This window comes from Melopsittacus undulatus, chromosome 17 (genome assembly GCF_012275295.1).
Source record: "Melopsittacus undulatus isolate bMelUnd1 chromosome 17, bMelUnd1.mat.Z, whole genome shotgun sequence".
NCBI classification, from domain to species: Eukaryota; Metazoa; Chordata; class Aves; order Psittaciformes; family Psittaculidae; genus Melopsittacus; species Melopsittacus undulatus.
In genome coordinates this window covers 3,884,714-3,953,576 of record NC_047543.1, presented here as the reverse complement: position 1 = coordinate 3,953,576, position 68,863 = coordinate 3,884,714, and the positions used below count along the sequence as shown (strand labels likewise).

General features: G+C 44.9%; 7 protein-coding genes across 7 annotated transcripts in view; all 7 read left to right on the top strand.

Annotated features, from left to right (window-relative positions):
- The window catches only part of LOC101881914 (keratin, type I cytoskeletal 13-like), a 5,085-nt gene extending 499 nt beyond the window's left edge, over window positions 1-4,586 (top strand). The window contains exons 1-8 of the mRNA XM_034069990.1: window positions 1-297; window positions 1,004-1,086; window positions 1,512-1,668; window positions 2,272-2,433; window positions 2,790-2,915; window positions 3,143-3,369; window positions 3,484-3,845; window positions 4,225-4,586. The exon at window positions 1-297 is cut by the window's left edge and continues 499 nt beyond it. Coding sequence (XP_033925881.1) covers window positions 1-297; window positions 1,004-1,086; window positions 1,512-1,668; window positions 2,272-2,433; window positions 2,790-2,915; window positions 3,143-3,369; window positions 3,484-3,845; window positions 4,225-4,250 — 1,440 coding nt within the window. The 3' untranslated portion in view covers window positions 4,251-4,586. The remainder of the gene's footprint in view (window positions 298-1,003; window positions 1,087-1,511; window positions 1,669-2,271; window positions 2,434-2,789; window positions 2,916-3,142; window positions 3,370-3,483; window positions 3,846-4,224) is intronic.
- A 3,067-nt stretch (window positions 4,587-7,653) lies between these two features.
- On the top strand, window positions 7,654-11,357 carry LOC101869205 (keratin, type I cytoskeletal 16-like). Its single transcript, XM_034069992.1, has 8 exons — window positions 7,654-8,215; window positions 8,992-9,074; window positions 9,266-9,422; window positions 9,601-9,762; window positions 9,980-10,105; window positions 10,197-10,423; window positions 10,583-10,674; window positions 11,083-11,357. Exons 1-8 carry the CDS (start codon window positions 7,718-7,720, stop codon window positions 11,100-11,102), a joined length of 1,365 nt encoding a protein of 454 aa, XP_033925883.1. The 5' UTR covers window positions 7,654-7,717; the 3' UTR covers window positions 11,103-11,357.
- Window positions 11,358-16,815: 5,458 nt separating this feature from the next.
- Window positions 16,816-20,339, top strand: LOC101869370 (keratin, type I cytoskeletal 16-like). The gene is made up of 8 exons (XM_034069991.1): window positions 16,816-17,378; window positions 17,771-17,853; window positions 18,007-18,163; window positions 18,307-18,468; window positions 18,687-18,812; window positions 18,904-19,130; window positions 19,662-19,753; window positions 20,059-20,339. The coding sequence occupies exons 1-8, from the start codon at window positions 16,881-16,883 to the stop codon at window positions 20,076-20,078; spliced, it is 1,365 nt and encodes a 454-aa protein (XP_033925882.1). The 5' UTR covers window positions 16,816-16,880; the 3' UTR covers window positions 20,079-20,339.
- A 7,882-nt stretch (window positions 20,340-28,221) lies between these two features.
- Window positions 28,222-33,515, top strand: LOC101867748 (keratin, type I cytoskeletal 19). Its single transcript, XM_005144816.3, has 8 exons — window positions 28,222-28,805; window positions 30,418-30,500; window positions 30,832-30,988; window positions 31,218-31,379; window positions 31,500-31,625; window positions 31,748-31,968; window positions 32,734-32,762; window positions 33,253-33,515. The coding sequence occupies exons 1-8, from the start codon at window positions 28,359-28,361 to the stop codon at window positions 33,288-33,290; spliced, it is 1,263 nt and encodes a 420-aa protein (XP_005144873.3). The 5' UTR covers window positions 28,222-28,358; the 3' UTR covers window positions 33,291-33,515.
- Window positions 33,516-38,290: 4,775 nt separating this feature from the next.
- On the top strand, window positions 38,291-43,055 carry LOC101869535 (keratin, type I cytoskeletal 15). Its single transcript, XM_005144826.3, has 8 exons — window positions 38,291-38,983; window positions 39,433-39,515; window positions 39,965-40,121; window positions 40,573-40,734; window positions 40,882-41,007; window positions 41,144-41,364; window positions 42,203-42,228; window positions 42,693-43,055. Exons 1-8 carry the CDS (start codon window positions 38,396-38,398, stop codon window positions 42,767-42,769), a joined length of 1,440 nt encoding a protein of 479 aa, XP_005144883.2. The 5' UTR covers window positions 38,291-38,395; the 3' UTR covers window positions 42,770-43,055.
- A 3,386-nt stretch (window positions 43,056-46,441) lies between these two features.
- Window positions 46,442-56,796, top strand: LOC101867915 (keratin, type I cytoskeletal 23). Its single transcript, XM_005144817.4, has 8 exons — window positions 46,442-46,950; window positions 50,477-50,559; window positions 51,724-51,880; window positions 53,466-53,627; window positions 53,716-53,841; window positions 54,539-54,759; window positions 55,654-55,685; window positions 56,260-56,796. The coding sequence occupies exons 1-8, from the start codon at window positions 46,534-46,536 to the stop codon at window positions 56,361-56,363; spliced, it is 1,302 nt and encodes a 433-aa protein (XP_005144874.3). The 5' UTR covers window positions 46,442-46,533; the 3' UTR covers window positions 56,364-56,796.
- Window positions 56,797-66,009: 9,213 nt separating this feature from the next.
- The window catches only part of LOC101868249 (keratin, type I cytoskeletal 19), a 3,515-nt gene continuing 661 nt past the window's right edge, over window positions 66,010-68,863 (top strand). The window contains exons 1-6 of the mRNA XM_031045238.2: window positions 66,010-66,432; window positions 67,183-67,265; window positions 67,414-67,570; window positions 67,840-68,001; window positions 68,084-68,209; window positions 68,365-68,585. Coding sequence (XP_030901098.1) covers window positions 66,010-66,432; window positions 67,183-67,265; window positions 67,414-67,570; window positions 67,840-68,001; window positions 68,084-68,209; window positions 68,365-68,585 — 1,172 coding nt within the window. The remainder of the gene's footprint in view (window positions 66,433-67,182; window positions 67,266-67,413; window positions 67,571-67,839; window positions 68,002-68,083; window positions 68,210-68,364; window positions 68,586-68,863) is intronic.

The window sequence follows — 68,863 nt, the reverse complement described above, 5'->3', positions numbered from 1 at the left end:
GGCTTTGGGGGCAGTGGTGGCTTTGGTGGTGGCAGCTTTGGAGGTGGTAGCTATGGAGGAGGTAGTTTTGGTGGAATGGGGTTTGGTGATGACGGTGGCTTGCTGTCCACGAATGAGAAGCTGACCATGCAGAACCTCAATGATCGCCTGGCTTCTTATATGGATAAAGTGCGACGCTTGGAGGAAGAAAATTCTCAACTTGAACAACTGATCAGGGAGTGGTACAAGAACCAAGGTCCCACTAGTGCCAGGGACTACAGCCAATACTACAGAACGATTGAAGAACTGCAGAACCAGGTAGGATGGAATGTGACTAACTTTGAGCAGATTCTCATTAGAACAGCACTTGCCTCCTGCAGCACAATTCCCCTATTTGGGGCAGTGTGTTCCCTCCTTTGTGCCAGTGGGAAGCAGGGTGGGGTGGTGACAAACCCAGCTCCTGGTTTTAATCTGTCACAGTGACACATGTATCCTGGCACATTTGTATTCGGTGCAGGTCGCGTGGTTTGGTGAAGCAGCAGGTCTTTACTCAAGCACCCATCATAGGTCAGTGGCCATCATGAGGCCTGTCAAGTGCTCTCCTCAATGCTATTGTTTAAGGTCCCTTCCAACCCAAACCGTTCTGTGATTCTATGATTCTATGTGCATTAGTCTAACTCTAGCCCTCAGCCATCTAAGAGTCCCATATGCCCTAGATGACATGGTTGCTGCCAAACGCAATGGTTATTATGTTTTCCCACTGTTTTATTGAATATAGGGGATTTATTTAGCTATCCTTTCCAAAAAGGTATTTTAAATGGATATTTGTAAACCAAAATTGACAGCAAAGGCACTTTAACTGGAAGCAATAAGCTCTCTATGCATGGCTCCTGCAGCATTAGTCAGGCTTGATGTTGCCATAAAGATATTCTGAGCTGTATTCCTATAAAGGAATTTCTTCCCTCTATCTGTGTGTCAGACTGAAAAGACAAATGACTGAATCCATCTGCCCTCTCCCTTTCAGATTGTTGGTGCAAATGTGGACCTTAACAAGATCCTCCTTGACATCGACAACACCAGAATGACTGTGGATGACTTCAGACTGAAGTGAGCCTTTCCTTCCCTTTACCCCCCACTTTCATACTGTCTTTGTAGATGCTACAGCCCCTTGGCTTCAGGGACAGAACAGAGAATTGCTGGGGAAAGCACGCTGAGAATGACTTGTTTAGCTTTTCATTAATATTTTTCTCCAGACAAGAGACTGAAGGTGCCATTTCCAGGACTGCATTCTAAGTTTCTCCATCCTTGCATGTAGATTTATAAGAATAATCCTCATCATATAGATCTCATTGACAGAAATTCTACTGAACGCAAACAAACATATTAAAGATGGAAAGAGAATATAGACCTTTGTTTTAAGAATTGAGCAAGGGATTAAAGGCCAAAGGTGTACTGACGGGAACTCTTCATAACCAATCCACAACCAAAGAGGTCAGGCAGCACTTTTACTGTCTCTCTTGTCTGTTGCTCAGGTATGAAACGGAATATACTCTCCACCAGAGTGTGGCAAGTGATATTAATGGCTTACGCCCACTTCTGGATCAGCTGACTCTGGCCAGGTCTGACTTGGAGACACAGTTTGAATCCCTGAAAGAGGAATTGATCTATCTTAAGAGGAACCATGAAGAGGTAAGTTCCTCCACCCTTTAAAACAGAACACTGAGAGGATTTCCTGTGGGTTTCTTCCACCAGCAGTAACCAGATTTTGGCTGCTGGCTTTGACCATTCAAGTAGACACAACCTGGCTTTGATCCTCAGGAGTGTGCAGCACCCACAGCTGTCCACAGCTACTGTAATAAGACACGTGGGTCATCATGGGCACAATGAGGCCAGGGAAATGAACAGATCCAGTGCAAAGTACAGTTTTGTTGCTGAAGTCATGGAAGTAAAGTTGGAGAGAATATATGGAGGAGTCAAAAGGAAATATTGCTACAACCTGCAGGGATATTTCCCATTGAGAGGAAAAATACATAAAAGGATTTTCACACAAAGCACACTGCACAGAATTCCTTGTGCATGTCCAGGTCAATGTGTACATGGTGCCTGGCTGCTGTGCACTGCAAAGTTTGCCTTAGGAATGGCAGAATTGTTCCCTTTCCTGTTGAGGCCTCTTTGCAGAAGCAACATGGCTGTGTGAGGATTTGTGGCCTTTTCCTTTACTTGAAGCCATGACATTCCTCCTTCTCTTGACATTTCTCCTTCTCTTCAGCTTTTGTGTTTTCTTTTCCTCAGGAAATAAAGGGTCTGCAGACACAGTCTGGTGGGGATGTCAATGTGGAAGTCAATGCTACTCCTGGCATCAATCTGATGGAAAAACTGAATGAAATGCGTAGCGAATATGAACGACTCATTGAGAACAACCGCAGAGAGGTGGAAAGCTGGTATGAAACCAAGGTAAAGCACAGGGGGTTGGTTACTAAATCTTTCACAAAGAACTGAACCTATTTCTATCGAGCAGAGGTAAGACAATTTATCACCTGTTATTTAAAGGACATTAACTTGAAATGACTTTAAGCAGTTTACTGAACAGACCAGTTCTGGAGTATACAGGTTATGTGGTAAAGCATGGGGGATGTCTGTGTGAATTACAAAGAGTTAAGTTAGCAGAGTGGCATGTAGGAAACAAACACCCTCAGTCTACGTTACACCTCTCTTTATTCTTATTAGTTGCTTTCTCAGTGTTTCATGATACCTCCCCCAATGTTTTCTTATTATCAAGCCAGCCTCAATCATGTATGTGAATTTTTCAGATGGAAGAAGTTAACCAACAAGTCCACTCAAGTGGCCAAGAGATACAATCAAGCAACCAACAGATCTCTGAGCTGAGACGTGAATATCAGAGCCTGGAAATCGAGCTGCAGTCGCAGATCAGCATGGTAAGTGAAGACATCTGCTTCTGTTTCACTAGTGACACAAGCTGCATGCGTCACCAGAATGAAAGAGTGGTTACACTTAGCACTCCACCTTTACAGAATGGGAACCCAGATCACTTATCTTCAGAGATAGGCTTTTTATCTGGTTTGTGAAGATCTCCAGTTTTCCACAAAAGGGAGTTAAATGTGCCACATTCCCATAAACACCATCTTGTGCTTTCCCTTTGCAGGTGGACTCTTTGCAGTCCAACCTGGAAGACACGGAACGTCGTTACAACATGCAGCTGCAGCAGATCCAGGGGATGATCGGTCCCTTGGAGGAGGAGCTGGCCAGCATCCGCTGTGAGATGGAGAGTCAGAATGAAGAGTACAAGATGCTCCTGGGCATCAAGACCCGCCTGGAGCAGGAGATCGCTCAGTACCGGGCTCTACTGGAGGAGGGACAGCAGGACCTTGTGTATGTAAACTGGAAAAGAGGACAGCATTGTGTGAACCCTGGGCTGGTGGATCAGTCACAGAGACAATGCATTTGATGATTAACTTTTTTTTTCTCTTTTCTCTCTCTCTGCAGAATCCCAGGAGGAGGAATGGGAGGAGGAATGGGAGGAGGAATGGGAGGTGGTAGAATAGGAGGTGGTGGCTATTCTTCCGGAGGAGGAGGAAGAGGAGGAGGTGGTAGCATGAGTGGTGGACATGGAGGTGGTGGCAGTATGAGTGGTGGATATGGAGGTGGTGGCATGTCCTCTGGCGGCGGAATGGGAGGAGGATCAGGAGGAGGAAGTGGAGGAATAGGAGGGGGAAGCGGCAGTGGATGCGGTAGCATTGGAGGAGGAGGAGGAGGAGGAGGAAGGATCTCTGGAGGCGTCAGCAGTTCCCACTCCTACTCTTCATCTTCCCAGTCCCACTCCTGCAGGAGTGGCGGTGAAAGCCAAGGTGAGAGCTGTTGTACCTGCACGCTGTTCTCTCAGTCCTGTCCTCACTGATCCATGCACTCTATCAACAGACTGTTCCAGAGGTGAACAGTGCTGAGGATAAACTGACATTTCTGGGAAGTGTTAGATTTATTTCTATTAACAGTTCTTTCCTACTTGTGTGCAAAGGATCAGCTCCACTTAAGAAACCCACATTCAATTACTATTCAGTTTTGTGGGTGACAGCAGCTATCATTCTACACTGAGGTTTTCCTTTATGCTTTCACAATGCTTATGGTCACCTATCACACCACCAAGCTTCTTTTCTGTCTGGTAGATACTGGTGCCTCAGAGTCAGTACCAACACTGCAGAAGTTAATGATTGCTTTGTTTCCAAACAGGCTATGGAAGAAAATCTTTTGACTAAGAATATACCTTGAGGATCCTACAACGCAACACCTTTCAAACCGAAATTGGCTCAAATCCTCTACAATCCCCTTGCTCCTGAAGAAACAGAGATGTTCTTCACAGTCCCTCAGCCCTGCTGATGCCGTCTACCCAAAAAAGGCCTGTCAGAGCTACCCAGAAGGGCTGCTCAACCTCCTGCCCCACATACTGTGCTGCTTCAGCCCAGAACTTTGATGGCTTCCATCACTGTCTCCTGAGCTACTCACTTTGCACCTTCAACCTGGTTGTTACTTGGCTTGCTCTGTATGAGGAAAATGTTGCTAATAAAACTTCATTTCTGTCTGATGCAACCAAATCCTGTGTGCAGGTTTTCTTCCATCTGTGGTTGTAAGCACTTAAACAGAGAAGACAAAGCCACAGCAATACACGCCTCTAGGTAGAAAAGCTGGTGATACATTACAATAATTGCTAATGAAATTTAGAGTTAAGGCACAATTTTTAGGCATTTGGAGAAGATCCTGACCTTCTTGGAGCATCCTGAGCTGTGCCTTTGCCTTTCAGTTATATGCCAGATACTCTTGTGGAGCTGAGCTCTAAGCTCAGTGACAGCTGAGCCTCAGGCTGCAGAGCTTAGCACAGCACTAGGCGGGTGCTAACATCAAATCAGGGCCCACCAAGGCTTGACACAAAGAAACAGGAATGGTTACAAATGAGCACGGTAAAATGAATGTTTCAGTTTAACTGACACTCACTGGTTTAAATTGGAAATGCACAAACTACAGGTCTGGCTTTGAACAGACAAGAAAAATTAAAGGAAATATGACTTACAGGATCTTTACAAAATTCTTCTCCATAAAACACTAATGCTAACAGCAATATGTGCTTCCTACCTGTGCAAATGAATTACATGGGAAAGTACTGAGGCTATTTACTTCTGGATATAGGACGATCTGTGCTATGAAACAAATTAACATAAATGTTAAACTGTGTCAAATACTTCCAGCGACACACAACAGGAAGAATGAGATTCCACTAATGGTGATTTCTATTTCTTCGGTTTAGATCCTTGGATGTTTGGATCCTTGGATCCGTCATCTTGAGAGGGAGGATGTTCACAGTAAATGAGATGTCAAAGTACCCACCTGTGCCATGCTGGAGCCCTCTAGAGGGTACTGTGTTGTTACCTCATGCACCTTGTACCTTACAACTACCTCTACAGACGTCAATCTACACTTTAACCTTTAAAGAGGATTTGTTTTCCTGTCTTGTAAATACCTTGCTGCCCCACAGGCACCAAGTGCTACAGACCATACGGTGAAGTCCAGAAAGGGGCAGAATACAGACAGCAACTAGGGAGAGACCCACTTAGAGGGAATGAAGGGTTTTCAGGAGGAAGTCATTGGTATGGGAATTAAAAGCATGTATCAGAGGATTGGTGGAAGCAGGAATCGTGTCTGTAAGCAGTTTCTTGGTGCCTGGTCCAGCGAATGCTGGAGAAGCTGAGTGGCAGCCAGTACATGCCAAGAGCAAAGCACAGCCTAGAGATGCTCCTGTTCAGGACCAGCCCCAGCTCTTTTTACATCCACAGGGCACTGTACTGGGTTTGCCAATCAAGTGTTTGGCAGTGGGGGGCTACAGGAGTCACTTATGTGAGAAGCTTCCAGAAGCTTCTATGTCCAACAGAGCCAACGCCACTGCTGGCCAAGGCTGAGCTCATCCGTGATGATGGCAGCACCTCTAGGATAAGGTATTTAAGAATGGGAAAAACTGTGCAACAGCAGCAGCAGAAAGAGGAGTGAGGATGTGTGAGAGTAACAGCCCTGCAGAGCCCCAGGTCAGTGAAGGAGGAGGGAAAGTGCTCCACACACCACAGCAGAGATTCCCCAACACCCCCTTGGTGAGCTAAGCCTGCTTTGCTCATGACAGTAACTGGTGAGTGATCCCTCCCTCTCCTTATCTCAACCCATGAGCCTTTTGTTATATTTCTGTCCCCTGTCCAGCTGAGGAGGGGAGTGATCGAGCGGTGTGGGGTGTCTGTCAGGGTCACCCCAGAGCGGCACATCCAGGCACTGCTGTCTTCACATTCAGACCATCCTGCTCCCTCCTGTGGTTCATCCCTTCAGGTGTGAAGTGACTCAGTCCCTTCTTGCTCTTCTTTGGTAATTTAATGAGTTTATTTCTTCCCCTGTAATATGGAAACTCTTCCTAAAGTACTTCTACATTGAATTCATCCTTCCTCTCCGTGGATAAGCTGATTTTGAAGTGGTCATTTACAACACATCCCTCCTTGTGCTTCCTTTGTACCAGCCAGTGGCTCTTCTGCAGGAGTCAGTGCCAGTGCTTTGCTCACAGCTGGAAACCCAAGTTCGTTTCTGTTGAGCCTTCTCTCAGTTCCACAGGAGCTTCTTTGGTAAGGATGGAAAAGGTGTCTCAGTGACCATCCCACACTGCACAGGCAGTGGAAAAAAACACACAACTGCTTCTTCCTCTGTTGTGTGTTGCAAGACACTCTCTCACGGTACAGTGACGGAACAAGTCACTGGAACAACGCACATAATGATTATATTTTCCCAGATCTAATCTTTGTCACTTTATCTCTGAATCAAACTCTATAATTCAAGGACATATTCTGAGAAATGCCTATTTTTAATATATTATGAGAATAGGAAATTTCAAAGATTTCGCCTGTAAATTTCCTCTGGGTCCATTTGAAACTGCTAAAATAATGTTTGATAGGAAAAGGTCAAATACATTTTCCCTTGCTAAGTACTAATTTTGTGGCTGTCACCCAGTTTTCTTCAACAACAAAGCGAGTGCAGTCACCATCCTCTACCAGATACCAGCAGGACCTTGCGAAATACCAAAGGTGACAAGAGAGTAAAACATTTTGGTGTGAAGGTCTATTCTATAACAAACATGGAATGCACTTTTTAAAGCTAATAATTTATCTCAGTAAATCACAGTAGATTTCCAAATAGCCCATATAAGTGGTGAATAAACGAAGGAGTGTACAGTCCCTTGGGCTGCTGGCTGTACAAACCATTGTCTCTGATCACAGGAGGAAGACAAGGGCTGAAACACGGAATTTCGCCACCCAGAAGACTGCAGGAGACAGACCAAGGTGGAGCCGTCATTAACTCCAGTTACTGGTGATATATTGCCAGATTAATAGAAGCTGAGATATTATATTATCCAACAAAATATCCAAGAGCCACCCACATGAATTATAGTGCATGCTTTGTGTGAATCAACAGACATACTTGAACAGAAGGGTAATGCGTTTGCCTTACCTCAGACAAAATTTCGTTAGCACATCACTTTTGGCATGAGCACAGGGGCTGGCAAACCTCCTGGGAAGCTGGGCTGCCTTCAGCTGACACCCACCCAGCAGCCTATAAATGCCCTCAGCGAGGACACAGCTGCACTCGCACTGTCTCCATCAAGCTTGCAGAGGGCTTTGCATCTGGATCTCTGCTTCCTTCCACCATGAGCTGCAGCATCAAGAGAACATCCAGCACCTCGTACCGCAGCGGCGGTGGCGGTGGCGCTGCCTGTGGTGGCGGCAGCGGCCGCAGCTCCTCCGTCTCCTGCAGGCGCTACGCCTCCTCCGTCGTCGGCGGGGGCAGCTATGGGGGGGGAGCGTGCGGCCCTGTCTATGGCGGGGGCATGAGCGCCGGCAGCCTCACTGGGGGCTTTGGCGGTGGCATGGGAGGGGGCTTTGGGGGCGGCTTTGGGGGCAGCTTTGGGGGCAGCTTTGGGGGCAGCTTTGGTGCCGGAGGGGACCTCCTGCTCAGTGGCAATGAGAAGGTCACCATGCAGAACCTCAATGACCGCCTGGCCGCCTACCTGGACAAGGTGCGAAGGCTGGAGGAAGAAAATGCTCAGCTGGAGCACCACATCCGCGAGTGGTACAGGAAACAAGCTCCCAGTGTTTCAAAGGACTACAGCTCCTACTACCAGACCATCGAACAACTCCAGAACCAGGTAGGACAGCCCTGACTGATGGGGCTCCATCTCCCACATGCTCTTCTGGGTTGTAAGACCCTCCTCCTGCCCTCTGGCAATAGCTCCAAAGGGCTGGAAGGGAGCTACTGAGTGGCATTCCTGGTGCTGCTTCAGGCAGGGAGCTGCTGAGCTGTGCCTCCAACCTCTTGGGCCAGTAAACCCCCACATGAGCAAAGGGGATGTGCTCTGAGGTCAGCCCAAGGCACCAAGTGCTCCACCAGGCCCAGACCTGCTGGCACACAGAACTGAAACCCCACATTGTAGAGGCGGCTCCAAACCAGGCGTGTGTGGTTTCCAGTTCTTCCACCTGCTCCCACCCAGCTCAGCTGGATGGAGCACAAAGCCAAAGCACCTGGACTGCAAGATCTGAACTCCCTTTGTCTCTGGACATTCCTGTGTCTACTCGATGGAAGAACCCAGGGTGTCTTTACAGTGAGGTTACATCAGTACCAGGAAAATAGGTTAAACAGACCATGAAGAAGCACACTGCAGCGAAAGGCTTCAATACATTCCTTGGGACATTTATCTAACTTGAGAAAGAGAAGCAAAGAGTAGGGATTCAGGAGGATGGTCTGTGATAGCCCAAGTGTCCTTGAAAAGTAAATCCGAGGTGTTTCCCTCTCACATGGCATCTGCATTACTGCAGGAAACAATTCCAAGACCCTCAACAACACCCTCCCAAACCTTTGGGTCTTCTTTCTTCTTCTGGATGCCTGGAATGCAGAAAGACTTCTCTCCACCTTCCCCTTTTCTAGATCATTGCTGCCACAGTGGAAAACAACAGAATGCTTCTGGACATCGATAACAGCAAGATGACGGCTGATGACTTCCGGATGAAGTGAGTACCTCTCAGAACCTTGCATGTCTCTCAAATCCTTCTCATAACCTCAACAAGACAAGGCAGCATGTCCCTAAGTGGTGTTACTGAGTCTTCATGTTTTATTGGGATACTGATCCTGGAAAGATGTATGGCACTGACAGTCATAATCTCATTTCTTCTTTTCTCTGTCTCTTTTGTCTGTGGTAAAGGTATGAGAATGAGTTGGTCATCCGTCAGACCGTGGAGGCTGACATTAATGGCTTGAGAAACCTTCTGGATGACCTGACTCTGGTTAGATCTTCCCTGGAATCTGAGCTTGAGTCCCTGAAGGATGAGCTGATTGCTCTTAAGAGAAATCATGAGGAGGTACGATTCAATGATAGCGTGTCCAAGATATAGTTCTGTTATTCTTCAGGGTTCCCAAAGGCAATTCAGCCTAATCTCATGGGATTGTCATCCTTTGTGCCTTCACACGGCTCTCACCACAGACCCCAGCACAAGCAATGACCTGGCCTCTTTGCTTCTCTCTTCACACACTCTGCAGGAGATGAGGCAGCTGCACTCTCAGACTGGAGGTGATGTGAGTGTGGAGGTCAATGCTGCCCCTGGACAAGACCTGACCAAGATACTGAATGACCTGAGGAACGAATACGAGCAGATCATTGAAAAGAACCGCAGAGAGGTGGAGCAGTGGTATGAAGTCAAGGTATGTAGCAACGACTCCGTTCCCATAATGGAGCACGGACGTAGCTCTGATGCAGGTAGCGATGACTAGGGCAAAGGTGGGTGGAACGGCAGGATCTGTGGAGCAGTGACTCGGCCGTCTCCATGAGGACAGCCTGAAAGGGAGAGGCTCCCTGGCCAACCTGCTCCTGAAGGGACTTTCTCACCCAGGAACTCTGCCTGGCCTTTGTCTCCTGCAGATCGAGGAAGTCAACCGCGAGGTCACTTCCAGCAACCAGGACATCCAGAGCAGCAGCCACCAGCTCACTGAGATCAAGCGTGAACTGCAGAACCTGCAGATTGAGCTGCAGTCGCAGCTGAGCATGGTACGTGGGGCACGATGCTTGAGGGTCCTGCCCTCCTCCCAGCGCACAGGGGGACAGCTCTCATCCTCAACTCCTGCATTCCCACTTCCAGAAAGGCTCTCTGGAGAACTCCTTGGCAGAAACCGAATCTCGCTACGGCTGCCTGCTGCAACAGATCCAAGGGCAGATCAACTGTGTAGAGGAGGAGCTGGCCAGCATCCGCTGTGAGATGGAGAGTCAGAACCAGGAGTACAAGACACTCCTGGGCATCAAGACCCGCCTGGAGCAGGAGATTGCTCAGTACCGGGCTCTGCTGCAGGAAGGACAGCAGGACATTGTGTATGTATTCCATATAATAACAAGAAAATAGAAGAAATCTTTATGTACTTAACTGCTAATAGAGAATTCTTGTCCATGGAACTACATTAACACCTTTTTTTGACTGAATTTCCATCAGTTAGGGCTTTTTTTAATGAATTAATTTCTCTCCTTTTACAGTGCCTCTCAAGCAGCTTTCCAAGGAGGTGGAAAATCCTCCCATTCATATTCTTCTACTTCCTACACTCATTCCCAGTCTGGTGACATGTCAGGTAAGACAACACTTTGTAAAGGTATGTTAGTTAGTGGGTCACATCTGCCCCAATGACTACGATGGGTTTTGTCAGGAAAAAGGTTTGTATTTGACCTGGGTAAGACCCAGGAGTGAGAGAACCTCACTGGCTGTGTCACAGAGGAATGAGGGGTTCATACAGTAAGTCTTGCCCTTCCCACTACCTAAATGAATACAAACTGCAGATTAAAAGCTTTGCAGGATGGGGTTTGCTTTTTTGATCATTGTAATAAAAAAGAAATATAGATCTGATTAAGCTCCAAAGGTAGAGCTGGGCTTCGAGCCACTGAGCTTCTCTTGCTAAAAGAGCATGTTAGGTGAAAGGATTAAGCTCAGCAGGAAAGATCAGATCTCCCCTAAGGCCATGATTTGCTCTGACTTTACACAGGACAGGGAAGAGTGTGCTAGAGCAAGAGCACCAGCGCTGGCATCCTCCAACCAGACACATTGGACATAGACCATGAGAGCCTGCACCAATTGCTTCTGCAGCATGGCCGATGCAACTGCAGCTCTTTGGATGGCGCACTCCTGCCTCTGCCTCATCACCTCCTGCCATTCTGCACCTCTTGCCTCACTCAACTTGCCTTTGCTTCTTTAGTTTAAGGGCTTCAATTTTGCTGGCAACACGGCTTCTAATAAAATTTACTTCCGCAATGCAAAAAACCAGTGTCTGGAAATCATGTGAACAAACTTGAATGGATATTATCAAGCCCACCAGCCCATACCAGGCTGTCAATCGTCCTTTGTAACTCAGGACAACCTATTTTGCACTAAGAAAATGGACACCATGCTCAGATAATAACTTCTTCCCAAGCTGTCACCTCAATCTCCCTCTGTCAGGTTAAAGCCATTCTCCCTTGTCCTGTCCCTACAGCCCCTTGATCAATTCTCGACACAAGTCTTCTCCTTCCTCTGAAATTACAACCCATTTACCACACTGTTTTCTAATAGCCCCTAAGGGATTCCTTCCTGACCCCCTGCCCTGGTGCTATTCACTAAAGACACCAGGAATGAAGAGTGAAAGGAGAAAGAAAACGCCAATGAGGGGAACTCTCTGAAGACTCGTTAACTGTTAATGTACTAAACTGTGCTCAGTGCCACTACCATGACTCATCTGAGCCCATTAACCTCTGCCTTTACTCAGCTCAACAGAGCCAGAGTTCCAAAGGGAAGATGTGACTCAGTGTAGGTTGCTCCAGTCCCTATGGATTTCATGACATCAAATATTTCTCCACCTCGCACTAGGCAGAGAATTACGTATTGATATCTTCTGTTAGGCAATACAGCCACAAGGCAGTGCGCCTGTTTCCTTCAGTATCAAGCACAAAAACATTCCTAAAGTTTATGGAACAATTTTCAATTTAAATACCAATACAATACCAAGAACCCGAACTGGTCACTACGCTCACCTGGCTGCTATGCCTTAGAGAAATGAGAGAGACATTTAATCTGATGAAAGTATTTTCTATATGTATTTTTTTTGCTTAAGAAGATAAAATATGGATAAAATAGGAGGTGAGAGGGCAGCACTAAATTAGAACAGATACTTTTTACATATTTTGCTTTCTAAAGATCACAGTGAAGCCCCTTTTCAGTCTATGACTGTGCCTCAGACACACAAAACCAGCCAGGTCTCCTTCAGTTACAAGTGCCTGTTCCCTTTACCTATCAATCTAGTATCTGCTGTTTCATTTAAGACTGAGGGTATTGTTCCATCAGGGTAATGAAATGAAAAGTTTGCACATCATAAACAACTTGCAAGAGTATTATTTAACTCTTCTTTCCATAATCATGTGGATTACAATCACAATTAATCGCAATTAATGCCATGATTGCAGTCTGTGGTAAGAATCCACAAAGAAGACACTTTCTGTTCATGTTGAAAAGCTTGGTTTCCAAACTGACTTCTTTTAGTCCAGTTTCAGGAATTCTTATGAATAAACGCCCTTCTCCAAAGAAAGGAAAACTCATTTCAGGTTTTAACAGTATAGAAAGTGATGTAAAGCAAATGCAAACACAACTTTATCTACAAAAGCTGCCAGAATTCATTCCAGTCTCAGCTGTACTTAACATAGAACAGCTTAAGACAACTTTTTTGAGGTGGGATTATGGAAGCTTAGACTGCAGTTAGTGCATATAAGTAAGTGCTGAAAGGTTATTTTACCTCCTTCTAATTCCCCAGAAGCACAGGGAAATACCAGGATAATCAAAGCCCCAGCCTCCACACGCAGAGCCGCAGGGAACACCAGAGCTGCACTCCCTTCCTCCCCTTCTGAACTGCCATGTAAGGCTGCGGGGTCTCTGGGAAGCAGAGTCTGAAGTTAAATCTGCAAGACCAAAGCTATGCAAACTCTTCAGACTGGAAGAAATGGGTGTGCTGTGAAGCCGCCAGCAGGATTAGCCCCATGGTGGAGCCCTCCTGCTGCTGATAGTGCAACACCTCTCCCCCACCCCACTGATTCCTGAGGCAATAACCCCCATCTGAGCATGGGGGTACGCATGGCCTCAGGAAAACACAGGGACAGGCCAGAGGCACTGCACACCTCACTGCAGCTGGTGGGTCCTCTGGAAACCTTGTCATATGCTCAGTCAGGTGTCTTGATATCACTGTGTGCTCCTGGCACTCACTTCACTTCATCCATGGTGGAAAGACAGACAGACAGAAAGAAAGAAAGAAAGAAAGAAAGAAACCAATACGGTTGCTTATTGGTCTGAAAAGATCTACAGGAAAGAAAAAAAAGGGCTTTGGCAAGGAGGAATTTAGAATTCCACTAGTTAACATAGTGAATAATAACAGCATATTCTAACAGGTAGAGAGAACAGGAAAAGGTTGCTATAGGGAAAGAGCTTCATTTCCCCAGGGAATTACTTCTAAACTTTTTCAGTGGTAGGAAGGACCCCTGGATAACAATGTAGATGGATTGTGGCACTAAAATAGCTCACACTTAATGGGAGTTTCTGTAGGGCTACGTACGTGCAAGAGCATGGCTCCATCCCAGGGAGCTACAAAAGAGACAAGAACAGAAATCCCTCATCTCTTAACAAAGCCAAGAGATGCACAGGGCAGTGATGCTGAAGAGTGACGGGCAATGGATGAAGAAGGCACAGATGGAGTTCCTGATGAAACTCATGGGAGTAGCACCCTTCTTACCAAGACCTCAGCTGACTCATTTGTGGTAGAACAGTTAATTACCAGTAATTGTTTCTGAGGCTGTCCTCTCCCTCTTGTGTGACTAAAGACTTCTCCAGCAATGGTATCCTAGGTTCTACAAAAAACACTGACTGCTTTTGGTTCTTTTGCCAATGCGAAGTATCTGTTTGTGGCTCTGCATCCAATCTCTCCAGTGAGTAAACAGCACTTGTGGTGTGGTGTAACCCAGCCACAGCTCGGCCCCATGCAGTCACTCATTCCCCCCAGTGGGATGGGGAGAAAATCACGAGGGGAAATGTGAGAAAACTCCTGGGCTGAGATAAAGGCAGTTCCACAGGTACAGCAGAAGCTACCTACAGAGTAAAACAAGGAATTCCTTCCGAGCTTCCCATTGGCAGGTGGGTGTTCAGCCATCTCCAGGACAGCAGGGCTCCATCACACATACTGGTTACTTGGGAAGACAAACACCATCACTCTGAATACCCCCCCCCCCCCCCTTCCTGCTTCTCCCCCGGCTTTATCCGCTGAGCATGATGCCCTATGATCTGGAATATCCCTTGGGTAACTCGGGCTCAGCTGTCCCAGCTGTTTCCCCTCCCAGCTCCCTGTGCCCACCCCCCAACTCACCTCCTAGTGGGGTGAGGCCTTGATGCTGTGTAAGCACTGCTCAGCAGTAACCAAAACATCAAGGCTGTTTCCAGCACACATCCAAAACACAGCCCATGCCGGCTGCTGTGAAGGGAATTAACTCTCTCCCAGTCAAGCCCAGCGCTTGGAAAGGATTCATAACGCTGCCACTACAAACAAACTTCTTGTTTATAGATGTTCCTAAGATGCATTATGAGCAGAAAGTCTTGCAGGGGCAGGTATGATTTCAAAGCTCTAACAGTCTCCTCAAAGGGCTGAGGAGCCTTTACCCCTCTACACCAGAAAACCTCTGACTTATTTCTGTCATTACAGGGATTGGGACTGTTGATGGCACCTTGGGAGACCTGGCTCTGGCTTGGGAAGTCAATTGGCATGTCCAAACGGACTGACAAGAGCCACTCAGGCCAACGAGCTGTGGCCACAGGATGGGGGGCCAAAAATGCACAGGACACATGGCAATGCCTACGAGTTACAGAATAGAAAGTCTTAAGTCTTTGTGATACAGTTACAGCAGTTAGCATAGTTAGATCAGCTTTTCAAAGAAGAAAAAGGAAGAAGAGACGGACAGAGGGACAAAGAGGCAGGACACTGCTGATGGTACGAAATGACAGCACTGGGAAACGTCTGAAATCATTGGGTCAGATGTTATGATGCAACACTACCGAGAAGCAGACATAAAATCAACACCTCTGGCATTAATGCCAATCAACAATAAGCATCTCATCAGGAAGAAGAAAGGTGCATTTCAACAATCTAATGAGGAAAATATGACTAAGGAAGCACACCCTGTGAGAAAATAATTCTTATTTTTTAATAATGATGACTCAGGCTCAATAACACATGCAAAGCAACTGGTTCTGACGCGCAGGTCAGCAGAGAGCTACCGAGAGAAGAACAATCAGAACTATAAAGATCAAAGTGTTGCCTTATCTTCAGCATATCTATGAAAATGTGGGGGGGTATCAAGGAGGAGGGTAAATGGTTTTCCACAAGTCTTCAGTCAGCCCAACACGCATCACAGATCTCATATTTGTGGCTAAGAGAGGGAATGTTGCTCCAGCCACAGCTGCAAACTGTGTGTAAGTGAGATCATAAATGCAGAAAGGAACAGTGAAATCAGCTAGGAACTTTGAGATGAAGCCTCATCAAAGGCTAACTCTCATCTAAAGATGCCCCTTGTCTTAAGAGGCTTAAAATTTATGTCTTCCAGAAGTTGCAATGGCAGAGAGACAAGAGAGAGGGTGAGGGGATCCAAAGGGTCATGAGGGCTGTTTCTGCTATATGAGGATAAAATCCCTACCATCAGTGGATCACAGTCAATCTCAAAACTCTCTTTTCCATCCAAAGCTTCCTCAATGGAGTCAGCTTCCAGACTCTTTTGCCTTCCATGGATAAAAAGCTCCCCTTAGTTTCCAGCTAAAACACACTCAAACCCAGATGGTGCCCTTGTTATGTGGGGAGCAGGGCTGTCCTTTATCTTACAGAGGCCTGGTAGCTCCTTCCTCGAGAGCAAGCTGATAAACATCTGAGCCTCTGTTTTATGAAGTGGAAAGATGAATCCTTTTTGTCTCCTCTCCCAGAACAGAGCTAGTGATGCCTTATCCATCCTACACATCTATTTCAGTGTAAAACAATCCATGTGTGAGGGGAAATTTGCACAAACCACCATTTCAAAACTCCATCATTGCGTGTCCATCACTGTGTGAAACGTAAGATTAATTCCTGGAAGTGATACTATCAGAATTTGGTAACAACAGAAATATCATTGCTTCCACAGAGGTTATTGCATCGAGATTTACCATGAAGCATTCTGAAAGGCAGCACCCAGGTGAGCTTTCTTTGTAGAGAAGGAACTAAATTCATAGAGATTCCATTTCTAAAAGGGTCAGTCACTGGCAGTACTGGAGGTAAAATGGGACAAGACTCACTCTTGGGGTGCCTGAGTTCATATTTCTTCAACTCTGAAATTAAAACAAAGAAACTAAGTGGTGCTTTCACCACCTGCTTGCGGACAAAAAATGACTCCACAGAACAAAGAAGAACCATTAAAGTGAGTCTCTCTCACTAAGTAGCCAGCAACACACTATCTGAATCAAAATCTAACACACAGCCACCCACCTGAAATTACAATGTGTGCTTCAGGTGAATCAGCACACAGACACAATACCTCTGGGGAGGGCTGTCCCAAGCCCCAAAAGAAATTCCCCTTAGCACATCACTTTTGGCATGAGCACAGGGGCTGGCAAACCTCCTGGGAAGCTGGGCTGCCTTCAGCTGACACCCACCCAGCAGCCTATAAATGCCCTCAGCGAGGACACAGCTGCACTCGCACTGTCTCCATCAAGCTTGCAGAGGGCTTTGCATTTGGATCTCTGCTTCCTTCCACCATGAGCTGCAGCATCAAGAGAACATCCAGCACCTCGTACCGCAGCGGCGGTGGCGGTGGCGCTGCCTGTGGTGGCGGCAGCGGCCGCAGCTCCTCCGTCTCCTGCAGGCGCTACGCCTCCTCCGTCGTCGGCGGGGGCAGCTATGGGGGGGGAGCCTGCGGCCCTGTCTATGGTGGGGGCATGAGCGCCGGCAGCCTCACTGGGGGCTTTGGCGGTGGCATGGGAGGGGGCTTTGGGGGCGGCTTTGGGGGCAGCTTTGGGGGCAGCTTTGGGGGAAGCTTTGGTGCCGGAGGGGACCTCCTGCTCAGCGGCAATGAGAAGGTCACCATGCAGAACCTCAATGACCGCCTGGCCGCCTACCTGGACAAGGTGCGAAGGCTGGAGGAAGAAAATGCTCAGCTGGAGCATCACATCCGCGAGTGGTACAGGAAACAAGCTCCCAGTGTTTCAAAGGACTACAGCTCCTACTACCAGACCATCGAACAACTCCAGAACCAGGTAGGACAGCACCAGTAACCAGCTGGACAGGACCAAGGTCTGTCCTTATAATCAGCTTTCTTTTTAAATGAGACACATTACAGCGTCAGGGACCGTGTATAAGGATGGTTCCTCATATACCCAGAGTAAAGGGGACCAGCAAATTGGGCATCTCCCGGCACAAAAGTTTTCCTGTTCTTTCCTCATATTCTTCCATTAGAATATTTGGGGAAGCCAAAACCTTGCACACACCAGTTCTTGTGGCATGGTGTAACTTTGTCTGGGCTCTGTATAACTGTAGGAAACAATTCCAAGACCCTCAACAACACCTTACCAAAGCTTTGGGCCTTCTTTCTTCTTCCCCTGGAAGTCTGGGACACAGAAAGACTTATCTCCATCTTTTCCTTTTGCAGATCATTGCTGCCACTGTGGAGAACAACAAAATAGTTCTGGACATCGATAACAGCAAGATGACAGCTGATGACTTCCGGATGAAGTGAGTACCTCTCAGAACCTCACATGTCGGTCATTTCATGAATCTTAAGGGGTTCCTGAAAGCAGGGTATGAAACCCTATCCCAAGTGGTGTGATCAAGCCTACGCACGGTAATGAAATGAATGTGTAATGCTTTTTCTTTTCTTTCGTGCAGGTATGAGAATGAGCTGGTAATCCGTCAGACTGTGGAGGCTGACATTAATGGCTTGAGAAACATCCTGGATGATCTCACTCGCACTCGGTCTTCCCTGGAATCTGAGCTTGAGACCCTGAAGGAGGAGCTGATTGCTCTTAAGAAAAATCATGAAGAGGTACGATTCTTCAGGGTTCCCAAAGGCAATTCAGCCTAATCTCATGGGATTGTCATCCTTTGTGCCTTCACACTGCTCTCACCACAGACCCCAACACAAGCAATGACCTGGCCTATTTGCTTCTCTCTTCACACACTCTGCAGGAGATGAGGCAGCTGCACTCTCAGACTGGAGGTGATGTGAGTGTGGAGGTCAATGCTGCCCCTGGACAAGACCTGACCAAGATACTGAATGACCTGAGGAACGAATACGAGCAGATCATTGAAAAGAACCGCAGAGAGGTGGAGCAGTGGTATGAAGTCAAGGTATGTAGCAACGACTCTGATCCCACGATGGAGCACAGACGTAGCTCTGATGCAGGTAGCGATGACTAGGGCAAAGGTGGGTGGAACGGCAGGATCTATGGAGCAGTGACTCGGCCGTCTCCATGAGGACAGCCTGAAAGGGAGAGGCTCCCTGGCCAACCTGCTCATTCAAGGGACTTTCTCACCCAGAAACTCTGCTTGGCCTTTGTCTCCTGCAGATCGAGGAAGTCAACCGCGAGGTCACTTCCAGCAGCCAGGACATCCAGAGCAGCAGCCACCAGCTCACCGAGCTCAGGCGCGAAATGCAGAACCTGGAGATTGAGCTGCAGTCGCAGCTGAGCACGGTAAGTGGGGCACGATGCCTGAGGGTCCTGCCCTCCTCCCAGCATGCAGGGGGACAGCTCTCATCATCAACTCCTGCTTTCCCGCTTCCAGAAAGGCTCTCTGGAGAACTCCTTGGCAGAAACCGAATCTCGCTACGGCTGCCTGCTGCAACAGATCCAAGGGCAGATCAACTGTGTAGAGGAGGAGCTGGCCAGCATCCGCTGTGAGATGGAGAATCAGAACCAGGAGTACAAGACGCTGCTGGGCATCAAGACCCGCCTGGAGCAGGAGATTGCTCAGTACCGGGCTCTGCTGCAGGAGGGACAGCAGGACATTGCGTATGTATTCTGTTTGCAAATAAGGGCATAAATCCCACTACAACCTTTTCTTTACTGGGACTCACAATAGACAGAGCAGGATTTTACCAGTCTGTAGTTGAAATCTAAATACAACATATATTTTCTCAGGATCTGCACTGAAATATGTATAACATAAACTTACTAAACACATCAAACACAGAGGAAAATGCAGAGCACAGTTAGTGACATGTTCAGTTAATCTGCTCCTTTAGGCCTGTTCTGTGCAGCGATTCCTTCAGAGTAAAACCAATCTGTCCTGTACTGCCTTCTGTAAGCAGATGGGCAAGCACAGCTGGGCTGTGAGAGGATAAGAATTATTTCTACAGTCTTTTATTATTTCTGCTTCTACCACTTTCTAGGAAAACAGAGCTGAAGGGAATAAAATATACACTATACAGAAGTATTGGCAAGGTCCAAGAAAGGTCGAGCTGTTACCTGCACATTAGGTCACAGCAGCTCTTAGTGAATGTATTTATCATTCTCTTCATTAAAACTCCTTTCCTTGCACAGATCATTTCAAGGAGCTCTCCAAGGAGGGGGATCGTCCTCCCACACTTCTTACTCTACTTCCTACTCTCATGGGCAATCTGGTGACAAGGCAGGTAAGAAACATGTTCCAAAGAGGATCCTAATTTACCCTGCTTCCCTGGCTTTCATATACTGTGGTTCATCCCTTTTCCTGCTGATACTCCCCCTTTTGCAATCACAATGGGGATTAAAATATTCACAATCAAATCTCTTAATTTCAAGGTGTCTTAACTGTAGTTATAGGAACAGGCTAAGCTCCTTTCCCAGGCTTTTGCTAACAGAGATGGACATTTAAGTACCGGATACATTTGAAATGTCAGTGCTGCAAGAGACTCTTGATTTCCCCATCAGAGCAATGTTTTCTCCTTTCATTCCACAGGGCAGTCAAGAGCGTATTAATACACCACCGATGCACTGGTCTTCCCTGATTGAAGAAGCCATCAGAGCACGAGACACAGGAGCACTGCTCCCCTGCCCAGCACACACTGCCCTGCACATCTTATCCATGAAGTCAAGATGAATCATTTCTAGATCTCTCCTAAAATTATGTCCTTTTCCTTCATGTGCAGTCACCGTACGCACATGCACTTCTCTGCAGTGCAGTTGGTGATCTGCTTTCTGCCTCTAATAAAACTTTACTTTTCTGCAATGCAAAGAAAACTGTGTCTGACAATCTCTTTGGTATAGTAACATTGTATTTAAATGCGATATATCTTCAGGGAGAAATTAAGGTTGGGTGTATATGTAAGACGGTCGCAAAGAAATGTGTGTATCCTAACTCAGTCAGATGATGCAGGGATAAAAAGATCAGAGAGGAACGAATACATTCACGTTAAACTCAAGAGTGACACCTGTAGGAAGAACAAGGGATGGGTGAAGCCCCTCTTCAGAGTGTGCATGGCAAGGGATGTGCAAGTCCCTGATCTGCTGGTTCAGCAGCTGATCTGAAACAATGAGGATAAATTAACCCCAACATTTAATGCAATTTTTGTCAAATTAAAACGATTTTCACCTGAGTCACTGAGGAGAAACCAGTCCTCCCCTGGCAGCTTCCAGACCAGGGCTCTTCCTAAACTTGTTCAATAAGAGCAAAGTTCAGGAAATGGATGATGAGTGTGAAAAAGTTCTCCTTGTAACACCGAGTTCCATGGTTAGGATTATTCCTCCTGCCATGTTGGATGATCTGGGCTCAGGTCCTTTACCTGCTGACTCAAAATAAAGGAACTCTGTTCTCTTATTGCCTAGGCCAGTATTCCCAGCAACATGGTTCTAGCGCTCTAGAGGGATGGCTGGAGGGTGGCAGGGTAACGGCAAGGCTCAACCATTCCTACTAAATCTGCTCCCCTTCCCATAACACACTGACATTCTTTGGTACAATATCCCACTCAAACCCCACAAATCCCCATTTCACCCTTTGATCCGCAGCGGGACAAAGCAGCTGAACAGGGTCCACCACCTCTGGGTGAGTGACTCAGCTGCCCAGGAACGCAGGGTGGGTCTCACAAGCTTCATTGTTCTCTGAGAAGCACAAGAAGCAATTTTTTACTCTGCCAAAGAGCTTTTCCCTTGTCCGTTGGTTTGCAAACAGGTTCAGGTCACGGAAAGTGTCACCTTCTTGGATAATTTATTTGAAAAGGCATCAAACTCTCTACATGTTACAAACCAAAGCTGAATTTTCAGCACAGCAGTAAAGAGAGATGAGTCAGAGAAACTATTTCCCTAGAAAACAAAGGAGATTTGGAAAGTCAAAGCAAAAATGCCTCTCCCGTGAGTCACAGCAGGACTCGTGCTCTGACCAAGCTAACAGCGGCTCATGTTCTGCTTTATGCTCCATGTTACTTCTTGTATCAACCAGTGCTGAATACCTAAAAACCAGGCCTAAACTTCAGCATCAGCCAGCTAGAATGGACTGTGGGATGAAATACCTTCTCTGACCATAGCCAGAAGAGAAAGAATGTTTCTGATCCCAGAAAGGAGCTGAGCCGAGCCAAGCACACCAGCCTCCGGCTTTCCTTTGGCTTTACTTGGTGGAGTTCCTAGTCAGGACTTACCAGGGCATAACCTGCCCAGTGTAATATCAAATCCCACCACAGCAAGACAGGGTGAGCTGGAATCAGTCTGCATTGGCAGCGTTGACACCAGGGAATGCAGTGCCGCTCCCTTGCCTAACCCCATAGCAGAACACAGTACAAGGGACTGCCTTCCTCTGAGTCAGCCACAGAGCATGGTGGTTCCCACAGCATCCTCTAGTGACAAATACAGAAAACATACCACAGGATTTGGGACAGAAACTGTCCAAAACAGTCTCAAAGTTAAGTTCAGGCCTCAGACCTGGAAGCGGTTGGGCCAAGGCAACAACTCAGATAAGAGTAAAATTGGTATGTTATTCACAGGGGTAACGTTGTGATACCAGAGGGGGTAATAAACCTAATAGACAGTAAAAAGGTTAGAAATTAATTCATTACAAGGGACAGGGAAAAGAAAAAGGAAATACATGTTTCACATAACTCTGCCAGAAGGTTTTGGGTTAAATCCATATGAAATCAGCAAATTCAGATTCAGTCCAAACCTCCTGGATTGTCCTTTCATGCACTGAGTTAGTATTGAATTTGCTTTGTGTCTGTTTTCAACTCATTTAGCAGCAAAGGGCCTGGTGCAGCCAGCCAGGAGCCTGGTGAGGAGCAGGAGTTTGTTAAGGATGAGGTTGAATTAAATGCTGCTGTGTTTAAAAAGGAGGCCTGTAGGGGGGACTGTGGAGATACCGACACTTGGTGCTGTCACTGCTGCCAAAGGTTTTGGACATTGTAATCTTTGGGTGTGTTTGAGTTTCTTAATCCTGGAAATTAATCATCCTCACCTGCACAATGCGACAATTTCAGAAGGTTTGATGAAGATGAGAGGGGGAAATAAAGAAGAAACCAAACCAAGAACCTGAAATGAGTGGACTGAATTCTCTGAGGGGCTCACGCTGGACGGGGCCATGCAGGACCATGCAGTCCATTCTATCCCACGGGAATGCTGCTGTTTCCAGAGCCTGCTGCTCCTGAGTCTCGCAGCTTTGTCTCTTGCACTCCTGGCTCCAAGGACACGGTACCCCCAGGCACAGCCTGGCCAGGTCCCTCTCCTCCACTCTGCCCTTGCAGGGCAGGGTCCCCCCTGCACCTCCCACCTCAAGGGATGGAAACAGAACCTGATTGACTGGGCTTCTGGTAAAAGATCAGGTGAAAGGAAGCTACTTCTGTGATACTTCTCACATTTACCAGCCTACCAGCATGAAAACAGCAGCAGGCAAGTTAAGCAAGTACAAACCTTCCTGTAGGAAAATCCTTTCTGTGTTCCGAGAGACATTCCTATGAAGTTCCATGTAATACAAAACATCCCAACAAACCTCCACCTTTCTTAAGTATTCTCAGCCTATGACAGACATCAAGAGCAAATGCTCTGACGGCTGCTACAGCGAACGTGCAATTCCAAGAGTGCTGGGGCTGACTCCCATAACTGGTTTAGTGCTGCCTAAAGAGAAGTTTAGGAGGCTGCAATTACTCCTAATGAGGCACATTTAGGAGCCCACGCTCGGAGCTGCCGTGCGAAGGCTGGCTCCAGGGAACACCTTTCCCCTGGCACACGCTCTCCAGCCCTGGCAGCCGGAGCCAGGCTGGATCAAAGGTGCTCACAGCCTTATTCATACAACGTTTCTATCGGGAGTTCAGTTCTTTCCCACACCCCCATGTCAGACTGTCAAAAGTTACAGCCGTACCAGAAAGTTCATGGTGATTCCACACAAACAAAAAGATTTTAAACAAATGTTGATGTCTTCTTTTTGTTGAAAATGCTCTTAGGAATCATGTCAGCAGAATCCGAGAGGTTTTATTAGTTATTAAAGATGAACCCATGAGAAAAGAGTGAAAAGGCACTAAGCAGGTATTCCAATCAGCTTGATTTGGGGGTGATGGGCTGCCCTAAACATCTAGGCAGCCAATGCAGACCTTACTTTGTGCTTAAAGAAAGATTTAAAGCTAAATCCAAGGGTCTGAGGCTGCTGGAAAACCACAGGTCTCAGTGCCAGGGCTGCCCAGGAAGGGAACGTACCCAAAACACACTGACTGTGACACTGCCTGTAAGCTACTCCTGTTTGAGCAGACTGTTGAGCAGAGTTAGAAATCCCCCTTCTTGTTCCCAAGGGTGTGCGGCCACACTGGGCTGACACCCCAGGCCTGCTGAACATGCTTCCTGTGAGCTGACAGTCACCAGGAGAAAAACCGGTTTAAAACAGCTCCTCGAACCAGTGGCTCCAGGACTTGTCCTCGTAGAGCAACAGAATTGGGTTTTCTCACTGAACCTAACAGAGGTCTGGAGACTCTAAGTTTCTCTCAAGCAAAAGCCACTCTGAAACCATTGTAGGATCAGCAGAGCCCCAGCACAACTGAGAGGATCCATCAGCAGTGTACAATGAACTCCTCATTTTCTAATTTGATCCACACATGTTTCATGCTCACACAGCAAAATCTCTTCCCTTACTGGAAGCTGCAGATTGTCACAATGATCAGAATATGTTCTCATAAAATTATTAGAAGAAATAATAACATATGAATATGAATCTATGACCCCATAACCATAGATCTAAATAATAAAAACACAAGTGTGCTCTCCAAATGTTTTACAGACACAAACAGAACAAAGCAGCTCATCTCTCTGTGTATGAATCCAGTCTGCTCTGTGTTTCTAGCAAATCTGGGATTTATTTTGTTTAGGAGGAATTTTCCATGGGGCCTATGGGAACCCCCACCCCAGGGCCTTCCTGCATGTGAATCAGGCAGCGCTGCAGCTGGCCCGGCCAGCATCCAACACGGACTTGTTTCCTCTGAAGCCAGGGACAGGTTCAGTCTATTTGCTTTTGGCACTGCCTGCTGAGCTGCCTGCAGAAACCTGACTTTTGGAACCCGGCCTCTCAGCAGTTAGGCCTTGGACTCAATAGTAGTTTCCAGCTCCATCATACCTTGCTGAGATTTACCAGCCAGATAACAGCATAAAGGAAGTATAAAAATACAGCCAGTGACTTATCTTACATTCATCAGAGCTTGGTGTCTTAACTGATCCTTTGTTCCCACACTAGTTTTAATCCTGCTAGAAGAAAATCTGTTTCCTTTCCTAGCTCAGGTACTTCACTCCCTGATGTGCACTAGAATTATAGTTTTGGATTGAGAGGGAAGTCAAGAGTTTAAAGGTATTTCTGTTTCTAGGGAAACAGAGACAACACTGAGGTATTGCAAAAGCACACAGCATGTCCAGCTCCAAGGAGTCAAGTATTTGCATTGCTCTCAGCTATTGAAGTGTTTGAGTTCTTTATGATCCATGTGTTACTCATACTGATCCCTTCCAGGACCTCACTTCTCATCCCTTTCACTGCAGAAACAGGGCACCTCGTGCATGTCTCTTCACCAAATCACATTCCCTCTGCTTTGCAAAACTAGCATTTTTGAGGAAGAGAATACTGCTGCTCCCTGCCCCTGCATCCCCTCCTTCCAACTGCTCCCAGCCAGGTGCATGTGCTGGGACCTGCCTCACAGCACATCAACACTCTTGTCTTTGGATCTGCTGGCACATTCAGTGAAAAGATGGCAACGTGAGGCTTGTGAGGATTAAGAAAAAGATTAATGATGGGATATAAAAAGCAAGAAAGCCAAGAATTACAGCTTCAGCTGCCATTCAACACCGTTATTTTAGTCCCAGCTGCAGAGGACTTCTTATTGTCATTGGTTCTGCTCATGACAAGGTTGAAAACAAAAAAACCCAGAAAGTTTTGTGTTTGAATTAAAGTGATGCAAAGGTTTCATGGCCACGATCTTCAGGAGCGTGTAAAGCCAGTGCTTTAAGAAGGCAAATGACATGATCAGCAGGGTGAGACAGCCAAAGCTTGCATGAGCAAGAGACGAGATGGAGACCGAGAATGTGCACACAGAAGAGTCCAGAAGCCCATTTTCACTGATGGAAGCAGAGGCAGAAAGAATGAATTCTCAGAAGGGATAAACACTTGAACATTTCCAAGGTGAATTCAGAATGATAACCTGGCTTTGCTCATTCGTCCACAGAGGCATCTGTGGAATCTCAGGCACTGATAAAGTAGGTTAGAATGTTCACAGAGTTCATTCTATTGTAAGTGCATTGGTGGTCTCTAGAAGCAAATTTAGGAGGATGTGAGAAGAGTGAAGTATTCACCAGCGTTACTCAAGGACAATAAAAAACAGGTTTCAGGACAATGAATAAAAATACCCTGAAATAATGTGAACACTGACAGAGCAGCAGTGACAAGTAACAGAGCAGGCAAAGGAGATGCAGAACCAGGCCCCAGGCAGGAGCTCGGCTGTGGGCTGCTTCCACCAGCATTCTGGATGACTTTACCTTAAAAAAATGTGTCTCTCCTTCATGTGCTTATCTCCCTCAGATAAGATGCAGATAAAGGAAATTCCCTCTGTTAGCCATCCCTTGTATTTTCTTTAGGGAAAGCTGGCCCTGTAATAAATTAGGTTTATTGCAGTGGGAGAAAAAAAGACTGACACGGAATGATAGAAGCACATTCTTTCTTAGCAAATACTTTGCTACACTAGAGGCTTTTTCCAAGGTTTTAAGTTTATGCTATCACTTCCAGAGTCCAAACCAAAACAGGCACATGCAGTCATGGAGGTAAAAGACAGATAGAAAGATAAAAGAAAACCAAAAGCTTTCAAGATGCAGTTTTAGTGAAAATGCTGCTTGAGAGGCTGATTTGATACTGGAAGCTTAGGATACATTTGGTGGTATAAATGAGATTCAATAGTTACTCCATTTGACAGTGTCTCCCAAGCTGCTCCTCTCCTGACACTTCCAGGTGTACTTCCAAGCTGCCATGAAGAATTACAGTTCAGGTTGGGAGAACTTTATCCCCCCATGTTGAAGCAAACCCAAGCACACTGCCAGTGTTCTCACAGTGCAGTCTATTGCGCCTTCACTCAGGGGGTATCAGAGGGAATGCAGAGCACTTCCAGATCCCAGCTGTCATGAACTGGATCATAAAACATTATGCAGCATCATACTTGTGCATTTTATTTTGCAAACCCCAAAATACATTACTTGGAGGTCCTGACATGGGAGTCAAGGCAGGAGTACCAAGAGGGAAGGATGCTCCTCTCTCCTTGCAGAAAGAGATGAAGCAGACTACGCTGGTATCTGTTCTTTCAGATTCTTGCATGGCTGTTCAGTGAAGAAAAGCACATGGTATATTCTAACTGTGGATTTAATGCTTAACAATGAAATACCTGTTCTTCTGAAGCTCTCCTGTCTGCAGGCAGACTGTAACTGTCTGCTGCTATTATTTCACCTATGCACAGGCCTTGGAACAGTTACCTGTTGGGCTGGTTTTTCCTACCCAGGGCTGAGGACATCCAGATCTATAGGAGATCTGAATGACAAATTGAAGGGCTCCTGTACACTTTAGGAAAGGCTGCACAGCCTCTGCAGAAAGAAAAGCACTGGGCTGTGCTGTGCCTAGACTGCACAGCCCAATGGAGCTTGGTTTACACATTGTATTTGGATGTATCAAGTACTACATTGTGTGCCTGAGTCACCGCACAATTCTTCTTCCTGTTCCAGCCTCAGAATTAGATACAGACCAGTGGGGGTGCTGAGCAGGTGCCTTGGCCAGCTTCCAGTCTGTGTATTTGTTCTTTTACCCTCCCTGTATTTGCCCTGCAGTTGGACATTCCTCTCTGTACACAGTGAGCACAGCACTAATGGGTGGTGTAGAAAGGCCCCCGCACAGAGTACTCATTTCACTTGGCTTATCTTTAGTTATTTCTGTTGGTGTTAAATGGATTTCTCATTGAAACATCACTTCATGTATCTGTGCCTCAAAGTTCTGTTTAGTGGAACAATTGCTGGTAGCAGAATTTCTGCTGGTTCTGGTACCTCCCTGAAGCTGCATGTGCTGGAAGGGCAGCTCACTTCCTCCTCCTTCAAAGAGCTCTTCTGAGGAACACCAGGATCCTTCAGACCAGGCATGCTGCCTGTCTGCCCCCCTCTTCTACTGTCAGCCCAAAAGGAACAAAGAGCAGAAAAGAAACAGTGAAGATGTTACTTCTGAAAGAGTTTTTCTGAGGGGAAATTAGGAAAAGGGAGGGGTGGGATCCTGTTTTATCCAGCTCCACACACGTTGTTCACCGTTCGGGCTCCTTTCAAGCTCTGTTATCAGTCTAACAATTACTAACTCCCTCTTTCCTGAGATCACATGAAAAAAGTCTTTGTGTGCCTTGGCTGTGGGTACGTGTTGGCTGCAGAGGGACGGGCACTTTATGTGGCTAAACTGTAACTAGACTGAAGAATGCTCCCCGCAGGGGGGGACCTGCTCTGAACCCCACCTTCTGCCTCAGGAGGCAGCAGTCAGGGGGATGGGAATCAGCACCTGTATGTGAAGGTATTTGGGAAAGAAACAGCCCACTGCGCTGCTGCTGACCAATGAGAAGGATTGCCATGCTGGCAGAAGGCTTACGGCTGATAAATTCCATGGGTCTCAGATAACACATTCTGGAGACAACTCCCATTGTAGCAAGCATAAAAGAGCTGTGGTGGGGGAGCAGAGACATTCCTGCTGCAGAATCACCGACCCTGGGAGCCTAGGATTCAGTCAAGTCCTTGCTGTTTCTTACCATGGCCAGCTACAGCTTCAGGCAATTTTCCTCTTCAGTGGCAGGGGGACCTGGCATCTCCTCTACCCGGTTCGGAGGCTCCTTCAGGGCCCCCAGCATCCACGGGGGCTCTGGAGGCCGTGGTGTGTCAGTCTCTTCTGCTCGGTTTGTCTCTTCTGGCCTAGGAAGCAGCTTGGGAGGGGGATATGGAAGCAGTTTCAGCAGCAGCTTTAGTGGTGGGTTTGGTGGAGGCCTGGCTGGTGGGGATGGCCTCCTCTCGGGCAATGAAAAGGCAACTATGCAAAGCCTGAACGAGCGCCTCGCATCCTACCTGGAGAAGGTGCGAGCTCTGGAAGAGGCAAACTCGGATCTTGAAACTAAAATCCGAGACTGGTACCAAAAACAAGGCCCAGGCCCAGCTCGGGACTACAGTGCTTATTACAACACTATTGAGGACCTTCGAGACAAGGTAGGTGTTAATATTTATTTCAAATCATCTTAGATTCGCACTAAAGTGGGAAGCATAAAACCCCAAGAACACCCAGAAGGCATTGCAGTGTCTGGAGAGGAGAGGAAGATGAAATGAGTATGCAGGGATTGGGCAAGGAAAGGAAATTACCAGCATGGAATTACCTACTCTTTAAGTATTAGCTAAGAGGATGTGCAAAGCAGTCTGTCTGAGATGCTTTAGTACTTAATTCTCTGATAAAAGCATCTATGTATTTATATATACACACACTTGCTGGTCATCTACACATATATGACCTTTGAATAGGTGCATGACCATATATATTCTGATAAAGAGAGTCAAACAGTGACAGCAACCTGCCTGCCTCTGTAAGCTGCTACATGCCACACAGCTTGAAGAACCTGAGGCACACATACACTGCTTTAACAGGAACAATACAAATCTGTGAAGTAGTTTTGTAAATGGGGAGATTTTGGCTCCAGATTTCATCATCACAGATTTATTTTTCTTTCACATGTCACTTCCTTAAGCTTGGGACTGAAGTGTTGCACTATAGGTGCTGAAATGTTCAGTTTATGCAAGAAGGAAGTGGCAGACATGCAGTATCAATCCCACATCTCAATGTAGGATTTGCCCCAACAGCTCATGGGTACCTGATAACAGATTACTTGGAGATGATGCACACCATGGAAAACAGAGGTAGCAGCTGATTAAGCTATATAAATAAATGAATGAAAACTGGAGGTTCAGTTTTCCCAGCTCAGCCTGGAGGTCATGACCATTCCCACACTTTCTCCTTGCTTCAGTCATTCACGTTCTGCACTGAATTTAAACCTGAGCTAAAGGGACAGGCAAAGCTGGCAATGAGATTTTCTCCTTATGTCTTTTACTCCCCTTAGTTAGGGGAGAGAAAATGTTGCTCCTGATGGTTTTGTGGGTGACTTTTTGAGTTTTAAAAGTGGCAGGCACGATTTCTAGGTAAAAATTAACAGGGATTATCTCTATATAACAAAATTTCCTGTAGTGGCTTTCATGAGGCATTAAAAGAATCAATAAACACTGTCCTGGATATTACAGGAAATAAAAATGTGTTCAGAGACTGGGCAAATGGAATATGACCTTGTATAGTTTATGATACACAAAATGCCATTTGTTTTAAAACCGTACAGACCTTGTGAACACTTCCCACTGCTAAGAAAACATGGAATGAGAACAGCTTCTGCTCGGAGGAGTCTGCAGGCCTGGCTGCCCTGTAGCTCTGCAGGGAACTGGTTTCTTGCTGCAGTCCTACCCCCAGGCTCACCGTAGTCCTCTCCCTCTGTAACAGCACATGGTTATGTCTCACTGTGGGACTTGTAGCTAGAAGCCTCTTCATATGCCAAACAAGAGGAAGAGGATGTACCCATACCCAACACTCGTGGCTGAAGTGTGCTATGAACCCGTGCTATGTATTTATTGTAGATCATTGATACTTCCCTACTGAGACCAAATGAAATACACTTTTATTTGGTGCAGCTGCAAGTGAACCAGGAACTTAACTCTTTTATCTTCACATCAGGGCAGAACACACACAGTTGTTTCAGCCCCAGCAATGAACTCCTTTTGTTTGTAGATCCTTGATGCCACTATCGACAACGCAAGGATGGTCCTGCAGATTGACAATGCCAGGCTGGCTGCTGATGACTTCAAAACCAAGTGAGCCTTTTCTTACAGGAAAAAAGTAAACCCCCTTGTTGAGCCAGAGGGCAGTAGCTGTGAAAGAGAAAGGAATGCCTATAAAACCTCTGTATGAGCACTAGTTTGATCCAGTCCTTGGAAGTTCAGCTCTTTATGTATTTGCTTAAAGCACCATCTCCACCATGGAAAATTGGGTATCATGTAAGATACGTGGAGAAAAGTTTAATGCTGGGCAACACTTGCTGCCTCACAAACCCCACAAACCCAGACCCATTTACAGCAAGTGATGCTGGTGGTGGTGGGCTGGCTCAGTCAGCTCACCTGAGCAGCTCGGCTTTGCTTTGTCAAGGTTTGAGACGGAGCAGGCTCTGCGCATGAGTGTGGAGGCCGACATCAACGGCCTGCGCAGGGTCCTGGATGAGCTGACCCTGGCCAGAGCTGACCTGGAGCTGCAGATCGAGAACCTGAAGGAAGAGCTGGCCTACCTCAAGAAGAACCACGAGGAGGTAAGAAAAAGTGTGGAAGTGACATTGGAAAAGCAGCATGTTTAAATGGGAAGCTCCCCAGGATTGTCCTGGGCTCTTCAGCAGTGAAGGCAGGATTTCTGTGTAGGCTGGGAAACTGAAGATCCCCTTGCAAGTATTTAAGGGGAGTCAGTCAGAAAAAATGGAAGGTTTGTATGTTTTCAGTTTATGATTGTACCCTCTTTTGTCTTCCTTTGCCATGTCCACACAGGAAATGAGTGCCCTGGGAGGGCAAATAGGTGGCGAAGTCAGTGTTGAACTGGACTCTGCTCCAGGCATGGACCTCTCCAAGATCCTGGCTGACATGAGAGACCAGTATGAAGTCATGGCTGAGAAGAACAGGAAGGATGCTGAGGCCTGGTTCCACAGCAAGGTATCAAAAACGCCCCACTGTACAAATACCAAACAATCCAGGGAACAAAACTGCTGTGAAAGCCTTAGGGCCTCTGCTTGGAGGCCCCATATTTCTCCTGTAATGTGTTCTCTGTTTCAGACTGAGGAGCTGAACCGGGAAGTCGCTATCAACACTGAGCAACTTCAGAGCAGCCAGTCTGAAGTCACTGACCTGCGACGCACCCTCCAAGGGCTGGAGATAGAACTTCAGTCCCAGCTCAGCATGGTACGTTACAATGCACACTGCATGGGCATCCCTCCTGGAAGGGCACGTCTTTCCCTCCCTCCACACAGTCCTGAACCTGGCTGCAACCTTTCTGTGGTCTCCCTCCACCCCTCTGCATGCAGAAAGCGGCTCTGGAGAGCACCCTGGCAGACACAGAAGGGCGCTACAGTGCCCAGCTAGCGCAGATCCAGGGCCTCATTGGCACCGTGGAAGCGCAGCTGGCTGAGCTCCGAGGGGACATGGAGCGCCAGAACAGCGAGTACAAGATCCTCATGGATATCAAGACTCGACTTGAGCAAGAGATTGCTACTTACCGACAGCTCCTGGAAGGCCAAGAGTCCCAGTAAGTAACTGCTTGCTGCAGAAAACCTTTCTGCTTAGCCCCCTGCCATGGTGCTCCTTAGCCACAGCACCACAGGAAACACAACCTGAAACAGTCCTGGGTTTCTACAGTTTTTCTGGACCATAGGGGAGCTAGAAATGTTACAATTCCCATTCACACTGAGTTCCTCAAAGAGCTGCTAAACAAAAAGGCAAACTGACAAGTAGCACGAGAGGTTAAATGCAACTAACAGTTAAAGTGGGAACTTGGAATTGTCTGCTGCACATTCAGGAAACAGTGCAGCCAGTAATGTTTTACAGAGCAGAAGAATTAACACCAAGTTCCCATAAACTTCCCATTACCAGTTAAATAGCTCTTGCCCCAGAGTAATCCGTGTGGAAGAGGATACTCTCAAGGGAGGGTCTAAGCCATTGCAGGCAGCCATGGAGTGGACCTCCCACATGGGAACCCAGTTACTGCCAGTTCTCAGAAAGCCTCAAGGAGGAAAATATCTCATAACCTGGAACAAAAAGAAGGAGTTGAAAGATTTTTATTTCCTCTCTTCCTTCTTTTCCATCATTTTCTTTTCCCACTGCAGTTGTTAAAAGATACATTTCCTAACAATTCTCTCTCCTGAGCTGAAAGGGAGAACATGGAGATGACCATCCCTTCACTGTCCATATATAAAATGTGCCTGATTGATTGTAGAGGATTTGCTTTCGTGAAGCCTCATTCCAGGCATTATCTGATGTGTTTTCTTTCAACTGTTCTCTCTCTGTTCTACAGGATGTTTGGCTCCTCTTCTGGAACTGCTGGTAAGAATCCCTGCTCTTTCAGGAAACCTTTACATTGTACATTATGGTAGTTGTGTCCATTATAGAGACTGGGATGCTGCACTGATTTCTGTCACAAAAAAAAAGATCTGATAAGTAACAAATTATGACTCTGGGCAGAATTTAGCAAATTTCAGTCCTTAAAAGATGTTACACATCTGAAAAAGATCTCAGACTATGCTACAGAAGAGATCAAGTAAAGCTCAAAAGGGTTAATCATTCCCCCACATGAAAGGGTACAAAAATTTAAGCTTGGCCAGCTCAGGGGAACTGTATGAACATGCAAGTCAAACTTGCCTTGAGCTTTTAAAGGTCTGCTATATTGTAAAGGTGATGTATGATTCAAATCGATGCTATGAAGAAGCTTCTGAGAGATGGGAACGAGAGATGAGACATAAACTATCTCAGTGCCCACTGCAGTGTGTGTGTTACACCAAAGTAATCACTGTTCTTTCTCTTGGTATTATTGTAGACAAAAGAGACAAGCTGGCAGACAGAAAACTGCTCTGAAATCCTCCAGATGTCACCCTCAAAGTGAGAAAAAGCAGACACCAGGGAACTGAAACGGAGGAATCACTCTGCACTGCTGGAAATTACTGTCTTAAAGCACAGAGAATTCTTGGCCACACTGAGTTTTGATAGATTGATCAAGTAGTGGTGATTAGTTTGTGATTTGGGTTAGCTTTTCAATTAGTTCTAGATCTTTCCTGTACTGAACTGCTGTATCTACTCTAATAAAGATGACCTTTTTTCTGCAATCCCAGCTTCTTTGGGGTTATACAATAATTATTCCCAGAAGTATTATTCCTGAAGTTTGGCTTTCATCAGGCAGTAAATAGCCAGCCAGCCTCCCCAAGAGGTTAATGTTCACAGTGGCTGGAGCTCCATCTCCGATGTCTTCCAGCCCCTCTTGCTGGTGGGAGCACTGAATAGGGAGGAAATGAAATCTTCAGCCCCTCAGAGCGGAGGATAGCAAAGTGAGCTCAGCTCCTGCTGACAGCGGCTGTGCTCTCTGCAGAGCAGCCCTGAGGTGTTCAGTGATTCTGGTAAGAAGCAAGAGCTGGGAGATGTTTTGTTAGGGGGAAATGTGAAGCCGTAAAAGTGACTTGAAAATAACTCCTGCAGAAACAAACAGCAAGAAACAGCTGTGAGACTTCACTCACTGAGTTCACACCGAGGTAACAAACCTTCAGGATTCATTTTAGCCACTTCACTCTCACACCACTGAGAGGATATTATCTGAGCTGAATTTCTAAATGTGTTCACTTTTCATAGAATCCCAGAATCCCAGACTGGTTTGGGTGGGAAGAGACCTTAAGAGCATCCAGTTCTAACCTCCTGCCATGGGCAGGGACCCCTTCCACTGGAGCAGCTGCTCCAAGCCCCTGTGTCCAACCTGGCCTTGAGCACTGCCAGGGATGGGGCAGCCACAGCTTCTCTGGGCACCCTGTGCCAGCGCCTCAGCACCCTCACAGGGAACAGCTTCTGCCTCAGAGCTCAGCTCAGTCTCCCCTCTCTTGGGCAGGTTCAAGCCATTCCCCTTGGCCTGTCCCTACAGGCCCTTGTCCCAAGCCCCTCTCCAGCTTTCCTGCAGCCCCTTTAGGCACTGGAGCTGCTCTCAGGTCTCCCTTTCAGGAGCCTTCTCTTGTCCAGGCTGCCCCAGCCCAGCTCTCTCCATCCCCAGAACTGGTTCAGGACCCCAGAAGTCACTAACCACATTGCCACCACCAAGCTCACAGCCAGGGAAACTTTTCAGGGTTTGTGCTAGAAGAAAACTACGTCTGTGGCCTCTCCCACTGTGCCTCCCCTGTCACACAGCTCCTCAGCAGGGGTGACACTGGAACACCAGCGTGCCCAGACTGAGAGTACCCCAACAGCACAGCTCCCCAGAGCGGGATATCTCATTGCCTCTGTTTCAGGAAGACATCATCAAATCCTTCAGCTCTTCTCTCCTCAGGCTTGGAAGGGAATGATTATTGCACCCTTGCTCCTAACTAGATGCTCCTTACAGACAAATGGAGCGTTGGGAGGGAAGAGACACCTGAAGCTGTGGACCTGCTCTATCCGGGTTGGGCAATTCTCTTCAGTGGGGAGGTGCTGGGGCTTGGGTTGATTCAGTGGTGACTCAGGTGACCCATCAACATCAGCCATCAAGCAGTGACATGGACAATCCCAGCTCAGCCTCTGGAAATCCAGCATGAGGACATGAGACAGTGGCTTTGCTGTGACAGGGAGAAACTGTGACAGGAGAGAACAACAGTCACAAAAAGTAAGGATCAGCAAAGACACACAGAGAAGAGAAGATGGGAAGAAGAGGGGGCCCAAGGTGCTCTGCTGAAAAGGAGCAGGATCAGAAGGGAGCAGTGGCAGGAGTGCTAGCATGCACGAGATGCAAGTGGCTCCTCAGAAGATCACCCACTTACATGGCAAAACCTTTGGAAGAGCAAGGACAAGAAAACTCTTGTGCATTGACACTTCAGTGCAGGCTGTTCCAGAGTGCTGACAGCTTGCTAACCAATGCTTTATATGAAGTTTATTCCCTATAAATAATTCCATACAAATTGATTCCCTACAACTGTCAGACCTGAAATCCCTCCCAGATGAAAGAACAAGTCCAGGTCTGGTTTTTAAACATAACAAATCCCACTCCCTGAGAGCAAGTTGTGGGGACAAAACCAGGCAGAGCGGGGGACGACAGTGCGGATTTCCTGTGTCATCCAGTTGCAAATGGGAAAACCTGACAAGAACCCCCAGAGAGCAAAGTACAAGTTATAAATTCACTTTTCAAACCTGTATTTTGACCAAAAGAGTTTTCTTTTCAAAGACTGCATTAAATGTGTGTTTAGAAAAAATGATATTTAAAACGTTAACAGTTCAAAAGTGTTTCAGAGGTTACAAGTACCAAGAACTGAATGAATTCATAAACCATGCTAAAGAAATTGGGCACTTCCGAGACTTGGAAGAATCTTGAAAAGGCTCAAATTCTTGGTTTTATAGCCTAATTTTATATTTTCATTGATTTTGTCCCATAATTGTAGGGTAATGCAGGATTTCTGGTGAAAGGTTTAACTTCAAACTCTAATTTTAGACTTTGGTTCAGCAAAACAAAAAAGGTGTTTGCTAAAGGTATGTAACACCTGAGTGACAGTTTTATCAGCAAGGACCAGGATGATAAACAAGCTGATTCTTGAATGGAACTCTCTGTCCTCCTACAAGGAGAGGCTCAAGTGTGTCAACTCCCCTAATCCCGTCACAGAAGCACTAAAGGAGTTTGGGCAGCACAGACATGTCTGGGGATGTCTTCCAGGAATGCTCTCACAAACCGAGGGGCTCCTCACTGCTGAGCACTGGGGAAAAGAGCTGCAACCAGGATCAGGGCATGGGAGAAGAGTACAGAGAGGGAGACCAGAATAAAGGCGTAAGCTGGAAATAGCTCTTGATCATGGGGGACGCTGAAGGAGCTGAGTGCTGATTTACAGAACATGGGAAAAGCCCCAAACCCCTGGGTTATGCTATAGGACACAGCCTGTGTTGGCTGCTTGATTTAGTTTTCCGAACAGCAAATATTCTACAGGGAAAAAACAGCTTTCTATCTGCTCCTTGGGTTTTGTAAGCGCTCATCTGATAAGGATCTAGGATAGTGCCCAGGGCTCTTTGAAAAGCGGCTACGTGTGTTTCACCACAAGCTTCCAGGGAAGTTAGAAGACTGGATTAAAAACCCCCAAAGTTTCCTGTGCAAGTTTACAGGGTTTTCTAGAAGGGATTTTGCTGGATCGTCTTCTCCAATGGAATTTGATGTTGCTCCTGGTGGGATCAGCCAGTATTGAGCAGCACTGGGGTCCCCAGACCTCGGCACAGTCACATCACAGGGGTCTTAAAGAGCCTTTTTTTATCTTTAGGAGTTTGTCTGAACTTGTTTCCTCAGATACCAACCCTTGGAGACACATAGAGCTGGCAAGCACCACAGAACCATTCATCTGCCCCACAGCCAAAGCAAACTGCTGTGGCAGAGCTCCAGGATCAGTCTGAGATGTGTTTCACCACTGGAACACCCCATCTGGCTGAGGAAGGGGGGACGTGCTCCAAACCGTGCTGGGCACCCACGTATCGCAGCTGGATTTTCCATGTTTCTTTCCTCCCAAATCCAAATCCTCTCCCAGCAAAAAGGCTGCACGTTCCCCTGAGGATGCATTACAGTCAGAACTCCACTGCAGAACCCCTTCAGCTTATTCCAGCCATCAGAAACAGCCTCAGTTTCTCTGCAGTCATTCCATCCTCAATTCTGAGCTCATTCTCTTCTGATACAGACCAGTACAAACTGTGCTAAAACCAACACTCTCCTTATTCTGTGGCTAGCAAATGTACAACTCCTCATACAGTTGCATTTTAAATTAATTTTGGTGGTTCCAAACTGGAACTCAGAGACAGTTCCTCCCCTCTTTACTTCATCCCAGCTTTCCCCCCACCATCCCTATATCCCCAATTCTGCAGCTGTAGCTTGTGGCTTTCATCTGCAGAAGGTCGCCTGGTTGTGCAAAGACAACCTCTTTCTCCACACTGCCCACCACTGCCATGCTCTGCACACACGCATCATGAAACACATAGGGCAACTGGGCAGTTCATACCCCTTCAAAATCTCCCAAGTCTGTCTTCCCCTCATTTTGCAGTGTTGGATTGAGTTACTGCCTGTAAGCCTCACTGGCAAGTGACTCGGTGGGGAATACGCTGGTGTGTCAGACTCCCATTGAAGTGAAGGATTAAGGTACCTCTTCTCACACCTTCCCTTCAAGACTTACTTCATTTCCTAGCACATCCTGGCATTAAACACATTTATTGCCATCTGAAGTTCCATCTCCAACCCAATTTGTTTTTATTTCCCAAAAGCAGGAACTCAGTCCTCCCACGTTTCTTCTTTTAAATTTATTACTTCAGTCCTATATTACCTTTCTGGACCCTTTCACAAGCATTAGCTCTTCCTTGTCCATTGAGGGCTGCTAACTGTTCCTCATGCAATGCTATGATGACCTGCTTTTGTACTAAAAATTCAGACTCTAAACCCTAAATATTAGTTCCAAGCAAAAAACAGGAATAAGAACATATGAAATGCAATGCCGAATTTTTAACAGGAAAAATGTGGATGGAAAAGAAGAAATAATGGTGCCAAGAGCTGATGATTGAGCATTTTGGAATGAAAGGAGGATTTGACTTCAAATTTGTTTGTAGAAAAAGCTGACTTTCTTAAAATAGCCCCCCTGATGGCTGTGACTGGGTAAGGAGGTGTGGCTGAACTCACTTTGTTTTTCCATTCCTAAATGTCAGAGAAGTAAACTCCAAGTTTCAGAACCATAGCCTGAAGAAAAAACACTCATCTGAATCATCTCTTTTGTTTAATTAAGAAAAGAACCCCAGCCCCATCCCCGGCTCTGCTGTGAGGAATGGCATCATAATTGGCCTCACCTCTAGGGAGGAGAAATTTTGGAAGGAGGGCTGCAGGTTGGGTTTGTCTCCAACACCCTATCTTGAGGATATAAAAGAAGCACCAGGGCACTGAAGGCACGACACCTTCCTCTTCCACAGCAGAACACCTGATCCTACTGCTGCCTTGTGCTGCAGCCATGGCTACTTCCTTCATCCAGAGCTCTTCTTCTACCTATGGTGGTGGCTTTGGGGCTGGTGGTAGCTCTCGCCTCTCCTCAGTCCGAACAGGAGGAGCCTGCCGTGCTCCAAGCATACATGGAGGGTCTGGTGGCAGGGGTGTCTCCATCTCTTCAGCTAGGTGTGTCTCCTCTGCAGGAGGTGGATTTGGTGGGGGCCTGTATTCTGGTTTAGGCAGCAGCTGTGGAGGAGGCTACAGTGGCTTTGGTGGTGGTGCAGTCTGTGGCTTTGGTGGAGGGGCTGGCTTTGGTGGAGGAGCTGGCTTTGGTGGAGGTTCTTGCTTTGGTGGAGGATCTGGTTTTGGTGGAGGTTTTGAAGTTGGTGGTGGCTTTGGTGGTGGAGATGGCCTTCTCTCTGGCAATGAAAAGATAACTATGCAGAACCTGAATGACCGCCTGGCCTCGTACCTGCAGAAGGTGCGAGCACTGGAAGAGGCAAATTCAGATCTCGAAGTTAAAATCCGAGACTGGTACCAGAAGCAAGCTCCCAGCAGCCCAGCCCGGGACTACAGCAATTACTACAAGATAATCGAGGATCTCCGAGACAAGGTACCACATTCATCTGTAGGGGAGTTCTGAGATGCATTACAATTGTGGAACTGCATATTCCACTTCTTTAAAATAAACTAAAATAACCCCAAAATATATATTGAATTCTCCAACCAGGTATTTTGTGGTTATGAACATTCTAGCAGAAAAGAGTAGCTTTTTCTCAATTTTAAAACCAAAGCTGTTGTACTGAAAATGTGCCATGGGTCAAAATTGGAATGATTGCACTAAAAGTTAGCAAAACGTGACAAATGTGTTTAGAATTATCAACAGACTTACTCAGCAATCAAATAGCAGAGACTGTGACAGGCAGGCCTCAAAGGCTGACAAAATAATTCTCACTGCAGGTAAGATGGGGTGTACAAAGGTCTTTCCTCATCACGTCTATAATCTGGGTTACTCAAAGGTGTCATTCCCAGGAACCTTTCTCCATGTTTCTTTCATTGCAGATCCTTGCAGCTACTGTTGACAATTCCAGAGTCATTCTGGAGATCGACAATGCCAGGCTGGCTGCAGATGACTTCAGACTGAAGTAAGTTTACGTGAAACACGTGTATCTTCTCTCTTCTCTCTCTCCCAGAACAGTTCTCTGATAGCTGTGTTTCCTTGATAACTTCTGATGAAAAACCCTGGCAAACAGAATCCATGTGCTGAAGGATCAGTTTGCAATGTAAACCTGACAGAACACAGTACCCAGCTCACTAAGCTGTTTACATAATACATTCTAGTTCATGCCTTAGTTTTCTAGTGATGCTCCTACTTTTACTAGCCTAAATCACAGGGGGATTCACCTAAAAGGAAGAGAGTGGCATGAAGAGCTCACTCTTGGGCTGCAGTTCTTTCTCACAGATACTGAAATTTACAATTTTCATTTAGAACCCACAGCTCCTCTTACACTCACTATACAATTTCATAGTTTGACAGCTCTACTGAACACAAAGCCCTACATATTTCAGTGCTTGTTTCCTTTTTAAACCACAGGTATGAGAACGAGCTGTTCCTGCGCCAGAACGTGGAGTCTGACATCAACGGCCTGCGCAGGGTCCTGGATGAGCTGACCCTGTCCAGAACTGACTTGGAGATGCAGATTGAGACACTGAAGGAGGAGCTGGCCTACCTCAAGAAGAACCACGAGGAGGTGAGAGTCCCTACGAGTGCAGAGAGGAAATTACTTCCCTTTGGAATTTATGACTTGAGGTGGGAAGGGGAAAATCCAAGCTAAAAACCTCAGGCATCACTGCAGCTTACTAAGAAGAAAACTCTAACATTAAAATAATCCAAAGTGTGTCCTGGGAAGCATTTCTCTGATTCCAAACTGCTCAGACCTATTGGTTTCAGTGTGAAATTCATAAGCACATGACATGTCACTGAGAGGGTTAAGCTGAGTAAAAGAAATATCCATACAAGTTACATGCAAATATGAGTTGTGTGTGAGTGCACAGAGAGCAGAAAAGCACACGAGGTAAAATTTGGTAAAGGTTATTATGTGTGTTCCACCCCTGATACTTGACAATAAACACCCTGCAGCCACTGGGTGGATTGCTGATGGCAGAGGGAGCCTGATGTTTTCATGTCCTTTGCCCATGCAGGAAATGAAAGAGTATTCAAGCCAGCTCAGTGGAACAATCAACGTGGAAATGGATGCGGCTCCTGGCATCGACCTGACCAAAATTCTCTCCGAGATGAGGGAGCAGTACGAAGCCCTGGCTGAGAAGAACCGTAAAGATGCTGAGGCCTGGTTCTTCACTCAGGTACAGTTACACCAGGAAACAGCAAACTAACGCATTGCCTCATTCTTGCTGTTCCAGCAGATGGGATGGGCTCCCCCCTTTCTCAAAATGACTGAAAACCTTTTTATACAGCATGTATGTGATTTTACAGTTGTTTTTAACTTTCAGACTGATGAGCTGAACCGTGAGGTAGCCACCCATACACAGCAGATACAGACCAGCAAATCGGAGATCACAGAACTGAGACGCACAGTCCAAAGTTTGGAGATTGAGCTCCAGTCGCAGCTCAGCATGGTATGGAGTGGTGCCAAGCACACCCCAAGTCACAGCTAGCACACTCTCCCCTCCCTCCTTCCCTTGCCTCTCCTCAGATTCCCCCTCTGCAGGACAAACCTGCATGCTAACCTGTTCTGACATGATTCCACTTCAGAAAGCTGGACTGGAAGCCAGCCTGCGAGATACAGAAGGCCGATACTGTGCTCAGCTGGCCCAGATTCAGGCCCTCATCACCAGCGTTGAGGAGCAACTGAGTGAACTGCGGTGCGACATGGAGCGTCAGAACCAGGAGTACAGGATGCTCATGGACATCAAAAGCCGCCTGGAGCAGGAAATTGCCACCTACCGCCAGCTGCTGGAGGGCCAGGACTCTCAGTACGTAACAATACACAATCCCTATGCTGATTAGATAAGGTTAATAACCTGACACATTGTAAAGCAGTAAGTTGTGGTTGCCAGGCTGACTCCAGATCACTAAACTGCACACACTGCATATGCAGCCCTTGGAGTTCTGGCAAAGCAGATGCCCAGCAAAGTCCCAGGCGCTGCTGTAACTCAAGCTGAATCTCCAGATCAATTGTGCTGATGGTCTAGAAATACAAATGCAACTATTTTGACTACAATGAACAACAGAAGGCACCAGGCACCTTATCTGTGTCTTACATGATACTCTTGTTGCACTGGAATCATAGTCATTAGCCCGACTTAACTTATAAAAATCTGTTCTCTATTTCTTTAGCTTTTGGTGCTCTACACTTGTGCACAGATGTGAAAATACTCATCCTCATACACCAGCACTCCCAGCTAGAAAATAACTTGGCACAGACTACAGTTACTTTACTCAAATCTACATTTTAGTGACCATTTCTCGTATCTGCTCTACACATGGAATTCCTTTTGATTTCTGAGGAGGCATCAGCTCCTGATGTTGTTTCTAGATTATGACATTTTGAGAAGAGAAGCATAGAGAGCCCTGTCAGAACCAAGAACTGGTCTGACTGCTGTTCCTATGTCCTACTGAGTACCTGGGAGTGGCCTTCAGACCAGAAACCTCCTTAACAATGGTACTAGTAAGGACACACCTGAGGAACAAGCCATTGAAGGAAGCAGTGTGAGATCAGGGCTGGGCACCCGTGGCACTTCCTTGGTGTCAAGAGTTTCAGTGGGCAGAGTCAGTGATGGTCAGTAATCAAATATTTCTTCTTTTCTACAGGATGTCACGAGTGATCCCTAAGGATGGTAAGAAAATTTTTGATTTAAAGAGGGGCTGAAATGATTAAAGAAAGTCAGGGTTTCATCTTACTAACACAGATTCCACTCTGTCTGCAATTACCACATTCCTTATCATTTCCAGACAAAAATGCAATACTTTATCTTAGTTTATGTGCACTTTTGAAACTAATAGCTTACCAAAATGACTGCATGAATTCCTCATGGGATTCTAAACTACCAAAATCTCCCAAAGATTCCTAAATTTGTCTGATTCACACACCATACAAGATACATTCAAATCTGATTTGTGATGTGCACTCTAGGATTTACTGGATGAGGACTAATAGAGAGATAAAGATGTAAAGGCAGTTCCCTCTCTGGAGTGTGAAAAAGATCCTGTGAGAAACAACAACCCCCCCATCATGCACCTCCTCAGTGTTAGCACTACACTGGCCTTTTCCCTAACTGACTTTGTTTTTCTCCCACAACAGGACCAAACGCTAGTAGAGTTCGCAACAGTGCGGAAGATGATGGAAAACATACTTCTCCTCGTGACAGGAGATACTAGGAAAGAAATACTGCATCCTCCCTTGCATATGGCACCATATATAAGCAGCGCAGCATGCATGCTGGATAATGCTGAGTGAAATCATCCCCTTGTACTGCTGCCATATCACAAGAATGTAATCCAAGAATGTGTACCAGCTTGATAGCTGTCCTTAAACTTGCTCTCCTCTTTACCTGCTTGTGTGACTCTGTGCTCAGAGATGACAAGCTTGTTTTCTGTCTGTAGCTATACGGTTTCCTTATAAAAGAACCTACATAATAAAGTTGCTGTTCTGCTTGTGCAAGTACATCCAGCCTGTGTTGTTTTTCTGAGGTCAGAATGAACCTACCATGCACATGACCATACACCCACCCTAACATGGGGCTTCCTGTCACCCACGAGAGATGCTCAATGCATAACAACAGCAAGAACAACTTTAACAAGAATTATAAAGATGATAATGAATAAACACATATAAAGTGCCATTAGATTCCACCAGGAATCTGAAGCTAGTATCAGTAAATACCTGAGAAGATAATGTAAACAGTCCTTGGGCTCTCTGCTCTGCATTCCAGGTACACAACATCACTACAGTTCATGCACAAATAAAATGCACCATTAATGTTGTTCCATATATGTATTTATGTTCTTGCACTTCCTTCAGCCAAAAGGCAAATTCCTTCAGTGCTTGAGGAAGCACCAGGCAAGGTCCAGAGGAAATGGAACTGTTCAGTCAGAGTTTGCTATGACTGTTTTGGTTTCCTTACATGAGAAACAGTCTCACCAGCCTGTGCCACTGCTGCAGCTCTTGCAGGCCACTGCCTTTGCCAGCAGCAGGTCTGCAAGGCTACACTGCAGTCACGGCAGAGCCACGCTTGTAAAGACTTCAGAAGCATATAAAACATTCCCATAAATGCTGTATTTTACTAATAGAACCTGTTTGGAAAATGTGTTGTTAGCCTCATCCCTGCATATTTTAATCCACATCACAGTATCTACAAATATAGTATCATTCCTAGAATTATCTATTTCTAGAATCATTTCTATCGTACCTGTTTCTAGCATCCTTTCTAGAATTATCTGTTTTATTCCCCTTCCAACCTCTCAGAGCCACTATTTGTCTGTCTTCAGTTTTCTGACATTTAAAACAAGATTTTCAAGGCTGCTGGCCTCAGCCTCACAGCTGAGCCCTAAAGGAGGCTGCAGGACCTTTGGTGTGCCCCTGCTGGTATTCCCACGGGAAAGAATGGAAAGGAGCAAAGCAACATCACTATCTATCAGAAAAGACAAACCAAACAGTACAAATGGTATTTTTCCTGATCCAGAATAAAGTGACTATTATCTGTATCACTCAGACAGCAAGAGAGAGATCCTACGGCCCGAGGCCATGATCCATTTGTGTTGCTGATGGGGGAGTTGAATCAACCAGTGATGGTCACTGCATCTTCACTTGTACAACGTAGGTGTCCAAATATTCTGCCTGTACTTCAACTGCAGCCTATAAATTCAGCTCAGTTCGCTTTTCACGTTCCAATTCAGTAAAACAAGCAGGGATCCCAAACAAAGCCCCTGGGGACCAGGCAGCCCCGGTCCTGCCAGCGCAGGCCGGCGCTCAGCCAGAGCAGGCTGTAAGTCACCATCCAATGGTGCCATCTGCTGACACGAGGTTATCTCTTCACTCACCGTTGCTTTCATCCTGTACCGTGGTTTATTTGGTCTTTTCATGGATGCTCAGCAAGCGTTGATGAAAACGGTGTGGCAAGTTTTCCAGTTTGAAACGGTTGAGCTTCAGATAGAACACATCCTCTGTGCCAGGGCATGGCTTGCCAGCAAAAAAACCCAATTCTGGTTTTCATGATGGCTCCATATTCCATGAAACTACTGTGGAGTAAGAGAGGCTGCTCAGTGCCACACACTGTCAGCCTCCTGCCAGGCAAGCTGCGAATCCCACTGAGTAATTCCACATGAAACAAAGGATTCGTTTTCTTTCACGTAGTATTATGTACGTATCTATGTAGTAATATTTCAATGTCATATTTCATAGAACATTAGCTGGCTGAACTGCCAGGCTAGAAAATTCAGTCTGAAATAAGTCTGAATGAGCTAACAGCATCAGGATACCATTGCTTCTATTAGAGTTTCTTTGGGCTTAGGCCTTAGTTTTCTGGCTGGCGCTTCAAGCTCTGCTACCTCTCCAGCTGCAGGGCTGACACCAAACTGTCACTATGAACAGTAGCTGTTATAAGGAGATTCTGTGATAGCCAAACCTCGGACTTACTGCAAACGCCTATCCTCAGTGATCCATTTCCTCACACAGTTAAAAGTGTTGGCATTTCGGTACAATGAGGTGCATGAGGAGAAAGAATGAATCTGTACTCTATGGAAATGTAAGTGGTAAAAAGAAAACCAAGAGCGCTGAGCAGAGCTGAGGAGAGCCACAAGGAGGAGCTCAGGACCTGCTCATTCCCAGGAAGGGCACTGGGAAGCATTCCAGAGGGATGAGGTGCAGCAGTTCTGTATTACTGAAAAACCTCAAGTGAAACAAACAGAGAAAATAATGATTCCTTCAGGTTTCTTCCAGGATGGTGCAGTTCTGGTCTGCACGGTCCCTCCAACCCAGTCAAATGACTAACAGTGCTGGGTAAGCTTGGCACAGAGCTGAGCCTCCAACTCAGCACTGTGTCCGGTGCTGAGAGTCCATGTCCACCCAGCTTCCCACCTAGGCCAACATCTGCTTCCTCCCTCTTCTCCCTCCGAGGAGGATAAACCAAATAACCCAGTCACCATCTCCTGAGCATCACGAGGGGTCACAAAACCTTTGCCAAAGCCAGACCTGCCCGTTCTGTATTTGATAGTGTGACAAAAGTAACTGAAACTTCTGAGAAAGACTTTTCCTGCCTGATTGCCAGGTCAATATTTCAGGCTGGCAGCTTTAAATAATCACTTGAATTCTTTCAGTGTTGTTACAATCTCATAGTCTAAATATTTTCTATAGCTAAACATATAAATATCTTCATAGTAGTGATACTGGTAGCAGCATATATCTGCATTACTGTGTGTTCCAAAAAGACTATGGAAATACAATGGCACCTCAAATCACTAAAAAAAAATCATTAGGAGAGATTGTTAAGACCTAATTCTCCAGTATTTCCCCTGGGATGGATCGTTGAAGGGACTAGCTGAGCCTTACTCACTCTAGACTGCAGCTCTAGTCAAATGGCAAATGCTGGACAACTTCCTCAAAGCCGCTCACAGGCTGCAGCTGTGCAGTACCTTAACGACAGCTTGATGGGATGCACTATGGGATTCACAAACTGCTGTAGTACTAGAGAAACACAACAGACAGGAAGGGTCCTGAGCGCCCCATCCTCTCTATGTAGACTGGAATGGCCAATCCTCTGCACCTCATACACAGAAAAACATATTAACTGCAGGGCTAGAGAAAAGTCTGAGGCAGAGCTGATCTTGTTCCACACCTCCTGATTGTAGCCACACCTCACCATTATCATATGAAAAGAGAAAGAAAAAAACAAAACCAAAACAACCAAAAGGAAAGCAGCCCGGTATGTGGCTGCGATTCCAAATAACAACAGTGTGTGCAGCCTCATAAATGCTTCAGAATTGACCAAGAGGAAGCACGTTTCATGATGACACAATCTTGTTGCTGTAGTCATTCATCGAAGGGAAACTCCCACAGGAAAAGGCATAAAGCTGCTTAGGGAAGGCTAAGAAGCTGCTCAGCGGTAGTCAGTCAAACATTGGGTTAGATTCACACCAGAGCTAACATGAGCACCAGCCAAGGCCCTTTTCAATTTTCTTCTGGGTCCCTCAGGGGTAGTTCAGGGTGTGGTTTGGCCCAGCCAGGAACTGCTTTCAGACCGTCAAGTGCAGGTGGTGGTGCCAGCAGCACACAAACCTCCTTCTGCTCCGCCAGACCCCTCTGGCTGGCTGCTGGAGGACGGGCACCTTGGGGAGGCTTCGGCGAGCACCATGGGGAAAGCATCTTCCTGGGTGGGAATGAGAAACAGACTATGCAAAACCTGAATGACCGTTTGGCTGCCTATCTGGACAAGGTCCGTTCCTTAGAAGCAGCTAATGCTCAGCTGGAAAGCTGCATCCTAGAGTGGCACAAGACAAAATCCCACGGCAAGAGGCATGACTTCAACCAATACGAGCAAAACGTCACTGACATGCAAAGACAGGTAAGTCACAGCTGCAAGTAACTGTGTCATTCTATGCTTTTTTAAGAAATCTGGGTGCTCATTTATGCTGATGGCTTTCCTTTAAAGAAACTTAAATAAAACCTTTTCAGTGCTAGAAATACTAATGCTCGTGGGTACAGGACCTGGGCATGAACACTCTTTGGGCTTCCAAGAAGGAGACTGGGGTACTAGAAGGAAAGAAAGGTTGCAGATGGCAAAGGGGGGTTCTGCAAGAGCTGTAGCATAAAGGGGTTTGTATGCTGCCAAGTGTTCACCTCCGTACATGAAACTGTGGTTGGAGTAACTACATCTGGCAGAAGCTGGTCTTTTTGACTGCACATGTATTCAAGCAAATTACAAAGCAGGCAAGCTGAAGAGCCTGCCTTCTTTCATGCGTGCTCTCTTTAGACATACTGTTGCATTTTGGTTCTTTGATTCCTGTGGTGGCAGACAATGAAACTACAGGAGTTTTGGGTCCAATGAGCTTATGTAATCAGATGGAAAAATACTTCATTGTAATTAAGAAAATAGCAGTGACAAATTCCTTGTGGATGTTTTCACTATAATTAAAAGGAGAATTTCTGGTTCCTGCCAGTCGTTAATATTAACGTGCAACAGTAACTCTTTCAATCTCCCAAACTCACGTGTCTTCAAATTCAAGCATAGTATTCATCAGGATTCCTAATGAACATACTTAGCGCTGGAACCATTCGTGTGACTAATCAATGTCATCAACTTTACACAGCCATATGGGGCAAAACCCAAAGCTACTCCAAACACGGTGCTTTAGTTTTCGCTTTACTTTTTCTAACATGACTACTTGGCATTCTCAAGACCCTAAGGAATGTTTTTCAAGAGGGTTTGGAGATGGCATTATCCCACAGCTTTGGGGACTAAGGCTGGGTCTTAATCAAACTCCCTGCTCGGCGTTAAATGTGTTGCCTCCAGGCAGAAGATGAGGCACTCCGACCACAGACAATGTGGAAGGAGAGCCAGAATTGTCATCACCTAGCTCTGTTTTAAGGATAAGGAAAGGTCATCTGTCTCCAGCCCTAGCACTTGAGCAGGCTTTTTTTAATTGATCCAGAGATAAAAACTTGTTCATCGAGAATATAAACGTGTTCACATTGATCTGGCGTTAAGACTTAGGAAGACAGACAGTAAGACTGAATAGTGCTGACTGGGGTAAAGCCTCACTTTTGAATAGGCTGTACCCAAACCACTTAATTTTAACCCTCACCACTTAAAGAGCTGTTGCTGGCTCCAGGCACCTGTAAGAGCCAGGGCTGTCCCGGCTGTGGTGCCCATGCTGGGAAGAGCTAGGGAAGGGTTATTTACAGGCGACAGCTCAGGGGTTTAACCCAGAATTTTTACTTTCTCTATAAATGATTGCAATTAGTACATGACAGCCAATAAAATGAGTGAAAATACAGCATCTCATTATTAACCATAATTAAAGCAAGCATTAATTAAAACGGTGAAACTAATGGAGGACATAAAATGAAATTTAGACAAAATTTAGGTTCCTGTATCCAATAACCCAGAACATCTACAATATATTGGCTGCCTAAACTTGGAGGCACATAACCATCTGCGTCCTGCATTTTGGTCCACACTCTGCCCTGGATGTCTGAGTTCTGGACGAATGTGTCGGAGCAACAAGTTGCCTGACTCCAGCCTGACTCCATTCGAACCCTGATACACAGTAAAACAGCAGCAGTTTTTCATGGGTCTGGTTCAAAGATTGATACCACTAAAGCAGCAAATTGATTTACAGGAACACTCAAGGAGCCAGGCTCAATGCTGCTGGGTAAAGGATGCAAGAAGTCAGTGCAGGAAGGCTTCTTGATAAAATCCTGTTTGAGAAGGAATTTGAGTGTATTTCACATATAATAATGTGTGAGTTCTTGATCAGGTTAGCTGTAAGTTTGGGAGTTGATATTAGTGATGCACCCTTATTCAGGAGGGATGTGGCGAAGAATTCTGTGTCATTCTGACCAGCTAAACAGCTACATGTGAAATGTGCTGTTGCTGCGATAGCAATGGGTGTCATCCAGCAAGTGACAGGACACTGACAACTGCTTTGACAGCATTTCTGTAACTGTTGCTTTGTTGCTTTTTGATTACAAAATGGCACAAAGTGGAAGAACTCCCATGTTGCTTCCTCATTGCCTTGTTACCTTCCACGGTAAAATATACCATTTTCTAGTGATGGATTCAAGAATTGCCTCTTCTCTGACAACAAATTCCAGGCAGCAACACATGAAGGGGACTGTTACACTTCTTCAGCCGGCCTTGATCATGTCCCAGGGCAGGATTCGAGGTGTGCTGCTAATTGCTCAAGAATGTGCAGTCTGTTAACAGATTAGTGAAAACATTCCACAGGCACCTTCTTCTTTACACTGAGAGGTAAACTTTTGACACTTCAGGACAATTTTGTCATTTCCTCATTTCTCTGTGATTCATTTAGGTGTGGGAAGTTTTACTCCAAGCTACTGAGAGCTCTGTAAATGGCTAATGATTTTCTGCACAGCCATAGCACATCTTGGTTTGCTATGTCAGTACTGAGCGAAGGCAGCTCTTGAAGCTGCAACCCTGCTTCTCCTTCCTCTGTGTTAGAAAAGGACACAACATCCCTCAGTTATAGGATCCTACTAATTGTGTATCAGTTCTTCCTAGAATTCTGTCAGAGATTTTGACTAGAATACTGAGGGGTTTGTATTCACATCTACAGTTCAAAGCTATTTGTGTTAACAGGGCTTACAACCCTTTTCAGTGCCCGCAGAGTACACTAAGTGAATGATGCCATGCAACTTTCCAGGAGATTATCAATATCCCAAAGCAAAATCAGAAACCTGAATTAATCCCTCCACACTGCTGGAGGATTCAGTGAATAATAGGAATAGGTGAATAGTTGGATGGACCACGACAACTACATGCTAGTGTTATTCTCCAAATGACAATCATGCAACTCCAGACTAAGGCACATGGTGGACTGGAGGGCTCCTGACATTCTTGCTACTCCTCTGCACCCCACCAGCACTGCAGCAAGGTGTCCCTGCACAGGCTTACTGATTAGCATGGGATTAATTTCAGCACTTAGATTATATTCAGACACAGTTTAATGATTCTCACTGAAATTTGCCCTCAAGATGACCAAGGCTGCTCTTCCAGCTATGCTAATCAGAAACAAAATCAGTTCACAAAACAGAGAGGAAGACAGTGATTGTTATTCTATAATATCCTGTGAAGTTTGTGTAACATTATTCATATCCTTTACCTAGCCAGGAATAAGAGGACTCATCCTGCTTCATATCCAGAAAAATAAGACACAGAGAAAAGTAAGATTATAGACAAAAACTGCAGAAACATCTACGCAAATCAGGAAACTAAGCTGCTTTAATTCATGTATACTGTGTAACATGGGAATTCTACTGTTCAGATGCTTCCTACAAGCAGCAGGGAGTCTAACCCAGCACAGGTTATTCACAATGCTGAGTCTCCTGTTGGATTCTCTGTTTTCCAGATTGAGGATAGCAAGATCACCAATGCCAGTATCCTTTTACAAATTGATAACGCCAACATGGCATCTGAAGACTTCAGGCTCAAGTAAGCTCTTCTTTGGTTTCTTGATTAAGTTGAAAAGAGGGTTAAGCAAAATATGGCTTTTTCTAGGTAATCCAATATGAAACTGATTTTACAGAGGTTTTCTGGTGATACTTGGCAAATAAAACCAATGTAGAACAGGAAAAGAATCCAGAAAGGATAAAAAGGATGCAAAACCCACAAACGATTGCTGAACAATCTTGAGTCACCCTGTTTATGATACTTAATTCAGGTCCTGAAGAGCAGGTTTTACAGCAGACACTTGATACTTGTGACAAAAGGCACTTAAAACTGTCACCTGGGAATACAAATTAACCCTTGCCTGCACTGCGCTTCCCCTGCCCAGTCCCAATCCATCTCCTGTATGCATCACCTCTTCCATCCAGCTCCACAGGCAATACCTGTCTTGCAGTAACTTCTGCTTCCAAGCCTCCTCAGTCAGACTTCTCAGAAGTCATAAAGATTTGTCTTATTTTCAACAGATGATGAGGAGCTATTAAATAATCTCCCAGGTTTTGGTGATATTGTAGCAAACCTAAAGCCTCTGAGCGCTGCAATTCTGCCTGGCCTGGCCCTTCTTCCATTATCATTCAGCAGTGACACAAAAATAACTTGCAAAATGAGTCTGAGGGATTGAATGCAGAAAACTCACCAGAGTCCACAAAAATGAAGTGAGAGATTTTGAGGAGCAAAAGTGCTTCATATACTCAAGGGAAGACACGGTGGTGTCTTTCTGACCACCTCACTACAAGTGTCAAACTTCAAGAGGATAGACAGGAACGTTAAGAACTGGCTCCCATTATATTATCCCTGTTTTCTGAAGGACTGAAAAGTGACCAGTTTGGAAAAACTATAGCAAGCATTGATTGTCGATGCTGTTATCACATCTTCACTGTCAAACTTTTGAGACGCATGTTCTCAAAGCTTTCATGGTGAATGTTAAAATGCAAAAAGGAAAACGAAAGAAAGAGCAATTATTTCCTATGATAGAGGAGGAATTGTGAGGAAAAAAGAAACCCAGTAATGAAACCCATCTGATTATTAAGACTATACAAGAATAGTCAAAGAACATATTTTGGAAATAGAATGTGTTTTCTTGGGTGCTTTGTTCTCTCTAGTTTCCTACACAGATGACCCAAGCAAGCTGACTTCTTTTCCCTCCCAAAGGTATGAAGCAGAGAAGTCGCGCAGGCAGGGAGTGCAGCTTGATGTGGAGAACCTGCGGAAGGAGCTCGATGGCCTGACCATTATTACAACAGACCTGGAAATGGAAATTGAGGGCTTGAGAGAAGAGCACATCCTCAGGAGGAAGGACCATGAGGAGGTAGGAAAAGTTCCACTTGGTAAAACCCTATCACATAAATCTTTGCTACCATGCAATTAACTTGGAGGAAGATCCACAGTCTATAAATGGGATTGATGATTCAGAACCAAACCGTGTTTCTACACAGGCCAACAAGAGTCAGATGAGTCACAAACTTTGTGTGCTACTTTATCCACCAACCTGGGATTTCAGAGAGGATCACTTTGCTGTATTTTCTCCCACTCTTTTCTAGTCACCTATCCATCTGTCATACATAGCTAATAGTATCTTACATATTTGACAGAAATGTCCTCAGAAATACTTAAGATAAAAATACACACAGATTGTAAGTAAGTAGGAATTGTTACTGCTTGCTGGTGAGTTTTACTCATCACAGACTTTTTCCTCCACTCTGGATACATCATTTCACACAATCACAGAGCACAGAGGAGTGGCTGAGGTTGGAAGGGACCCTCTTGAGTTCACATCAGGCAGCTGACCTGGCTAAACAGACCTTCATTCCAATAGGAATGGTTGCTGAAATCAAGTCAAAGGATTTATTCTTGCAAAACCCTGACCACAGTCATTAGATAATACTATTAATTATCCCAAAACACACTGCTCTGCATCCTCCTGGAGCTATAGCCCTGTGGGCCCTGTTATTCCCACATATACAATACCACTGCTTGACACTGTTTTCATTTTGCTTGATCAGACATTGTTTTCAGTTATTACCTAAGGCAGAACCAAACATCCTACTCAGGATCTGTGGACTCTTAGAACGGATAGTCGAAACACGTGGGTTACACAGCAGCAGGTGAAGCTGCCTTTGGCTGTAGTATCCTTATATCCTTACAGCCAACGATACTACTGAACAGCTGGAATAAAATAGTTCTTGGAAGCAGGGCAACCACCAGAGACATCGGTCCGGCCAGTTGATCTGCATTTTGGAGGCTGTGATGTCTTGATCTGCATTTTGGAGGCCGTGATGTCATACCCTGAAATGCTGCTTTGCCTGGGTGCTTGTGAAAATGGTACTGAGCACATAAGATTGTGCTACAGCAACAGGAATGTTCCCAGACCTGCTTGACTTGTCCTGTAATTATGTTGTTTACACAGTAATTATATGCTTTAATCCAATTATTCCTTTAACAATTACATAGAACTTCTACATTGCTCTCCTGTAAACTTATAGTTCCATAAATATTAACATACAGGGGAAGAAAGATGAAATTACTGTTAGATTTTCGTCAAAGGTTTTGGGTTCCTAATAGTTCAATACATAAAAAATGGCAGTGCTTCAGCAAGCATGTATCTGCCAGAAACGTTCTATGAAGAGATCTTCTCACATGGTTTTTATTGAGCTCTCTGGCACAGTTTTGCCAAAGGACCAGATGTAAGTCACTGATTTAAGTCACATTACAGTGTTATTCATGTATCAATTCTCCAAATAGGGTTAACTGAATATAGATAACAATTAACCTACCACAATGAAAAAATACTTGAGATATTGTGAGAGGGTGGAACTGAAGGAGACAAGACAGAGATGAAAACTTTCCACCTTCATAAACAAGTTTGATTGTTTCCTCTGCTAATATATGAATAGAACATGGAAGCAAATCGCTCATCACAAGACTTCAAAGTCAATGTAAAAGTAAACGCAGCACCTCCTGAAGACTTAGCCAAGATTCTAGCAGGAATAAGAGAAGATTATGAAGCCATCATTGAAAAGAATCGTCAAAGCCTGGACAGCTGGTACAAGGAACAGGTAATGGCTGTTTTCTGCACATTTCACAGATGCTGCTGTATGTGACTGACCAGACTCAGAAAGCTTTTCTCTTGCCTTTGCTCTCTAGAGTGCAGCGATGTCTCTGGCAGCAACCCCGAACCCAGAGCAGATACAGCGCAATGAGACTGAGATCAAGGATCTCACACGTACGTTACAGTCCCTGGATATCGAGCTGCAGGCACAGATGAGTAAGGTATCAACTGCAGACATCTCTGGCTGGTTACTTCATCTATTCTCAGAAACAAGTCGTGAACCAACTCTTCATTTAAACCCATAGTGCAGCACAACTTCACTGTAATTATTAAAGTATCAGTGAAATTGCTGTGAAATTTGGACCACACTTGACTTTACCAGAATATGTAAAATAGTTTTGAGACAATCAACAAGAAGGGAAAACTTTGTCTCTCCTTAGAACAAAATAGAGATACTATCATGGGATAGCTGACTCCATGATCTAGAAAGAAAAAAATGGCCTAGAAGTCAGATAGTAGTAAAATTTCATATTTATAACCCCTATTATAATGCATGAAATATATGAACTGTGAAAAATGGTGGGAATCTTCAAAAGTGTTACTCAGCTCACACACTCATGGCTTGGAGACTTGCAGTAAATGCAAGACAGACAAAGAGTCACCAGTTCCAGGGGCGCAGCCTGTGAGCAGAACCATGCAGGGGTAAATCACTCAGGTTTTGCCTCTCATTATGCACACACGACACAGCCTTATGATCCTGCTGTCTTCACAGGAATAGTCATGCAAATGTCTGAGTGTTTAAATTACCACAGCCTTAATTTTGCAGTCTTCTAGCTAGAGACCAAATTTGCTGGCATTTCTGCCTTGTGACTACCACATAAACACTAATCATGGTATTGGTATTATCTGCTCCGTCAGAAACACATGCTGGAAGATACCTTGGCTGACACTCGGAATTACTACGCTGTTGCACTTCAAAACATGCAGCAGATCATCTCCAAATGTGAGGAAGACCTAAGCCAGGTTCGTCATGACATTAAGCAGCAAAATAACCAATACAAGGTTCTTCTTGGGATCAAAACCCGCCTGGAGAAGGAAATTTCCACCTACCGCCTGCTGCTGGAAGGGAATGCTGACGGGTAAGGCAGAGCCACCTGGACTGGAACAGATGAGAAGAGAGTTCTCATATTTGGGTTATTTGTTTGTTTGTTTATGCTTAATCAAAGCTTGTGAGTTCCAGCCTACATCAAGGGTTGGTATTTTAATGGGATGGATCATAATAAAAAGCCTGAACTACTTGGTATACAGAGAAACCTGTATCCATGGGATTGGGATTACCTAAATTAATATCACTTTTCATTAAAGAAAAAAACAACCCTCCATTCCCACAGCATGCCTGCCTCAGCAAAGGAGAAAATGCCAAGTTGAGTTAAATTCAGAGCCATTTCCTATATTTCAAACAAATTCTAGATCAAAAAGAAGCCTGAAGACAAGTTTCAATTTTTTTGTTGTTGGTCACAAGCACACAAATGGGCAGAGCACATTCCACTGCTGATGGGCTGGCTGCCCTCCCCATCCCTGCCGTGCCTGCAGCCTCTGCTTGCAGCAGTCGTGGAGCACCTACTGCTTATTCTCTCACCTTTTACAGGGTATTGTCTCTTTACCTAAGATCAGAACAAGGAAGCTTAGCAGCCTTTAGAGCTGACAGTCTCAGAGAGGCAGCAGCACAGCACCAAGTACAGGGGTATTTGTCAGAAGCCAAAGGGAGATCAGGTTGAGGAACTCCTAACACAGGCAGAACAGGGCAGCTGCCCACAGCAGAACAACAGCCAGTGTCCACAGGACTGGCTTCAGGTTAGAGCATCAGTACCTGAGACTAACCCAAGCAGAAAAATTCTCGTGGTGTAAAAGCCTGATGTTTCTCTTTTCCTGGTGGTGGAAGGTCTCCTGAGAATCAGTGAGCAGAAGGGGATGGAGAACTTCTGGAAATCAGCATAATCATTATTTTTTTCTCTGTTTCATTATCTTTACAGGATCGCAAGAAAATGTGACGCAAGAGCTAAAGGTAAAAGTCCCCTATTTTGTTCTCTATGGACTCTCCATTATTGTTATTTCCAATCAAATTCTACTCAGAATAATGTTCCCTTCCAGACTGAGCTGTGAAAGGTTTTCAGACCAGTTATTGTGCATGCTTCAGAATGACCTCTGGTACTCAAACACAAGTGCAAAGCTCAGACTCAGGACTAAAGCTTTCATGGCATAGGAGGAGGCACAGAGACTCCATTTAGTGACTAAAACTGTGTTAGGGCTTGAGAGTAAACAGTAAATCTGCATGTCTGGAAACTCACATTCCGGCATGAGCATGACCTACAGACATGTAGGAGAATCTGCTCTGAAGTTAGATTTGCATTGGCTGGGATGGAGCTGTGTTATTCATTTGCCCTGACCTGGACAAGACTCGAGGTGACTCTCTGGCAGTACATTTCACAAAGAGCAGTAATAAGTACTGACCTAAAGGGCAACATGTAACGATAAATCAGGTGAGGAGGTAGCTAGTAAATGACTGTAAATGAAGCTTTCCCTACATCAGCTTCTCTCAGCATTGCTTCTTGTCTAATTCAGCTCTCTTCTTCTTTCAGAACATGCTGGGCTGACCAAACGAAAGATCAAAGCAATTGTCCATGACAGTGTGAATGGGCAGGTGGTGTCCTCCACCATCAATGAGATCCACCAGCAAGCATGAAGTAGAAAGCTCTGCTGACTCCTGGCTTTCTTTGTGGCCTGAGCTCTGACAACCCTTCTGTGCACCTATGTGCTGTATTGTATGTTGATCTCCCTGCATGTAAAACAGGGATCCTACTGTGAGCTCTCTCCTCGCATGGTATGCAGCACAATGATCAAAGGTGCCCTACAGAGTTAGGTAGAGCTGATATTGTAAATTTAAAGAGCTTTTAGTCATCAAAATGCCAAAGAAAAGCTATTCAATGAAAATGACTGGCTGAGCTGGTAATATATGTATTATGCACATCTCACTGGGGCATGAATCTCCATCTGTGATTCATTTATTGCTCTGCAAATTAACTATAATTTAAAGTGAATAATCTCTCAGCTTTTCTCCTGGTCTTATGTTTCTCAGCATATACCTCACTGCAGCCAATAAATTCTTTTCCCTTATTTGTTCTGGTCATTGGAATTTCCTATTTTGCTTTTTCTTACACATGCACCAGCCCCAAGTGGCATTACTGACATAGGTCAGGACTGCAGAAATCTCGTTTCAGGAGGTATAAAACTGGAAGGACAGAACAAAGAAGACAGAGAAGACAAGAGGTGACACAAGGTATACATGATATTTGCATAAGCAAAACTATTAGACTTCCCCACATACAACGTTTCAGTGTCACCGTTTAAAACAGCATTAGTAGCATGATGGTAAAGTACACTCACTTTACTGCAGAAGTCACCTCAGAAACATTTCTTTGTTCTTCAGCTTCAGAGAAAATTTCTGCAACTGCTTTTACAGCCCTTCCTTCAAAGATCACAAACACTTTTCCAGATACTCTCATTCTTTCTCAGTGGCACATTTAATTCAAAAAGCCATTTCAGTTATTTGCTTTCACATTAACATTCCCTGGGTTTGGTGATGGGCTCAGTGGTCAGGACAGACTGGTGTATGCAGTGTGTGCTGTGGGCAAGGGAGAGGCCCAAATGCTCACGCCAAGTTCAAGCTTCTTCCCCTTTCTCCCATCAGCCCAAACACTGTCCAGCAGGAGACCCCCATAGCACAGGAGAACCTCCAGTGATACACAAAGCCAAAAACTGAGCAAGAAAAAGAGGACTATTATTAGGCCTGTTAGAGGAAGACTGTAAAGCAGAACGAAGAGAGACAAAACGGAGCACAGTGAATGTCTGTACAGATTTGCATTCCAAAGTCAATGTCTGCATATAAACCAGTATGTTCAGGGCAGTCCCATATTCATGAGCAAAACTGTCATTGTGCTCTTTCATACCCACTCCTAAGGCACTCTCAGACAGGAATCCCGCTCCCAGCTTTCCTTTGAAACAAGGCTTACAAAAGACAGTGAACATTTCAAAGAAAATGCAGATTTATTACAAACAAAGTCCATCTCCGTGATACAGTGTTTTCCTACCGGCATGTTAGGACCAGCTCAGAATTCCCCTTTGCCCCCCCAACTCTCCACCCTTGTTGCACAAAGAGATCCCAAAAGCACTGAATGGATTACCTAATGGTTTCTTAAATTGGGTAAAACTTGTAGTACAGGACCAGTAACTCTTGGCTAATTAACAATGTCCTTCCTTATGGCTTACCAGATTCAACAAGCCAGACCTGGTGTTCGCAGCATCTGGACAAAATACGCTCAGGTTTTCTTGAGCAGTTTTCTCTGCTATTTAAAGCCGTATTCCTTTATCACATTTACAGAGCATAACCCCATTGCTGTGATACAAGTAATTATTATTTCCAAATCAAAGGGAAGTATCTCTGCTTTGTGCTAGGTTCTGCTTGTGCTAAACTACAAGGAAAGACAGAAAAACAAAAAATGGTCATGTGCTATAGAACACACCCATCCTTCGTTAACATTCCTGAGCAATGCATTGACTTTACTCATGCCCTAGTGTCCCCTCACACAGTGGTAGAGATGCTGCACACTCCAGTGTTAGGCCTGGCTAACTGGCACTGGCCAAGCTGTAGCAGAATTCCCCTTCCACACCACTTCCCTGATGGCTTTAACCTTCTCTCACCCCTGTGCCAGTGCATTCTGTAATGGTCAGACCAGCACAGCTCACACTGACCTCACCATCTGCTCTGTTTACAAACACCAGCATAGGGCCATAGCCCTAACAACACATGAAGTAAACCAGGCAGTCCTTAGACATACAAGCACTAGTTAACACTACATTCTGGTTTCTAAATAAAAGCAGTATTGTGGGGCAGAAATGGGTTCTTTCTGGAGGATTTTTCGTGGCTTTAGAATACTCTGTAGAACTGCTGATTTCCTTTCTGTTCCAGTTTATGATACCACGTTCTCAGCCATATGTGGCCCTGTATCTAGTGGTTATTCAGCATTTCTGAACTTGTGTTCTGGCAGATAACCTATGCTTTTTTAAATGTATTAGGGTATGTCTGCACCCTACGTAATAACTAATGATACTTATATTTACCACTTGCATGCACTGGTACCATTCTATTCTCATAACATGCCGAGAGATGAAGTTAGAGAGATAATGAAAGGGGTAATATTATCATTCCCATTTTATTGCTTGAGAAACTGGAAAAGAGATGACACAAGTTGCTCAAGGCTGCAGAGAAAGTCACTGATAGCGACTAAATGAGACTTCATCACTTCACAGCTTCTACTTACCCAGCTATTAGATAATATAACTTCCCCAAGAGACATTCTCTAGTTACTGCAACGCTTTCTGTACCTGATGGCACAGAAGAGAGAATTTGACGGATTCATTTCCAGCATGTACTGCTGGGCAAGACGCTGCACACTGATGATGCTCTTCAATGTACATGCCAATAGCCCTCCTCATCAGTCCATACAGAGCACTGGGCCTGAGTGACTTTGGTGATGCTGTACTGTTTGTGGGACTTTAAAAAAGAGATGGCATACGCCCTCCCTTCTCTTAGTCTCAGATCAGTGTCTTGAAGGAAAGGAAACCTTAAGGAGTGTGATTCTGTATTGCTTGAAAATAGTTTTATTAATTCTCAGTATTAAAACTGATTAAACTCCAGTAGCTTGAATTTACTTTACTTCAGTATTAAATATACACAAAAGTGCTGTTTCAACATCAAGGCAGTGACTGACCCAGGCCCAAAGAAACTGCAGTTCTAAAAGTCTGAAGTATCACACAACATAACCCACTCAAGGTGAATGTATAGTATTTCCCATAAATGGAATAGGATAACAAAAAAATATCAAGAGAAGAGAATGTCCTTTCTAAGCCTAAAGGAATGATGTAACAATACTCCTGCAAACTAACAAGCCACAGGAGCTCACAGTCTATAAAAGGAGGCTGAAACCATCCGCATTCACAAATCACTGCTTGTAGTTTCACCTGCCATTTAAGGAAGTCCTACACTAAATAATCCTCCAAGGTGATTTATAACAGACTTGACTGCACTCCAGGACATGTATGACTCAGAGCTCATTTCACTTGTAGAAATGGTAAAACTTATTAAGGTACATTACAATACGCAGCTTTGGTAAGTGAATTGTTGATCCCCTGGAAGAAGTCTGCAATGAGGTAATGCCACAGTGGTTTGTGCTATTAATCACACATTCCTTCTGGTGATGTGGCCACACATTGGCAGGTTTTATTCTTATTTATGAGCAAGACATTTCTGTAGAATGCAAAACTTCTGCTTTCTGCTGCCTTGTTAATCCAGGTGCAGAGTTAATGAAGTCATTTCAGAGAGAATAAAAGAGATTCCAGCATTTACAGCACTGCTAAAACCACTGTTCATATGCTATTATTGAAGGAGAGAGAATAGGTAGAAGAGCCGGTAAAACATTTCACAATGTCCACACCCTGACCTATAAAGGTTTCTACAGTTTTGCTGGGAGATGCCTGGTCCTGTGGATGAATCATTTAGAAAAGGGAAGGATCTATAAACAGGGAAGCAAGGGAAGAATAAGGCTTGAGAGGTCTTCACCCCCCATCCTCCTTATGTCCAGAATTATACACCAAAAGCATATTCACTATTGACTGTACTCGTACTTCTGGCTCTGTGAAATGACACGTGAGTTTTCAGTATGCATTGCTTCCTCAGAATTCCTTCCTCAGTCCATTTTTTCATTCCTTTTCAATGTGGATTCTTGATGTACTTTTAACTGTATGACCACAGTGAAATGAGCCTCTTAAGCCACACATCCAGGGGCTGGCATAAAAAAATGTTTGCCCAAATATCGTATTAAACAGAAGCATCAACATTACAGTCTGCTGCCCCTGTGACAGCAGCTCATAGCACTAGACATAACTTAATGGTGAAGCAGGTGCATGGCTGCTCCTTCTGGACATATTAATTTGCCTTTTGAAAGTCTGAATATGCATCAGAAGCTTAAAGGCATAAAATCATAACATCAGCTGTGGTGAAGGCACTTTCAATAACTATCTAGACTTCACAGGTAATTGTTTTTTGCTTTCCAACATCCTAAGGACAAGTCGAAAGGACATTTGATAGGCTGTTATTAGGCCCTATAGAAAGCAATGAAAACAAGGAATATCATTTGAGAAACATGTATTCGAATTGAGAGGAATAATTATTTGGAGCAGGCAGGGAAAAGAAGGAGGAACAAACCAGCTACCGTAGCTGACAACTCTACAGTGCTTCTCTGGAGCAGACTCTCATAGTCTGCTGCTCTTAGAGACAAAGTCCCCGCACCGGCTCAGCCCTGCAGCACGCACACAAGACATTAAAGCATGACATGCATAAACCAAACACACTGGAAGCAATTCAGCCACCAAGACATTCTGTGAGTTTACACGTTCCACTGGAAATAACATTCCTGCTATGCAGGAAAAAAAAAAGACGTAAAAACAAACCCAAAGAAACCTTTTCTTTCATGTCTAGAGTTTACTGCTCACTAAAAATTAAGATACTCAAGCATTAGTCATAAAGGAAGGGGCATAATTCAAAGGAATAATGCACATACCCGTCCTTAGAAATTCAGCTTTCAAGATTTAGACAGCTGTATAGTACTTGTTGCCACTGCTTACAAGCTCACTGCCATCCACAAGGCTAAACTCCCGTAATTACAGCTCGTGGCTGGGAAGAGAAATATTACTTCAAACATTTGGCCACAAGAGTTATGCAAAATATTTTTCTTCTGGATATAGGAGCAGAAAAGTGGGTAATATGTGAAATTCTGTTATGTAATCTGTGAATTTCATTAACGGCGCTCAGGTTCCAGCACGGAGCCTCCCGCTGCGGCAAGCAGCAGCAGATGTGAACGCGGAACTCCTTCAGAAGGCGTGGGGTGGCCTCTAGTGACAACCGAGCGGATACACAGCAGGCTCCGGCCCCGGGGCAGGCGCTGCGCTGGATCCTCTGCTGCCGGTACCTGTGCCCCCTGCGAGGCTCCTCAGACAGTGTCTAACTGGAAAGCTGCTCAAGTATTTCTGTAATGGCCATTCCCAAAAGCACACAACCTTCTCAAGGGCAGTATTGCGATGGATTTTCAGCCGTTTTCATTCTTGCCCTGTTGTTGTTTGGATACCTGATACACCGATCCTGAACCTGGGACAGTATTTTTGCCCAGGCAAAAACTCCTGACAATTTTACGCTGCAAATACACCCTTGAAAACGAAAGGAGTGTTTCTCCCGGTTCGGGGATTCCAACATGACCCAAGTCCTGTCCCTAATACACAAGGTTTGGGTTTTATAAAAGCTAGCAAAAAGAAAATGGACACAAAGGTGAATACAGGCAGGACAGTGTGTGAGTGTGTGTGACTGTCTCCTCTGCTGTGCTATCAGTGTATGCATATATTTGCACAGGGCCATGAAAACCCTATTTGCTTACTGAACCAGCTAAATAGGTAAGATTGTCTCACGCATACGGAACTATTCCAACATTACAGAACTGAGAGATACAGGAAGCTGGAATGTTCTGCAGCTTGCTGGCTTTCTCATTCCACTGAGCCCTCAGCTGCACAGAACTTTTTCAAGGGGAAAAGATCTGCCTGGCAGTCTGTTAGATTGTATTAGAGCTGATACTAATGATCCTTTTAGGGGAGAAAAAGAGAAGGTTCATTTGTATGGCCTGGAGCTGTTGTTGTTGGCACTGAAATGTGATCCTGGTGGAGGAGAGCAGCCGGCACAGGAAAGGCAGCTCCTCATTTTATTTTCAGCCTGTGGCTGGGGAAGGATGTAACCAACCCATGCCTTATGCACCACTCCAAGACCTGGAACACATCTTCAAGTATCACTCTATTTGATTTTAAGTTTGTTTTCAGGATGGAGGATGGTCCTAAGTACTTATTTTTTCACTCATTTCGAAAAATAATAATTTTAAATCATATCTACATGAAAAAATCAGTCCCCTGAAACCTCATCTTACAACTGCTCCCTTGACTGTAAACCACTTGTCTGGCACAGATCAGGAAGTAACTTCTCACAAGTTAAGAAGAGGAAGGGAATTTCTCAGACACAGAAGTATTAAATACTGAAATACGGCTGGAATATTGAACAAGGAATTCCTCTTCCTTGACTGGACACTGTACAGTGGAAGTCTTTCACGACTGTATTGTCAGAGATCTTTCAGATTCAGATTCTTATGACACAAAATCTAAACTGTGATCAGCAACACAGTTACAGTGACTTATAAGAGGGCACCAGGTTTCCCTCCTGGGCTGGATCATCACTAAAAACTGAACTAAGACTTCTTTATTTAAATCCTTCAGTCAGCCTAAAGGCAGCCCAAATGCAGAACCAAAGCCGGGTGTGTCTTTTTTCCTTGAGCTCTTAAGTCTGGTTATCCATGACTGGTTAGTGAAGGTGAGTAATACTAAATGGCATGCACATATTATCGTAACCCTGCAAGACTTATTTTTGCTGCTCTCCAAGACACATTAAACTTATGTCTCACAGGTGATATTTCAATTGATTACTGTTGCCATGAATGTTTTATTATCAGTACACACAAACCATTCGCCAAGCACGTCACTGACAGGAAGTGTTACACATGATCAGGGACTGTCCTCTGCAGAGCATTCACAACCCAGTTGTGACTTGGAAAACTGCGCCTCTGAACTAAAGCACCAGCAAAGGGTTAATGGCACTTCTTCAGCACTGATCAAAACTGCAGACACCAGACTTTTTAGATTACTCAACACTGATTTGAATAACTTACTGTTACAACCAATATAATTAAGAATACAGTAACAGGAAGGCAGCCCAGATTCTTGCAGATAATACCTGGGCATAGTCCATCCTCCAATGGAGCTGGTGTCTACCCCCAAGGATGGAGCCATGAGGAGCCGCTTGCCCTCAGCCCATCTGGGCCTTGCCTTGCTCCCAGCTACTGGGCACAAGTACAGCCCCTGGTGTGCACTCCTACAGTCACCAGTGATCTATACCCATCACAATATTCCATGAAAAAAACCTACTGAAATAAGAAAACAAACCAGGAGCAAAGCCCACCTCTGGTGTGAATGATGCCTATCCTGGGCTTCATAATATTCTTACTTGTTTTTTACAACAGATGCATCAACAACATGCTAAGTCCAGAGAAACTGTCACTTAACAATTTGGAGAACACTAAGAAAATTCAGCCCAATAACCTGGGTGATCCGTGGACAATAAACACGGCTGATCCGTGTTTCCAGTTGCATTCACCTGGAGCACTTTTGCTTAAGAGTCAAGAGAATTCTGGAAGGAAAATAATTGTTGAAGTTTCAGCTCGATCTAAAGGACCAGATGCAGAACACACGGCAAAAGCCTGCCCTAATCCTGATTCCATTTCAATTCAGATCACTGTATTGGTGAAGTCAGAAGAAAGTTTAAGGAATGTTTAAGTATCAGTGAATTTCATTTCTCTGTCAATCTAAAATGTATTTTTATGCTGTTCTTACATTTCTAAATAGTATCCAGCTTCTGTATATTTCAAGCATCTGCACTAAGGTACCAACACACACAGATGGTTTTTGCTATTCAAACTACACAGCTGCTTCTCCATACGGAGCTGGTGTAGTTGTGAATACACAGATTAGGAATTTGACCCACATGCAAAAGCCAATCTTGACCTGTTTGCATTTCAAGGCAAACATGGAAGTTGATAACCTTTGCTATTTGCTCAATAAAACAAAAAAAATATGGAATTTTCAGGTGGTATTCTTAGGAAAGATACCATCCCAGTAACATGGAATGTAATTTTACTAAATAGATAAAGAGGAATGTTTTCTTTATCACGAAACACTGCCAGAGATGTAGGCAGTGAAATATAGAGCCAAGAGATGCAACTGTAGCAAGATCTCTTCCTGTATTCCTCTTGAAGCTCTAGAGGTGTAAACTCTGCCCTACCAACACAATCAATTCTTACTCAATCTGAGTATTTTTAATGAACCAAAGATTGAGTTTCTATAGTGATGAGCCAAATGATATGACTAGTGTACTTTGGTTTCAACTGTCATAAATGCTTTTCATTATCAGTTACACCCAAAGAAGTTCAAGGTCCACAACCCACAGCATCCTCCTGCAGTAAAGTCCTGCCCTGAACACTAATCACTTTGGCCTGGCAGATGCCTGTCCTCAGAAGAACCAAGTACAACAGCTTCACTCTTTGCCTTAATATCCTGTGTTAGGTGTTTTCAGAAACCTGAGGATGCTTCCAGGATACAGTTTAATGCCTCCAAAGCTTAGTATGTCACCAATTTCCTTGCCCCAAGGTTGAATAGCAGATGTGCTCACCAGTACAAGCAATACGTGTTCATTGTTCTAGCTGACATTAATAATACAGTAAAGTACTGGCAGTGCAATGGAAACTTGTTCTGCTCTAACTTGGGCTTCCAGGAGGGCTGGAAGGTCATTATGCTAGAAGCTTGATCTCAATGCCTCCTATTGCCCTGTGACCCTCAGCGGCTCATATGTGAACTAAAGTGGGCAGTGAAGATTTTAAATACTCCTGTTCCTATTACTTTATCTATAGACAAAGCAATAACCTTTCTGCTTAATTTAAACTGCATTGAAAGACAGAATTAATCTGGTAATAGTTTTCTGATACTAAATGAATGCATATTCAATGTAAGCTAACTACAGCATTCACCTTCCAATTCCAGTTTGAATAGTGGTTTGTGCCTGCCAGAAAATGAATTAAAGTGGTAGGTACAGATGCCTCCATTCTAGTAATTTATACAGTGTCCTGGGCTATCCTGAGGCCTAAACTGTTTCTTACTCAACAGAAATATATTCTTAATTGCACATATAAATATTTTAAGTCTCTTTTCACATATAGTCAACTCTTATTTTAATTTCATACACTGCAGATGGGTGTAAGAATCATCTTGTTTGTTCAAAAGGACTGTAAAGGGTATGGCTGCAGGTACACTGTTATAAATGATTCAACAGTTTATTTGTGCTTTATCTGTTATACCAAATGATAACAAAGCAAGCCAAACCACCTGGGGAGTTCTTCTCAAATACAGAGGAACAGCTGAAAACCCTGGTACTTCATATGGAGTGGGGGGGCAATAGACTGTGTGCTGCTTATGCTGACACTGGTAACATTGTGTGTCAACAGAGGTGGGGTTTATAACCGTTGTGCTTCCTCTTTGAAACACAGTATAAAGGTTTACAGAGCACACACTGCTCTTCACTGCAGCTGCTCTCTGTGCGGACTGAGCTGTTCCAGGTTAGAAGACGAAGAACCCCAATGGCATTCTCTACCAGAAGCTCCCAGTGGGGTACAAGCAGCCGCTTTCACTCCTCAGCTCCCAGCATCAGCGGGTTGACCTCCCGGCAAACAAGCATCCAAAGGATGCAGGCACCCAGTGTCTATGGGGGGGCTGGTGGCTACGGCACCCACATATCCAGCAGCACCAGCTATGGGCAAGGCTTCGGGGGCAACTTCCAGCTGAATACTAGTGACAATGATGTGCTGCTCGCTGGCAATGAGAAATCAACAATGCAAAACCTAAATGACCGTTTGGCTTTGTACCTGGAGAAGGTGCGTTCGCTAGAAAGGGCGAACTCCCAGATTGAAAAGCAGATCAAGGAGTGGTATGAGAAGAACACCACAGATATAAGGCATGACTATAGCTCATACTTCAAAACCATTGAAGAGCTCCAGAATAAGGTAAGATATCACACAGCCATCTCTAAATACATGAATTGCAATTATTAGGGAGATAAATAATAATCTACTGTAGAGAATGTGCGTTCCCAAAATGCAGCTCTCTCAACTATGAAAAGCAAATGCTTTACTTTGCTCAGATGCAAATTAGTGTCAGATTTTACATAATCTATAATATCAGATATATGCCTGCACATGTGAGCAATCTCATACAGGAAAAATCTTTGAACTGAAATGAACTAATTCTATTTGCCTTATGGGATTTACATATTTAAATGTAGTTTAGCATCTATGAATTCCAAAGTGAGGGTTTTTTTAAAAAAGAATACCAAATGCTCAGAAAAAATGAGATCTCACTAGTTGAAACGGTGAATTTCTGCTATTAAACAATAAAATATCCCCACAGAAGTCAGACTGTGATTCCAATGAATCAGACATTGTCAGACTGTGTTTCCAATGCACTTCCTTAAATCTCCCCCTTGCACTTTTCACCAGTTCCTTTTCCTGTCCTTTGAAGGCAGATTCCTTCCAAAAACTAGTTCATCCCAACTGTTTTATATACCTATTTATGATGGGCTAATTTGTCTTTTAGAGAATCCTAATTCCTTCTATGTACTTCAGAGCGAACTCAGCTTAAACCTAGAAGACTAACAGACAGTTAAAGTGAAGCCAAATGCAGTATTTATTTCCAGAAATGGATCAAGTGTGCATTTATGTGCAAAGATTCATCACTTTTCAATCACCCCTTTTCAGATTGCTGCTGCACAACTGGAAAATGCAAGGCTTGTTCTGGAGATTGACAATGCCAAACTGGCTGCTGATGATTTTAGACTGAAGTAAGTTCCATGATCATTTCATACATTCTTTCATGCTTCTCTTATTCATGAAAAAGAAAAAACTTAACAGTGAAGGGTGTAGTAGCTACTGATTCATTTACACCAACAGCTGCATTTTCATGCTGACAAAACAAGCCTTATTTTACAGGTATGAGAATGAACTCCTGCTCAGGCAAAGTGTCGAGAGTGACATTAATGGACTTCTACGAGTCCGTGACGACTTGACTTTGACAATACCTGACTTGGAGTCCCAGATTGAAAGGATGAATGAAGAACTGATTTTCCTTAAGAAGAACCATGAGGAGGTGAGAGCAACTGAACACTATCAGGGAGACATCTGTTTTAAGTGAATAAATAAGGTCAGACTCACTAGGAACAGGAAAATCTTCCCAGTTAATCTGAAAGAATATTACACTTATGGTGGGATTCAGCTTCAGATTAGCACATGAAAATGTACATACCTATTCAAATATTATCTCTGTGAATGAACCTATGGCTCTATTATAATCAGCTTCCAAAATTCCGGATAGAAAGTTCCCTGTGCCTTACGCTAACACAACCCTCCTTGCTGCAGGATGTTAACAGACTGCGCAAACAAGTGGGGGGCTCAGTTAACGTAGAGGTGGACGCTGCTCCAGGCATAGATCTTGCAACTATGATGGAAAATATGAGAAAGCAATATGAAGAAATGGCAGAAAAGAACCGTCAAGAAGCCAAAGAACGGTTTGAAAAGCAGGTAAGGTCGATTACCTAAATATCAGCAAGAGCCCCAGCCATGTCTAGCTGTGGTTTGCAGTCCCTCTGGTTTTGCATTTCAGACAGAAGAACTGAACCAGGAAGTAGCAATCAACTTTGAACAGCTGCAAACCCAGAGGAGAGAGGTCACTGACAGAAGACAGATCTCCCAGGGGCTGGAGCTGGAATTACAGTCCCAGCTTAACATGGTAAATGACAGAGTTTACTTGAAATAAGTACTGTATTTAGTAAACTGCCATATGGGTAAATATAGAAACCACGAGGCTTTTCAATCCAAATGTTATTGTAACACAAAAATGTATCCTCTTGAATAACACATTTCTGTTCTCTTCCTGGGCTGTAGAAAAAGGCTTTAGAAGACACTCTGGCTGACACTGAAGCACGTTACAGTTATCAGCTAGCCCAAATACAAGAAACAGTTGCCAATTTAGAGGCCCAACTGAGGCAGCTCCGAGCTGACATGGAGGGGCAGAATAAGGAGTACAGCGTATTGCTGGACGTCAAGACTCGCTTGGAAATGGAGATTGCCACGTACCGCCGGCTGCTGGAAGGAGAAGACACTGGGTGAGGAAACACTCGCATTTGCTTATCGCTTTAGGTTCATATGACAGCAAAGAACATTGTGAACACTGTCTGTAGTCCTGAACAGTGGAAGTGTGAATCCTGCCAGGATTCTGCCTGTTCAGCTGTTCTGGCCATATCTGCAGGAGCTGAAGTCACAGCACTGCAGAAACAAGCCTGCACATTAAGTTCACCTATAGTTTATGTTTAAACCTAGCAAGTTTAACAGAGTAAACTAATTTAAACACCTGGTTAAATGTCTTGATGAAAGGACACTTCCT

Bases quoted from the DNA above. Each gene is read 5' to 3' on its own strand.
- LOC101869205 (XM_034069992.1), top strand. From the start codon at position 7,718: ATGAGCTGCAGCATCAAGAGAACATCCAGCACCTCGTACCGCAGCGGC. The intron at 10,424-10,582 runs GTATGTATTCCA...CTCCTTTTACAG, and splicing joins GAAGGACAGCAGGACATTGT to TGCCTCTCAAGCAGCTTTCC. The intron at 10,675-11,082 runs GTAAGACAACAC...GACTTTACACAG, and splicing joins CCAGTCTGGTGACATGTCAG to GACAGGGAAGAGTGTGCTAG.
- LOC101867748 (XM_005144816.3), top strand. From the start codon at position 28,359: ATGGCCAGCTACAGCTTCAGGCAATTTTCCTCTTCAGTGGCAGGGGGA. The intron at 28,806-30,417 runs GTAGGTGTTAAT...TTTTGTTTGTAG, and splicing joins TTGAGGACCTTCGAGACAAG to ATCCTTGATGCCACTATCGA. The intron at 31,380-31,499 runs GTATCAAAAACG...TCTCTGTTTCAG, and splicing joins AGGCCTGGTTCCACAGCAAG to ACTGAGGAGCTGAACCGGGA.
- LOC101869370 (XM_034069991.1), top strand. From the start codon at position 16,881: ATGAGCTGCAGCATCAAGAGAACATCCAGCACCTCGTACCGCAGCGGC. The intron at 18,813-18,903 runs GTAAGTGGGGCA...TCCCGCTTCCAG, and splicing joins TGCAGTCGCAGCTGAGCACG to AAAGGCTCTCTGGAGAACTC. The intron at 19,131-19,661 runs GTATGTATTCTG...TTCCTTGCACAG, and splicing joins GAGGGACAGCAGGACATTGC to ATCATTTCAAGGAGCTCTCC.
- LOC101867915 (XM_005144817.4), top strand. From the start codon at position 46,534: ATGAGCACCAGCCAAGGCCCTTTTCAATTTTCTTCTGGGTCCCTCAGG. The intron at 46,951-50,476 runs GTAAGTCACAGC...TCTGTTTTCCAG, and splicing joins TCACTGACATGCAAAGACAG to ATTGAGGATAGCAAGATCAC. The intron at 54,760-55,653 runs GTAAGGCAGAGC...TTATCTTTACAG, and splicing joins CTGGAAGGGAATGCTGACGG to GATCGCAAGAAAATGTGACG.
- LOC101869535 (XM_005144826.3), top strand. From the start codon at position 38,396: ATGGCTACTTCCTTCATCCAGAGCTCTTCTTCTACCTATGGTGGTGGC. The intron at 39,516-39,964 runs GTAAGTTTACGT...TTTAAACCACAG, and splicing joins GCAGATGACTTCAGACTGAA to GTATGAGAACGAGCTGTTCC. The intron at 41,008-41,143 runs GTATGGAGTGGT...ATTCCACTTCAG, and splicing joins TCCAGTCGCAGCTCAGCATG to AAAGCTGGACTGGAAGCCAG.